The sequence below is a fragment of the Myotis myotis genome, unplaced genomic scaffold (assembly GCF_014108235.1).
Source record: "Myotis myotis isolate mMyoMyo1 unplaced genomic scaffold, mMyoMyo1.p scaffold_m19_p_2, whole genome shotgun sequence".
Lineage (NCBI taxonomy): Eukaryota > Metazoa > Chordata > Mammalia > Chiroptera > Vespertilionidae > Myotis > Myotis myotis.
Genome location: NW_023416324.1, coordinates 168133349 through 168205437, shown reverse-complemented (window position 1 = coordinate 168205437; position 72089 = coordinate 168133349). Strand labels below are relative to the sequence as shown.

The 72089-nt window shown below is 37.9% G+C and overlaps 1 protein-coding gene across 1 annotated transcript; it reads left to right on the top strand.

The window, feature by feature from the left end:
- The first annotated feature begins 21183 nt into the window (after window positions 1-21183).
- Window positions 21184-70795, top strand: OSTN (osteocrin). The gene is made up of 5 exons (XM_036347136.1): window positions 21184-21242; window positions 35866-35964; window positions 36882-37096; window positions 64955-65051; window positions 69493-70795. Exons 2-4 carry the CDS (start codon window positions 35866-35868, stop codon window positions 65037-65039), a joined length of 399 nt encoding a protein of 132 aa, XP_036203029.1. The 5' UTR covers window positions 21184-21242; the 3' UTR covers window positions 65040-65051; window positions 69493-70795.
- The last annotated feature ends 1294 nt before the right edge of the window (window positions 70796-72089 follow it).

Below are 72089 nucleotides of genomic sequence, written 5' to 3'. Positions count from 1 at the left end.
TATACTCCACAAACTAGGAATGCATTAAATTTTGTGAATACTAGCCATTGTGATATACTTTTAAGGTAAAGTCTTAATATCTCTATGTTGAATAAGAAGACAATAAAGTTTAGACAGAGAAACTGGACTTACCCATGGGTACATGGAAAGGGCAGAGTTCATAATCAAAGTCTGATTCCATAGCTAAGGCTCTGCCTAACAAATCCCTCAGATTAAAATACCTTTTTAGAGTAACTTGGTATTCCATTCAACTCTATACATTTTTTCTATAACACTATGGCTTTAAAACAAGAATAATATCATACCACAAAAGAAGTAAAAGAGTAATATTTATTTATTTAGAATTAGTGTTAAATTAGTCTTTTGGATACTAATATGTTTTTAAAGCATAATAGAAAATAGGATATAGCAATCAGGGTCCGATCAAGATATATGTATAAAACTTCATCAGTCATTTGAGCAGGTAAAAAATGAATATGAAGAATTTTTAATATTAGAAGGTAGTTAATTACTATAAGAAATAGAAGAGAACTTCTGAGATCCAGGAGTGACAGGTACCAAAATAGAAGCTACTACATCCAGCCTGAAAGAGAGCACACAATGAAGGAACTAAGAATTAGGAGAAAGGCCTTGCTCCCAAGACTGAAATTTAACCCTCGTTGGAATGAGCTTGGCAACCACAGAAACACATAAGCCTGGGCATGGCCAACGAACTTGACAGAGTTCAGCCTGCAGCTGGTCTGTCGAAGAGGCCTGACATTGCAAAGGTTTTGAGGAGGCCAGACGTGGCCTATTTAACACTGAGCTACTTGAAAGTGCTTTATTCTCTGGAGTTATAGTCCAAGGCTATAACTGAAGTTACATCCTTTGCTGAATAAAATAGAGTAGGGCCTGTTGGGACTCACTAGGAAAGAGTTTTCCTGCTCCCATCACCTTGTAGTTTCACTCCTGTGCCCTTTATTGATGACAGCTTACATTCTACCAGCTGGCAAGATCCACAAGATTTGGCCCCAGTATCATAGAGAAGGGTGGATGTGGAGCTGGGGAACAGGAAGATGGCAACTGACACTCACGTGGAAGAACAAGTTTGCAGAGCATACATCTCATATGGCTCTTTTAAAAATGGACTCAAGTCATAAGATTAGATTAAAGTGAGGGCATTTTTCTGGCAAAGGGCTAAATTTTTGAGGTACCACGTAGCTGCTTCTTACTAATCTAAGTGGATACTACTGTAGTGTTTAGAAAATATAGAAGAGTGAGTTGGAATCATGTTAGTTATAATTAATTTTTCTCTAGAGAAAAATCAAACCTAAAAGGAGAAATAAAAAATGGGGTTTAGGTGTTAAAATAACAATACCAAATAGTGACCTCTGTTCTCCTTTTACTCAGTGTTGTAAGTACCTCTAGATCCCTTCAAACCCTATCGACCTAGATCTTTGTGTTCCCAAAAGATATTATACATTTGTTCACAAATAATTCATCTCAGTCATCATGTGCTGTCTGCCATTTTTCTTCTCCACCACTCTAGATAAATGGGAAGAAGATAGCTGCTGAGAACGCTAAAATCATCACAAGCCACAGAGGCATTACCAAAGCAGCCAGCATGTCGAGTGCCAAGGCCAAAATTGCCTGTGCAGGAGATGACATGATGTCTACGCTGTTGCCAACACATGCCAAAGCATGACATATCGCCCTACGTTTATTCTGGCCCGTTTGCTGGAGAGTGTTACCCACTAGGACTCCTATGTTCACCACCACCATGACTTACACAGATGCTGTACACCATGTATATCTTTAACAGAAAGTCAGAGACTCGGATCTTTCTTTTTTCTTTCCCCCTCTGATTAGGACTCAAGAGCATGGCCACAAGAGAAGGGATGGAGAAAAAAAAACTCTCTTCCAATGAGATATAAACTGATTTTTAATACATCTCAACCTGCTCTGCTATTCAGAGTTCTTTCCTATGAAATTGGTTTCTTATGCAAAGAAATCCCAGATGAGTCCCTACTGTTAAACCAAATATAACTAAACCCACTAGTGACCATTTCTGGTGAAATCTGCGAGTCCTTAATACATAAAAATGATGTTTGTTTTTCCCCCCCAAAATTGAGATTTAACACTGCATTGTGTGAATTCTTCTAGTAGCCTTGTAAAAAGCCATCTTTCTTATGTATCTCACTCTCCATCTAGTTGATGAATTTTTCAAGAGCAGAACTTTGGTTTTGATTTTTCTACTCATTTCCTAAGCCCATAGTGCCTAGCATTTGTTTGTTGTTCAAGTTTGCAGGAATTAACAAGTCAAAAGAGCAACATGAAAATCCAATGTTCATCCATATTATTAAAAGTTAATTATTTTGTCTTGGTTTACAGTAAATAATCAAGATCAGTTTAAAAAATCTTCACCGCTTTTCATGTCTAATACTAAATAGTTCAGAAAATATTTCCTTAGATAATTATATTTGCAAGTTTTTTTCCACTTTTACACTAAGATTTGACAGTTGATGGGACAAGGAGTGCCAGTAATAGCAGTTGCTAACGGTAACATATCTTGAAGACAAACAGGAAGGGAGATCCTGGGGAGTAGCATGGAGAAAACTGTAGAGTTATAGGGAGTATATCAAAGTAAAAATAGAATAATTTAGAAATCACCATCTTTCTTTGAATGGATATCCTGGCAGTCAAAGTCCCCAAACAGAAGCTATTTGATCCAGACTTCCTTTGAAACCACGTCTATTTCATGGAAACTAATTTTTAAAATGCTCAGTGGTTTAGGAACATGAAGAGTCAGTTTACAAATCATCATCCATTTCATGAAAAGAAAAAAAAAAAGGAATCGTGAAGAACCCAGATTTTAAAACCATATAACGGAGCTAAACATTAAGTCATGTGACAAATTAGAGGGACACCAGAGTAATTTCAACACAGTCAAATCATCAGCCTTCAGTTCTCATGGTGATTATGCTCTCAGCTTACATGCATCTCTGCATTACTGTGGTGTCTTAATAACATCTGTTAAAAATACTGACATGTTGGCAATGTGAGGAGAGGACATCCTTCAGTGTACCTACGCCAATAAGCAAATGTCTGGTCTCGTTACTGAGGTTTTGAGTCTTTCTGACTACATATAGCTCATACTTCTCTAATCTCCTTACTTCAGAATGGAGTGCGTTTAATAGCTCAATGAAAATAAGCAAGTTGTGATTATCAACTAGTTCATGTAATGTACAGGTCTAAGATAAAATGCTCTAATAATAGGCATGAGGTGAGTTAAGTCAGAACTTGGTAGGAAAGCTATGTTAAATTTATCTTACACATAAGGCAGTCATCTTGTTATTTATTAATTTTTAAAAATTTTCCATTTCCAGGATTAAGATGTTATGTTCCCAACGATTGTATATTTTGGTGCAAATATAATACTTCCAGACCATGCACTTCAATCTATAAAGGCTTTTGCACATCGTGTTTCCTCATCACTTAGTACTTTTGCACACTTTTCAAGTCTTAACTCAGTTGTCTCCTACGTTATGAAACCTTCCCGTGCTCCCCAAGGCAGAGGCAGTGAGGCAACTTGCTTCCTGCTCCCACTGAACTTACTGTGGCCATTGCACTTGTTAGAATAACATGCATTTTTCTCTCCCTTTTCCCAGAATGAGTTTCTCAATCACAGAAACAGCATGTCTTGCCCCTGTATGCCTTTATTGTTCAGCCTAGTTCTGAACAATTATTTTTTCATAATTGAGAAAATTACTAATTTAAATAAGCCAATTGGCCTCTGGATATTATATTCTAAAATACTTCACCCCAGTACCATACATATATGCATTTTATTATGCTTCAGACACAGAAATATTTACCACATTAAACCTTTTACATTTTTTATTATAACGGCTTTTTCAAAGCGTTGTATCAGTGTGTATGGCCCATCTTTTGGTTGAGACAGGAGATATTCATGGACATACAACAGAGTAGAACTGTTCTCTTTTGTATTTAAAAGGACTCCTGAGAACTGCCTTGTCTGCCAGAACTTTACCATCAAAAGGTCTTCAGAAACATCACAAACCAGTCCTATTTTAACTTTCAAATACTTCTGAGAAAGATCAATCATTAATTAATTATCTGTACTTTTCAATATGCAAATTATCTGAGTCTGGGAGAAGAATTTGCCCAATGTGCAACAGAATCTCTGAAATGTATTGGGTGTGTGGTTTGGAGCCAGGCACATAACTTCACTTTGTCTTACATCCTCAACCTAAAAATTATGATAATGATTGCAACTACCTCAAAACATGGCTATCTATTTTATAAAATTCAATTGAATGTTGTAAACACATGATGATAGTATTGAATACATAGTAAACATTTTCATTTGCTTTACATACACTATTAAACGTAATAATCCATACAGCATTACAGAATAAGTATTGATATCCACCTTCTACAGAAAATTTGCCTCCAGATATGTTTGGGTGTGTGAGTGTGTGTGTGTGGGCGGGGAGTGTTAAGGAGAATATATCTAGTATAGTAATCTGGTCAGAGTTCATTGTATAATAAGTGAACAGCTAGAATAGGGGGTAAGATAATTCAGTTAATATGGATATTTTACCAAGTGTAATAATAAAGTTGAAACAATAAACCAGCAATCAGCTTTCAAGAGCTGATATTTTTAAGAAAATAATTTTTAAAATCTAATAATATTTTAGCAGATAACCAAGAAGAGCTCATGAGATGAAATCTCAGAAGAGGCTATGTGATCTTGGCAAAGTTAAAACGGATTGTCAGCTTAATTAAGGGAGAAATTACCATTCCCTAACAAAGTCAGGTATAAAGATAGACTGTGGTGATGGAAACAAAAGTGGTTAGATGCTGCTGTTATTGTGAAGGATATTATAATTTAATGGAAGAATCAGAGATGTACTAGAAGTTTTAATTTAATAGTGACAAAAAATAAAATGCTTATGTTATGAAATTCTGGATGAAGAAAGAACAAATCTAAGTGGAAAGGAAATGACTTACAGAAGAAATAATATTTATGTGGAGTTTGGGAATAGACTATATAAATAAATTCTGGGTAATAGTAGATTATTGGTGAATAAGGGATGTTAAAATAATGTTATCACTTACTATTTAGAAATATCACCTTGAGGATCTATTCTATTTGGAAAATATTGAGATACTAGTTAATGTGTATAAAAAAGACATGTCCCTAAACTAGATTCTAAATTCTAGGCAAACTTAAGTTATTGTTATCATGTGATCAAAATACATTAATGATCAGAATTTAAATAATAAGATAAAATAATGTTTCATAATTTATCTAAAAAGTATATCCCCAAATAGCAGTGAAATCGGTAAAGATAAAAATTTAGCTAAAGTTTTGAATTTGTTTCTGAAATGCAACCAAGCTTGGAAGGGAAAACAACCATACCTAGTTTCTCCCTCAATAGGATCTATGCATTAGGAAATAAGAATTGTGTCTTTGTGTATAAATTAATAATATAATTACATTCCATTTTTCTAATTGCTAAATTCATAATTTTATTTTAATATTTACTGAATAAATTAAGTTTCTGACACAAAATCTGTGGATACTTCTCTTTCCAACCACCTCCCTCTACTTTCTTCACATATCTCACTCCATCTTGGTAAAGAGGAATAATAATTTTTGTGCACTTGCTGATGGAGTACTATCAGTGACAAGCAATTCTGGTTAGTACATGTTCTATAGGACTGAAATAGAGCTCAGAAGTGAGGACCTTTCATGTTGATAGCAGATGCCAGAAACCACGCACCAAAGATTAAAATTCAATGGCAATTAAAAAGTCAAATAGACAAACCAAATAGTGAGGTGACCAACTAGTGATTTGAGAAACCAGAAAACTAAGGATAGAAAGTTGGGGAATGGACAAAAGGAAAGTGATCTGGGAATGTTCCCGAAATGGAGTAGGAATGACCCCAGTAGCCAACCCCAAGCCAGGTAAGAGTTTTGTGAGTCAGGAGTATCTGGAGTCTGAGAAAAGCAGAAAGAGTACTCATCCCTTTATACCAGCAACTATGAACAGTGTATGCCAGAAAACAAGCCACCTTTTTATTTCCGTTTCCATGTGTTAGCTAAGTCCACCTGGTCCATCTACTGGGTTCCCAAAAGTAAATCTCTTCTCAAAGGAGATACAAATTTGGAGAATCTAAGTTTTCTTTGTGACCCAATAAAGGTGTGTTGATACAGAAGAGAAAACAAGGCTTTTGAGAAAGTAAAAGCTAATTTTTAAGATGTACTAAATCAGATAGGGTGATAATAAAAATTGTGGCTTTTCATCTTAAAACTCACATTTAGTGCTCTTAAATTTAACCATAAATTTCAATATTTACCATTGTGAGTGATTTTTACTTCATTTTGTTTTTTTATGTCAATAATGCAATTGATTTTTCTTATAATACTTTAAACTATTTTTGTTGTTATTTTGTGATAGACTTTAAGCGTGAGTAAAAAATAAGAACAGGATGAATAGTGTTCCAGTGCTGCTCAGACTGGACTGGGTGAATTTTTTTAGTGTATTTTTATTGATTTCAGAGTGGAAAGGAAAGGGAGAGAGAGATAGAAACATCAATGATGAGAGATAATAATTGATAGACTGCCTCTTCCTACATGTTCACTTCTGGGGATAGAGCCTGCAACCTGGGCATGTGCCCTGTCCAGGAACAGAAGAACCATGGCTTCCTGGTTCATAGGTCAATGCTCAACCACTGAGCTATGCCCACAGTTGTACCAGGTAAATTGGAAAGTGTTGTGGGAGAGATTGGGAAGGGGATGGCTCTTCTTACACACCCACATACTTTCATTTGTCAATTCTGCACAAAGTTAAACTCTAACTTTATATTCAACTTCATATTACCATGTCCACATTTATAATTAGATCTAAAACTAATATATACATGTTAATGAGAGTTATATAGTTTTGTGACACTTTAGCAGGCAGTGAATTCTAGAAATCTGGCAGACAAATGAGTGGGAGTTTATTTTTGGTAATGAGCAAGATGAGTACAAACTCTGAAACAAAGGTACAATGAGAGGAGAAAGAAACGTATTTTTTTTTATATTCTGGGAAATAATTGGGGAACAAGGCTAAGCATGTATGATTTCTACTCAAGGAAGTAGGTCATGGTGATAATTGTAGGTAAGATCATTTTAAGATTGTACTTTGATTTATACTTCTTTTTACATTTGTGAAAGCTAAAAGAGGATGCGAATCTTAGATGTGTAAAAATTTGTTACTTTTGTTCATTTATGATTTTCATAGTGTGGATCTTAATGGCTTCTTCTAGTCTTGGCCTTTGTATGGTAAGATTATTCAAAACACATTTGTGCACAGACTTAGTGTTAGAGTGAGATCTGTCAGCAACCCTTCGGGCACCCTGACAAATAAAATACTACAACAGAAGGTAAATCTCTCAAATCATGTTTAAAATATGTGTCCATAAAACTTTGTTTTTTATGCCATTTGTATAGCACTTATCACATTGAATTGTCATTGTATTTCAAATTAACCTACTCCTCAGTAAGATCTTAAGTTACTTGAGGACACTGGCAGCTATCCCTTACAAATTCATTATCCTCTACCTTAACTTTCTCAGGACCAGGTATAAAAAAATCCAGGGAAAGGAAACACACCATAGTGCAGTGGATGTAGCACATTCTCAAATAAGCAGTTACACAAATTAGAAAGTTAAAGACACTTAAAAACTGGAAATGACCTTAGGGATCTTTGAGTAAGCTCTTTATTTCAGTCATGAGGAACAGGAAGCCTAGAAAACATAAGACTTGTTCAGGATAAGCACAGATCAGGGGACATCCAGTCTCTTTTCTGGGTCCCAAGTACTCTAGTCCATGGAAGATCAAATGATACCTGGGAGTCATTGTTCTGATGAATATCTTACTTTTAATCTGTAAAGGGAAAAACTGTGTACTGTGTCTAGATTAAATCATGGCTGGAAGCCAAAAGTCCAGTTTTGTAGAAGGCTATGGGATAGGAGGTTCTTCATAAAGGCAAATTTATATCTATTCACTTCAACTATCTATTCACCCATCATGTACAAAGTCATAAAAACATTAAAAATGCTAGTGTGTGTTGTGGTGCTCATGTGTATGTGTTGGGGTGCTCATGTGAGAGACAAGAGAGAAGGTGTGAGAGAGTGAGAGTGAGAGAGAGAAAAAAATTTGAATAATATCCCCAAAGAAACTACATTAATTATGTAAAAATAAATTAATAAAACATTTAGACATAAATATTGACTTTAAAAAATAAAAAAGGAAAACATTATCTTTACTAATTCTGTTATTATTTTTAGTAATCCATGTCATAGTTGATTGCACCAGTTTTACTTTAGGTAAAGCTTCATTTCACTAGAACCCTAAAGTATTTAATAATCTTGTTAGCGCCATTCCTACTTTCTTGAGGGGTTCTAGTTTACTTACCTTAGTTACAATGGCATATTTACTTGTTTTTATTTATTTTGTTAAGTCTGGAGATTCTTCCCAGTGTAAATCCATAGAGATGAATTTAAAGGATACATAATTCATAGACACTACTCCTCCATGATGGAAATTGGTGGTCTATATGGATGCACACCAGCAATGTCAGGGATACCCAGCGTCGTCAGGGTGACTTCTCAGTGTCACTGGTGTAGAACAGTGGAAAATGATGGTAAGGAAGGTTTTTTAAAAAACGATTTTGGGAAGAAATTCATGCACAAAAACCCCAGCTCGCATTTTTACCTGCATGACTTTGAGCATATTCCAAGCCTAGTTTCCCCATGATTTAATTTTGGATAAGATCTACCTTGTAAGATGTTTCTAGGATTAGATAGAGAATTGATAAAAGCTTGTATCTAGACAGTGTGGTTCAATTGGTTGGAACATTGTCCAGTACACCAATAGGCTTCAGGTTCAATCACTGGTCAAGGCTGTATCAAAGGCAACCAATTAATGTTTCTCTTTCACATCAATGTTTCTCTCTCTCTCTCTCTCTCTCTCTCTCTCTCTCTCTCTCTCTCTCTCCCTCCCTCCCTCCCTCCCTCCCTCCCTCCCTCCAAAATAAATTAAAACTTATTCTCAGATAAGATTTTAAAAACACACATGAACTTTAAATTCAGAAAAAAAATTGATGAATCTTGGATTTGCCACTCACTGGTTTACTGATTTTAGCTAAGTTTGAATTCTTCTGTAAAATGAGGATAGTAATTATCATTTCTCCTTCACTGTTTTGAAGTGAGGGTTTAATAATAATGCTTTCTTACTGTAAATTCTCAATTAATTCTATTGATTATTATGATTGTAAGGAAACATATCTATCTCATAGAAGATAATTAATACATAATATCCCTATTATCCAGTATCTACCCCTATAATGTCCTATAACTTTAAGTTAAAACAAATAGTTCTTGACTCAACATGAGATAAAAATATACTTAATATGATAATTGGTGGAAAACTTCCCAGGATATCAGTGATCCACTAAGGAAAAAAAAGTTATAAAAATGATGCAAATAGGAACAGAAAAACATAAAGTAAAAGAGGGATAAATTTTTCACAGCATAATGCTGAGACCATCATGGAGATATTAGCATTTTAATTTTTCCTTCCTTATTAAGGATATAGGCTCCCAGAAAGCAGGGCTACAACTTTTACAGACCCAGCAAAATTTATTCTAGATCAAGTGGGACAGATAATATAATTGTTTAAACACCAGTTTTTTCTTCTGTATAATGATATTATTAATAGTTGCTCTATTTTTATGAATACTGTTTTATCAAGAGAACAGTTACTATAGCAGTACTATAAATTATAAGAGATTTTTAAGTGCTATATGTTGATAGATTATTATTGTTATACTAGAGGCCCAGTGCACAAAAATTTGTGCACTCAGGGGTCCCTCAGCCCGGCCTGTGCCCTCTCGGGGGACCCCTTGGGGGATGACTCCCCTGGGGGATTGGGCCTAGGCTGGCAGTCAGACATCCCTCTGGAAACCCTGAGGAGATGTCCACTTGCCAGTGGGGAGCAGGGCTAAGGTGCAGTCGAACATCCTTAGCGCTGCTGAGGAGGAAGGAGAGGCTCCCACCACCATCGCTGTACTGGCAGCCATCAGCCTGGCTTGTGACTGAGCAGAGCTCCCCCTGTGGGAGTGCACTGACCACCAGGGGGAAGCTCCTGCATTGAGCATCTGCCCCCTGGTGGTCAGTGTGTGTTATAGTGACCAGTCATTCCCAGTCCTTCTGCTGTTAGGGTCAATTTGCATATTACCCTTTTATTATATAGGATAGAGGCCTGGTGCATGGGTGGGGGCTGGCTGGTTTTCCCTGAAGGATGTCCCAGATCAGGGTGGGGGTTCCCACTGGGGTGCCTGGCCAGTCTGGGTGAGGGACTGATGGCTATTTGCAGCCTGGCCACGACCCCCAGCCACCCAAGCTCCTAGTGGAGGTTGGCTGGAAGCAGGTATCTGGGATTAATTTATCTTCTATAATTGAAACTTTGTTGCCTTGAGCAAAGGCCTCAGCCGGCCAGGGAGGTGGGAAGCTTGGCTTCTTTCATCACCGCGGCAACCAAGCCATGGCTTGCTCCAGCTCCGTGGCTGCTGGCCGCCTTCTTGGTTGGGTTATTTTGCATATAGTCGCTCTGATTGGCTGGTGGGTGTGGCTTGGAGCATAGCAGAGGTGCGTTCAATTTGCATGTTTCTCTTTTATTAGGTTAGATTAGTACCTCATTGTAGGCAAGTAATATTTTCCTGGAGGGTGTTTGTGTGTGTGCACCTGTGTGTTTGTGTGTTTGTGTGTGTGCACCTGTGTGTGTGTGTGTGTGTGTAGAGAGAGAGAGTGAGAGAGAATTGAGGATATATATGTATGGCAGTTGGTCTCCTAGTGTGGCTTTTGGTTTCTCCAGAATTTCCATGTTCTCAAACTGATAAAGTCAATGATTTAAACTGTTAAAATTTAGCAGATAGAATCTTGTATTTAATGTAACTAGTAGATGATCTTAATGGGGGAAGGGTATTAAAAGTGGTGGTATCAAATGGGAAAGGCATTCTAATTCTATCAGGGTTAGCAAATGGTGTGGCTGTGCAAACATGCTTTGAAATAAGGCCATCAAGACTAATTGAGGCTCTAGCTCTATAAAATAAAAATGAAAGCTACTGTGCTTTGCTTCAACGGTGATCTGTAAACCTCCAGTCTGCTCTAAAGCCCCTCTTCCCCAGCAACTACATAGGCTCATTGTACCCAAAACATTGAATACATCAAAATTCAATGCAAAGCCAGAGCAACATGAGGAGTTCTATAGACTTCAGAGGTAGAAATCAGTTTTCTAACATGGGAGATCAGGGTGAAATGCAAATGTAGCCTTCTGGAATTCACTTCAGTATAAATACAAGGGAAAACATGAGAAGGTTTATGGATGCAGTTCTCACACCTCTAAGTTCCATTATTAAAGGAATAATTTATACAGATGAAAAATGCAATGGAAAGGTAGAATTTAGCTGAGAGACATACTTTACATCTTATTTCTACAATATAAGTGCTTTCAAATCAGTTTCCACATCTACAAAATAGGAATTATAATAAAAACAATATTTTCAGAAAACATAAATGGAAAGGGATTATTGAAATATTTTTTTAAAAAATATATATTTTATTGATTTTTTACAGAGAGGAAGGGAGAGAGATAGAGAGTTAGAAACATCGATCAGCTGCCTCCTGAACATCTTCCACTGGGGAAGTGCCCGCAACCCAGGTACATGTCCTTGACCGGAATCGAACCCGGGACCCTTCAGTCCACAAGCCGACGCTCTATCCACTGAGCCAAACCGGTTTTGGCAATTGAAATATTTTTAAAATATAAAACAAGCCTAAAAATATAAGGAGATTTGTGTTTCCACCTAGCATATAAGTTACCAGACAATGCCACTTTCACAAGGCATGCAAAACCATAAATTTTTTAAGCCTATTGGGGAGTTGAGGTCAGTAGACAATCAGAGATAGTAATTTCCAAATGTTTACAGCTTATCTTAGGGGAGGGAGGGCATACAAATGGTTTCACCGTTGGTAGAACATTTAAGGAAGAGGAGGCCACCATACAAGTAATTAAGAAAAAAAAAAAACTTAAAATTTTAGCAAATTTCTAAAGTAAATGTATAGGTTGCATGGGAGGTTAGAATTCCTGGAAGCCCCAGGCATAAGTGAAATCCACATTCATTAACTAGGCCTATAATATGCTAAAAATAAAAATAATTAAAAAAACCACACATGATATCAGTGACTGGATTCAGAATAGAAACAATAAATGATTTAAAGCTAACTTAGAAACTATTCTAAATGAAAAACAGAGAGAATAAAGAATATGACGAAAATCAGAACTCCCACAAGGTGGGGGATAATATCCAATGAGCTAACATACATGTAATTGAGGTAACAGAAAGAAAAAAAGGAAAGAGAGTGCGACAAAATTTTAAAAGATAATGTCCAATCCCCCCCCCTAAAATTAATGAAATAAAACAACCAAGAATCTCAGAAGAAATATTTTTAAAAAAACTACAACTAAGCCCATCATAGAAAATCAGTTGTAGCTGACTTCCTACAGACACTATGCAATTCAAAAGAAAATAATAGAACACTAACTTTTAAAACTGAAAAAAGAAAAGCTGTTATCTCAGAATTCTATCATGAGCAAAATCATTAAAAAATAAAGGTGAATTGAACACTGTTTAGATCAGTGATGGCGAACCTGTGACACGCGAACTCATTTTTTTTTTGGTTGATTTTTCTTTGTTAAATGGCATTTAAATATATAAAATAAATATCAAAAATATAAGTCTTTGTTTTACTATGGTTGCAAATATCAAAAAATTTCTATATGTGACATGGCACCAGAGTTAAGTTAGGGTTTTTCAAAATGTTGACATGCCGAGCTCAAAAGGTTCGCCATCACTGGTTTAGATAAAACATTGAAAAGAAGTTAAAGGAAGTTTTTATGCAAAAGGAAAATAGTACTACACGGAAAAGTATATCTAAGCATACACACACACAAAGAACATGATCAGTGATGATAAGTGTAACTATAAATTTAAAAAATGATATTAAAAATAACTGCAAATCAAAACTAGAAAAAAAGTATGGGGTTTATAACAGGTAAAATTTAAATACCTGACAATAATAATCTAAATATAAATAATGATTGTGGTAAAATAAAAATAAATTGTTGAGACATTGTTACATTATATGTGAAGTGGGAAAATATGATTTAAAGGAATATTAGCAATATAACAATGCATATTGTAAACCTGTAGCAAGATCTTAAAAATAAATAATAATTCAAAGGCAGAATGAGAGGAAATAGAACAGAGAACACATGGAACAAAAAGAAACTTTTTAAGATGGTAGTTTTAAATATATCAATAATTGCATGAAATGCAAATGGTCAAAATACACCAATTTAAATTTAAGGTTAGCAGATTGGGGGGAAGAAGCAAGCACCAATATTATGCTCTCTATAGGAACCCATCCTATATAATAATTCTATATAATAAAAGGCTAATATGCAAATTGACTGAATGGCAGAACAACCAGTCGCTATGATACACACTGACCACCAGGGGGCAGATGCTCAATGCAGGAACTGCCTTCTGGTGGTAGTGCGCTCCCTCAGGGGGAGCACCACTCAGCCAGAAGCCAGGCTCAAGGCTGGCCAGCGCATTGGCAGTGGCTGAATCCTATCCTGCCTCCGTGGCAGTGCTAAGGACCCCTTGGGGGATGTCTGCCTCCTGGCTTAGGCCTGCTCCCCATGGGCTTAAGCCAGCAGGTGGATATCCCCTGAGGGGTTCTGGACTGCGAGAGGGCGCAGGCTGGGCTGAGGGACCCCCCCCCACACACTGTACAAATGTCATGCACCAGGCCTCTAGTTTTAAATATAATGGCATATATTAATTATAACTAAAACAATGTGGGGGGAAAATATACCATGCCAATAACAATAATCAAAAGAAAGCTATCATAAACATGTTAATATCAGAAAAGGTAAACTTTAAAACAAGGAATTGTATTAGGGATAAAAGATAAATTGCATAATGATGAAGGGCTATAGAAGAGCTTAAATATTAATAAAGCAAATGCTAATAGAATTAAAAGCATAAATAAAGTAATTAACAATTGTTCTTAAAGACATTTGTAGTTAAACCTCAGTAATTTGGAGAACAAGTAGACAAAAACCATTAAAATATAGATTTGAGCATTATCAGCCAATTTAACTTTATTAAGATGCACAGAACACTCCATTTAATAAAAATAGAATGCACATTATTTTTAAAGTCCAAATGAACAAAGTAGGAAACTATATTGTTGATTATTAAATAAATCTTGACAGATTTAACATAACTGAAAAAATACAAAGTATGTTTCCTAACTATGAAGCAATTAAATTATAAATCAATAACAGCAAAATACATAGAAAATTACCCAAAATTTGAAATTTAAATTATATTTCCAAATAATCTTTAGTCAGGAGTTAAATTATAAAATATTCCAAAGTATATAAAACATAAAAACAGAGCATATCAAAATGCATAAGATATAGCTAGAGCAGTGCTTAGAGGAAAATATATAGTACTAAATGCCTATATTAGAAGAAAATAAATATCTATAATAAGCTAAATATCTATGTTAAAATAACATTAAAAAAGGTTAGCAAATTAATTCCAAATCAGAAAAAAAATAAGGAAACAATAGAAAGAAGAAATCAGTAAAATAAAATGATGAAAATAGTAGAGAAAAATCAATGAAACAAAGTACTAATTATTTGAATAGATAATTAAAATTGATAAAATCCTAGAATGACTGTTCAAAGAAAAAAGTTTAAAGTATACCAAAATTGGTAATGAAATAGGGACTGTTACTACAGATCATACAAATATTAAAAGGAAAAGAGAGTAGTATAACTTTAATTCAATAGTTTAATAAAATGGATCTATTATTTGAAAGATGCAAGCTATGAGAATTCACTTGAAAAAAATAGCTAAAATGATTAACCTTATATCTATAAAAGAATTTGAAGTTTTAGTTAAAAACCTTCCCATGAAGGCAATTAATGGCATAAGTATCTTTATTAGTAAATTATACCAACTATTCCGAGAAAATAATACAAATTCCACAAAAATTCTTTGAAAAAAATAGATAGGATGTTTGTGCTCCACCAAATTATTGTTGAAATCCCACATCCCAATGTGATAGTGCTAGGAGGTGGGGGTCTTGAGAGTTGATTAGGTCACAAAGGTGGAGCTCTCATGACTTGGATTCCTGCCCTTATGCAATAGGCCCCAAAGAGCTCTCTCACTTTTCCTGTCCTCTGTGGACACAATGAGAAAACCACCATCTCTGGACCAGCAAGTTGACCCCATCAGTCACCATATCTGCAGGCACCTTGATCTTGGACTGCCCAGACTCCAGAATATGAGAACTACTATGTACTATGTTTGTTGTTTAAGCCACTTAGTCTGTGGTATTTTTGTTATAGCAGCCTAAAGGGACTAAGACAAGGGTCTAATTCTTCCCCATCATTATATGAGACCAGCGTAACTCTGATACCAAAATATGAAAAATATATTTTAAACGAAGAAAAAGACCTATATTCCACTTAAATAAAGATCCTTAAAAGTATTAGTTCTTCATAAAAATATAGGAAAGGAAATATATTATAATCAAGTGGTTTTTATCTTAGAAAGGAAGATTATACTTTACCATGTCAATAGACTGAAAATAAAATCATCTCACTAAATGCAGAAAAAATATTTTTTTAATTTACAAATTTAATGTTTATTTATGATTTTTTAAAAGCTTTGAAAAAACTAACAAGAGGGAATTTCCTCTACCTGATAAAAGACATCTATAAAAATCTACATTGTTGGGCCAGTGTTTCTTAGTGGTTGAGCATCAACCCATGAACCAGAAGATCACGGGTTCGATTCCCAGGCAGGAGCCATGCAGTAGGCAGCCAATTGATGTTACTCTCTCATTAATGTTTCTATCTTTCTGTCCCTCTCTTATACTCTCTCTCTAAAATCAATAAAAACATATTAAAAAATACAAAACAAAAACTACGTTACTGTATTTAATGGTGATAAAATGAATGCCTTCCCACACCAAGATCAAGAACAAGTCAAGGATATTCACTTTCCACTTGTATTCAGTATTGTACTGGAAAACCTGTTGATGGAACTAGGCAATTACAAACAAATAAGAGCTATACAAATTGAAACAAAATACACAAAACAGTTTTTATTCCAAATAAGAGGATTTTATATATGTAAAAAATACTGTGTAATCTACAAAAAACTGAGTAGAACTAATGAATGAGTTTACCAAGATGACAGAATACAAGATCAATATACAATGATAAATTTATTTTTACCAACTCAGAATGTTTGTTTAGAAATTTAAATTTTAAAACAACCATCTGTAACAGTATAAAAATAATTAAGGATAAATTTAACAAAATATGTGCAAGATTTGTATGCTTTTGAAAATAAAAATATTGTTACTAGAAATCAAAGAACTAAATAAAAGAAATAAATATTTTATGTTCTCAGATAAGAACATTTATTACTGTCAAGATGTCAATGTTATGTAACTTGGTCAACAGAAATTTCAATAAAATCTCAGCAAGCTGTTTTGTATACAGTGATAAGATGATCCTAAAATGTATGTGGAAATGTAAAGTACCTAAAATAGCCCAAAGAATTTTGAAAAACTTCTAGAAATAAAACATAGGGGAACATTTTGCAAACTTTGTGAGGGAATTATTTTTTGACTTTTTACTTATGACACAAAAAGCATGATCCATTTTTTGTTAAATGGCTAATTGTACTTCACCAAAATAAAAAATGCTTATTCGGTAAAACAAACTATTATGAGAATGAAAAAACACCACAGAGTGGGAAAAAATTGTAAAACACAAGTCACAAAAATCTTCTATCTAGAATACGTAAAGAACTCTCAGAACTGAATATTAGCAAAAGATTTGAACAAACACTTCACCAAAAGATATAGGAAAGGGGAAATAAGTACACAAATAGTTTCTCAACATCATTAATCATTAAGAAAATATAAATTAAAGCACAGTGAAATACCGGTATACATTTATTAGTATGGCTAAATTTTTGAAAATGACAGTGTCAAATGCTAGCAAGGATGTTGAACTCCCACACATTTCAGGTAGGAATGCAAAATGGGAGAGCGATTTTAGAAATCAGTTTTTTCTATTTCCTATCTAATCTAATAATGGGTAATATGCAAATTAACCATCACTCTGCCACAAAAATGGCAGCACCCATAGTGTCACGAGCCACGGCTGCGGAGCGAGGGTGTCTGGGCAGGCAGCACGCCCCCAGCCCAGTGGACATGATGCAGGGGGTGCTCTGCACGTGAGCTGCAGAGGAAACACCTTTTCTGACTGCTCATTGGCCCCTGTATGCCACCACTCACAGTGTTCTTGGTAACTTGAGTAGTAAGAATCCAAGAAGGTGATCTAGGGTTTTTCCACCACACTCCTGGAGGAAAAAACTAAGGTCCGCTGCTGGATGGGCTAAGAAATGTCATATCCTGCTCTAGCCGGTTTGGCTTAGTGGGTAGAGCCTGGGCCTGCCGACCACAGGGTCTGGGTTTGATTCTGATCAAGGGCATGTACCTAGGTTGCAGGCTCCTCCCTGGCTGGGGCCCAGGTCAGGGCTCATGCAGGAGGCAACCAATCAAAGTGTCCCTCTCAGATTGATGTTTCTCTCTGTCTTTCCCTCTCTCTTCCAAGCTCTCTAAAAATCAATGGAAACATATTCTCAGGTGAGGATAAAGAAAAAAGAAAGAAAGAAATGTCATATCCTATTAAAGACACATCTTGAAAATGCCTAAAGAAAGTTGTCATTTTTTCGTGGTGAAGGGACTGGACTCCGTGTTGAAGATACCTTGGTGGCTGCTGCAGCCGGCAGTAGCAGCAGCAGCAGGGTGATGGAGCTGGCACCTTCCCCCGATCAGCCCGGTCACCTCCCTCAGAGGGAGGCCAGACTGCGGCTTAGGCTCGTTCCCCATGGAGAGCGTCAGGACATCCCCTGAGGGCTCCCAGTATGTGAGAAGGGGCAGGCTGGGTTGAGGGACCCCTCACCCAGTGCACAAATTTTGTGTACCAGGCCTATAGTTAAGTCAATATAAGCTTACCACATGATCAAGGGATCCCAAATCTATGTATTTTCCCCAGATGGAATGAAAACATATATCCACCCAAAGACCTCTACATTAATGCTCATGGGAGCTTTAATCATAATGACCAAAAAACTGGAAAAAAAAAGTGTTCACCAACTGGTGAATGAGTAAGCAAGTTGTTGTGCATCCATCCAATAGAACACTCTCATTAAAAAGAAACAAGGTGTTAATATATTTAGCCACATGCATTGAACTCAGATACATTATTCTAAGTAAAAGAATCCAGATACTAAAGACTGCATACCATATAATTTCCTACAGCCTTCTAGAAAGGGCAAAATTATAGGGACAGAAATCAGATCAGTGGTTACCAGGATGTGGGGGTAGGGTAGGGGTTTGATTGTAAAGGGGCATGAGGAAAATTTGGGTGGAGAGGGTTATTATAGACATGTTCCATATCTTGATTGTAGAGGAGGCTACATACTTTCTACATTTGTCAAAACTTATCAAACTATACACCTTACGAGGGTGAATTTTGTAAACATAAATTACATTGCAACAAACCCGACTTGAAAAAAATGGTAGGAAGTATGAGAGAATAATTCAGGTAATGGCACTTGCAGTCATGTTGGTCTTAGCACAGTTTTGAGGTTAAATAATGTCCTGAGTCTTTTATCTCCCCCTCTCAATCCCTTTGTCAGTTGGGTTTTACCAAAGGTAATTCCACGGGAGATTGTATCCAGGAAGCAAAGTGAAATCTCGGTTGTTTACTTCAAATTTTTCTTCCCTTATACACTGCTCTTGATGTAAGGTCAGGCTTCTGCCAGCCAACTTTCTCTATACAGACTTCTCTGTCTCTGGGTCCCTGTAATCACCTTTAACCCTTTCTGGTTCCCCTACATGCTGTCCACATTAAATTTTCCCCGAATTACTGAATTTAAATGCACCATTTTTTTTTCCTATCAGAATCCTCACTGATAGAAAGAGCAACAACTCCTGGTCCTATCGTTTTTAAGCTGTGAGCACTTAGGCTAGTCATTTCACATATTTGAGCTTTTATTTTCTCATCTGTTGCATATGAATAATGATACCTTCTGGGCAAGGCTGTTATGGGAATGAAGCAATGCTATACTAACGGAAAAACTTTTCATTAATATTGTTTCCCTTTCTTATTTCAGTCTCTACCATTCATCACTGTTGTTTCTCTTTCTATTTTTTCACATGGTTCCATTTCTACCCTCCTTTTTAAGATAACATAAATTTTCTATTATGTACAAATGCATAAGTAATTTACATAGGGGTGTATAATATGCAGAACCCTGTATCAATGGCTTAAATGTACCATGGTTTTGTTCCTGGAATAAACTGTTGCTATTTCTGCTGCTGCAGAACAGTTAAGTCAAACTTTTGAATTAGGTCAACAAAATCCACAAATAGGGTGGAATCTTTGGACTGTCTAAGCAGGGACAGATCTGGAATAAATCAGCCACAGATATCACTTGTCAGCATGCTGAGGGAGGCGTTTCAAATAAGGGTGGAAGGTACGTCAAGAATATTGGCTTCTGGTAGCATTATGATGCATCCGTTAAATCTGTATTGAGAGTTTTCCATCATGTGGATTCAAGCTAACATAATCATTTTATGGCAGCAATGTCTAAACAAGAGTCCACAATTAGGCTGTATTTTTATCTTGACTTGTGAACTATCACTGCCAACTACTCAGATTTCAAGCTTGTTGAGACATATGTTATCCCTGGAAACCCTTCATAAAAATGAAGCATTTTACTGTTCCACCAATTCAAGTGTGCTCCGGTCAGTTCCCCATTGAGATCCAAATTAACCATGTAATTGTTCCTATACTGGTGAGTAGAATTTTAAATGGCTTTTTAAGCAAAACCAAAAAGAACAAATTTATTTTTATTTGTGCAAAAACATAAAATGGTTTGAATTCTCTCTTCTAGCTTTTTAAATAGTGAGACAGAACGAACTTGTGGGAAAAGACTGGGTACGAAATTAAGATCTGTATTTGAAATCTGGCTCTGCTACTACTTCTAGCTGTGTGATCTCATAAAGTCACTCAGTTTATCGAGCCTCAGTTTCTTTATCCATCAAATGGGGACCTGCTGGTGAGACAAATGAGCTAATAATGATCTAACACATTAGCATACTACCTTTAGGACTTAATAACACTGTTTTGCAATTTGTCTATGTGAAGTTGCATATGGAGATAGTAGGAAACGGGAATGGAGAAAAGTTTCAGACAGAGGCAGGGGAATGTTTTGGTTAACAGGAAATTAAAATACTAGACAACAAGAGCAAGCTAAGAATGATCACAACGTCTGCATTTATAGCCCACATGTTGCAGTTCAGTATTTTTAGGTTTGTTAGTGACAGCTTCCCAGTATAGCAATGTTAATTATGAAGTAGCTGTCAGTTCCACTGACAGCGCTGTTCACCTGACGGAGCTGAAACTGCTCACCATTTCCATACATGATCCTTTAATTAAAGGGTCCAAAACATACAACAATAAATCAGTTTTGGTTTCTGATTATACTCTCCCAAAATCTTAGTTTGAAATACCCTAGTGATTTTTTTAAAAAACAAATCTTAGTACAATGAATTTCCAATATATGGTTTGTAATTATCTGAGCTGGACAAAAACTTCAGGAAGATGTGATGGCTGTAAGGCTGAATGCACAATATTAAATGTATACTTAAATTTTCCAAAGCCCCAACTCCCATTTTTTACTAAAATGCCATGATCAAAGCAATAGGCATAATAAATACGAAGAGAAAGAATAGGAGGAGGAAACAGAGAGAGAGGTTGAAACGAGGCTTGGGGAAATGTTCAGTGGAAAATCTGTAGAAATGATGTAAGAGAAAGCAAAGGCAGGGATTGGAGTAAGGGGTGTATAACTGAGACTATAAAAACTCAGAGAGAAAACTCACCATCAGGGCTGAGTTTGGGAGAAACTGCACAGACAGGACTCTAAAGTTAGAATCTCCTGACTTTTCACAAGGTAAGTTAGACATAAAAGCTGATAAAATGTTAAGGTTTTTCTCCTTTTAGCTATTTTAAAATTTTACATCCTTTTAAATGTTTTGGTTATATTTTGATTTTGTTAAAATTAGAAATGTTTTTGGGGGGTAATATTTTCATCTCTAAAATGAGTAAAAAATCTAAGATAATTTTGTAATGCAAACTTCAGGTGGAGTTAATTGTTTGCTCAGACATTTCACATTTATTACATGATTTTTTTGGCGTTTATATTCTATTTCAAGACAAAGAGAAAGGGAACTCAAAATGTTGTTTCTATATGTATGTTAATAGCATTAGTTTGCTTCCATAAAATATGTCCAGTGTTAGGAAATATCTTAATGTATAAGAGAGAACTGTTTATAAAAATAGGTAGAGAGGAAGATTTTTCTCTTATCTTTATTTCTATCAAAATTGGAGTCAAAGAAACATCTCTAAATTAAATTCTACATTCTTTAAACCTAAATTACCCTATGTTTTTCTTCTTATGAAACACAAATACGCAAGTATGGTATTAATAACAGTTTAGAGTAGACAGATCATGTTTATTCTTCAGTATTTGCTGAAGTGCTTTGGCTATTAAATGATTGAATTGAAAGTTAATCTGAAACATGTAGTTGAGTTCTATTTAAGAACAAATTTAAAATTTTGTTTCAGGTTTTGTTCTGTGGAAACATTGTACATTCTATAAATGCAGTTTAGCAATGCAAACTACTGTTCCTTCAAATTACATTAATAGATTGTGTACATTTAGAAATGTGATTATTTGTTTCTGAGTTATTTTTCTAGAAATTAAATATGATTTATGATTATTTTAATGCCCCTATAAGCTGTGGATTTGATAGGATTATATTTAATTTCCTCTACAAAAACATCAGGCATTTTTTGTGTCTCCTCTTTACTTTGGCACTTAACCCTTCAGCAATCATAGAACTTGTGTTAAATAGAGATTCCAGTAGTTATGAATTCAAGTCTCCTCTTTGTAAGTTAATTGTAACATGGTTTCATTCAGTAAATTATTTAAGGTATTTAAGCTTCACATTTGCATTCTCTTCCTCATTTCTCAGGGTTTTGAACTGATTCTTCTGTAACAAATCATAGAAAGAAGAGAAGTACATATGTTTAGTAGAGTTTGTTTGGGGCATCAGGGGCCATACTTTCAATTTCTTGTTCAAATTCTTTCCATGATCTTAACATTTGTATAATAAAATTAGATTAATTGAGCTTGTCTTAAAGGAATAGAACTCAAAGTAAGCAATCCCAAAATATTACCCCAGCACTGTCACAATGCAGTTTTGCAAATTCAGACAAGCCTTAAGCATAGAGTGGGGCTCAATAATGTTCTGGGAAGCCCCCATATCAGCATTTTTTCCTACAATATAGAATGAGCAGCCAGTATGGCAGGATCTTGGGGTTAAGCTTTAGACATCATCTAATTTAACCTCCTTGTCAATAGTTCATCTTCTTTGATCCCTACCGACCAGACAACTATTGTTTAGATTCAATGGTGCTATGGGAGGAGCACAAGCTTTGCTTAGGAAACCATACTTCTAATCTCAGTTCTGACTTCACCAGCTTTCACCCAACCTCCTAGGGGTCCCTTTTCCATCAGTAAAAGTTCTCTCCTAGCCCTAGACATACCTCTCCCCAGGCCAGCTCCCAGGTGCTTGAAGATCTCTCAGAATAAAGGCATTTTATTTTTTGGCTGAGCCCTTATTTCCTTCCTCCAAATATTTCCCAGGGTACCTCTCTGCAGCAGCGGTTAGCATCACCTGCCAGTAATTGCCAGTTTCTTGGTTGACTTGAACTGGCTGTTGCCCAGCTTTACACTTTCTCCCTAAGGATGTCCCATCAGCTCCGCCCTCAGCAACAAGCACCTGCTCTCTCCTCTTCTTCACCCATTTTATATATCCCCTTTATATCCTCTCCCTTGGGCAAGTTCATTGTCTTTGAACCTCACTCTTTTTATCTATTGAGGGTTTAAACTTGGCAATTTCTAATGAGTACCCCCGTCCTTTCTAAAATTCTGTATTTCTAGGACACGTAAGTCTCTGAACATTTGAAAAAACACACTTTTAAAATATCATCCAGCCCACCACCGGCACCCTGGCTGCTGACCCACGAGTCATAGCTGTGGCTTCCCGTGGACCTCTCCCGGGGCTTCTTGGGGCCCCATGTTGGTGGTCGCATTTCCCTGCAAGCTCTGACCTTCCATCCATGCCAGGTCTCTAAGAAGGTTGGAAAGTGATGTGCTCTCTTCCTTGACTTCCTTCACAGCCCATCCCTTCCTAGCTGTTCCTTTTCTTTGTAAAGTGTAGTTTCTGTAGCAAGGTCCCTATTTCCCATAAGACTCATGGTGGCTCTGCTTTCCTGACACAATCCTGACTATGCTATACTCTCAGGATTACAGAAACTATGTAAAAACCATGATTTTTCACACAACATAACGAGTGACTTTTAAAAAGTGAGATCAATAAAAACATATTGTGCATTATAGAATAAAAATAAATTTCATATAAAATTATATTAAAATTCAACTAAATATTCGCTTTTGTTTGTTAGAGCTTAAAGCATAATATGTTTTGGGTGTAACTGAGATTTCTTCCCTTTGTTTCCTTCCCATTATGATATTATCTATAGTTGTATGATAATATTTTAATAGAACAATTATGGCTGCAGTTAATGACAATGTGTAATATACTGCAATGTGAAATAGAGCAATTGCCACTTGTCTCTTTAGTGAAATTTCCTTCCCCTACTCAATATTATTTTATATAAAAAAATCTAATTTTTTTTTACTTTACTATAATTCTAGATTCCAAAGACTCTTTGTTCCTTAAAATGAACATGGAAAACAAAGGTTTTCTTTTTTCATAAAAATATGTATTTTTTGAAAAGTTGTTATATTCAAAGGCAATATCAGGATGGCAGCTATTATTTACTGAAAAACTACTTTGTGCCCATCACTTTGCCTATATTACTTATAATCCTTACAATAAACCTACAAAGTAAGTCTTTGCCCCATTTTCTCAATAAAGATATTAAACCAGAGGAGCTAAGTAACCCAGTCAGGAATCAGACCCAGGTCTCTGTACCTTAAGGACCACCCAATGTCTTTCTACCTATTCACTGTATTGTACTGGAAAGTATCCATATATTAACTGAAGTTAGGAAGCTAGAGTTTAAAAAGAACAAAAAAAAAAAAAAAAAACAAGTTCTGTCAGTTCATTTATTAAAACAATATAATTAGAATATTTTCCATACAGATCCAACATGATGGTTATGAGGACAAATGGAGATAGATGAGTACTTGCAAATGCTTTTGGTTTTAAGTTACATACAAAAATTGTGCTTGAAGGAAATGGAACATTCCAGGAAGATTGTGCTGTTAGAGGAGGGAATCCCTGGCAGGGCAATGATAGGGGCTTCTATCCCCACCAGGCTGTGAGCAACAGGGAGAGTGTCTTACTCACTTTTATGCCCCTGGTATCTGATATAGTGTGTACCTAATAAGTGCATCCTGTTATTATTATAAAATGTATATTTTGTCCCTTCATTTACATTTTAAAGAGTTTTTCATTGATTATATTGGTTAGTTTAGTGTAATTAAAATATGTATTAATATTTAATTAAATATTATATATAAGTACAATGTGGGCAGAAGGGTGAAGGAGGTGATGACATTCCACATCATCCTGAGGCTTATTATGCCTTATTCAACTGCATTCATCCACTTATCCCTTTGAAAGCCTTTTCCTACCACATAAAAATTGCCTGCATATCAAATGGCCAAGCAGAATGTCATGTGCAGCTCTTCCAGCTTTTTCTGCCCATAGTTTTAAAGATTCATGTTTTTTTTCTCCTTTATTTAACATTAGAATTAAACAATAAATGCCCTTACCAGGGTTGTATACAATCACACAAATTCTTTTCTATTTGTAGGTGACAGTAATAATTCATGGATCTCAACATAAATTGATGTTTGATAAGGAGAAATCATAAACTGTACTGGGATAATTATTGGGGAATATTGATGCAAGTCCCTTTCATTAGAATGAGAATCTGCCAGGTGAAACATTAATTGACATACTGGGATTTTGGCATGAATTTTCTAACATATTGCTATAGGAATAAAACTTGGGCAAATCTTCTCCAAGCTTTAGTTTCCATATCAATAAAACAGAAATGTTAATATCTGCCCTGCATTCCTGTTTACCACCATATAAGGCTGCTCTATGTATTTATTCAAAATAAGGTTGACTCTATACCAGGCATGCTGTTGGGTGCTAAGACACACTGGTGAATATGACATCATTCTTACCCTGAAAGAGTTGACATTGACAACTAAACACTTTGCTAAACATGCATACCTGGGCTTTTGAATAATGAGATCTTCCTTTAAAGTGTCATTGTAGGTTTCTGTCTTCTTAAATTTTTGCAACTAGTAGTATTATTGAAAATTCCAAATGGGGGGAAAAAAACTCAAAATTTTACAATTTTGGAAGGCAATAGTGTCTGTAAAAGAATGAAAATGGTACCAAAGAGAATAAAATCAGTTAACACATGTATCATAATAAATTATCATGTTCCTGATTTGTATCATTCAGGGAAAGTCATTTTAAAGCACAGGTGTCTTCCACATTAGGAACACCTCCTCCACAGACGTTCTACTCTATAAGCAATTTGTTTTGGAGATGGAAAAATGCTTTATACTCCGGTGTTTGAAAACGCAAATTGTTGTTCTGGCTCTTCTCCTAAATGACTTTGTGGCTTTGGAAAATTTCCACTGGCAATTGAAGACCAATGAGAAATGGAAAAGGACTCATTCCTGACATTTTAATTAAAACATAAAAACGGGAAATGTTAAATTTGTCAATGTCAATCTGCGCCTTCCTTTCAGGATCATCTCATCACATAAAGCAAGATGACCATCACACAATGTACAGAAAATAACAAATTTCACAAAGAGACTTTTATTTATTTATTTTTAAAAATATATTTATTTATTGATTTCAGAGAGGAAGGGAGGAGAGAGAGATAGAAATATCAATGATGAGAGAGAATCATTGATTGGCTGCCTCCTGCACACCCCCTACTGGGGATCGTGCCTGCAACCAAGGCATGTGCCCTTGACCAGAATCTAACCTGGGACCCTTCAGTCTACAGGCTGACACTCTGTCCACTGAGCAAAGCCAGCTAGGGCAAGAGAATCCTATCTAATAAAAGAGAAACATGGTAATTAGCATACGACCGCTACCCTTCCCATTGGCTAATCAGGACGATATGCAAATTAACTGCCAGCCAAGATGGCAGCCAGCAGCCAGGCAGCTGGAAGCGAACATGAGGCTTGCTTGCTTCAGTGACTGAGGACTCCAACGTTTCCCGCCTGCCTTGCCTGACTCTGAGCTTGCAGTTTGAAACATTGTAACAAATATAGAAGCTAAACAAAACCCCAGAAACCAGCTTTCAGCAAGCCGGGATCTCAGAACTAGAGTTGATACAGAGTTTCGATTATAGAACGCAAACAAACCAGATACCTGCTTTCAGCAGCGGAGGCCTAAGAGCTGGAGCCAGAGCTAAACCTGGCCCAGAATAAAAAAAAATAAAAAAAAGAGCGGTTGGGAGCTTCAGTCAGCCTGAAAACAGCCCTCAGCCCCTCACCCAGACTGGCCAGGCACCCAAGTGGGGACCCCCACCTTGAAGGGTGTGTGACCAGCTGCAAACAGCCATCATCCCCTCACCCAGGCTGGCCAGGCACCCCAGTGGGGACCCCCACCCTGATCCAGGACACCCTTTAGGGCAAACCATCCAGCCCCCACCCATGCACCAGGCTTCTGTCCTATATAGTAAAAGGGTAATATGCCTCCCAGCACCAGGATCAGCGGAGCCGCGATGCCTCCCAGCACCAGGATCAGCGTGACAGGGGGCAGCACCCAAACCCCCTGATCGCCCTGCGGCTCTGTGTGTGAAAGGGGGCGGAGCCACAACCTCCCTATCCGCCCTGCTCTGTTCGTGACAGGGGAAGGCGCCCCAACCCCCTGATCAGCCCTGCTCTGTGCCTGATAGGGGGAGCTCCCCAAACCCCTGATCAGTCCTGCTCTGTGTGACAGGATGCGGCGCCCCAACCTCCCCCCCTCGGGCCCTGCTCTGTGTGTGATGGGGTAGAGCCATAACCTCCCCATCGGCCCTGCCCTGAGTGTGACAGTTGCGGTGCCCCAACCCCCTGATTGACCCTGCTCTGTGCGTGACAGGGGGCAGCGCACCAAACCCCGGATTGGCCCTGCTCTGTGTGTGACAGGGGGGAGCTCCCCAACCCCCTGATTGACCCTGCTCTGTGTATGACAGTGTGCATGACAGGGGGGAGCTCCCCAACCCCCTGATTGACCCTGCTCTGTGCATGACAGGGTATGGAACCCCAACGCCCCTGATGGGCCCTGCTCTGTGCATGACAGGGGGCAGCGCCCCAACCCCCTGATCGGCCCTGCTCTGTGCGTGACAGGAGGTGGCACCGCAACCTCCCCATCAACCCTGCCTTGAGTGTGACAGGGGGCAGTGCCCCAACCCCCCAATCGGCCCTACCCTGAGCATGACTGAGAGTGGCATCGCAATCTCCCAATCCGCTCTGCTCTGTGCATGACAGGTGACGGCGCCCCAACTCCCCAATCGGCCCTGCTCTGAGCCCGACCAGGGGCTGCACCTAGGGATTGGGCCTGCCCTCTGCCACCCGGGAGCAGGCCTAAGCCAGCAGGTCATTATCTCCTGAGGGGTCCCAGACTGCGATAGGGCACAGGCCGGGCTGGGGGAATCCCCTTCCCCCTGAGTGCACAAATTTTTGTGCACCGAGCCTCTAGTTTTAAATAAAGGGCTAAGCCCATGAGTATTTCTCAGATGTATTTTTGTGAGGCTGATATAGGTGATGTATATGGTCCTGGCAGAGGCTACAAGTTGTAACTCAATTGCTCTTGGATGAAATCCTCAGTGATTTTAAACTTCTTATTTGAGTTTATAAGGATCTAAAACTCATCCCCCACTTCTACCAGTAAAGTTCTAAGTGCCACAGCCACACTCAGTTCCCTTGTTGGTGGAGCCAATTTCACTAAAGCTGTGGAATAGCAGCGCCAATAAAGAAGAGCCCGCAAAATCCTCGCCTCTGCTTTCCAGCGAGTGTCTCAAGCACCTGGTTGCTCCACTCATCAAAGGAAACTAGAAACAACTCTCTTTCACACCCTGTTTAAACATCATTCATTGCAATACCAAGACTGTCTGGATAGTGTCAAGTTGTAATGCATCCTCTTGGTTGTTTAACATACGTTTTGCAGATTGTCTCAATAAAGGGCCCCCAATTCCCTCGATGGTTGTTGAGAATACACTTTATGTTCCCTGGAAGGAATTGGCTTCAAAGACCTGCCTTCAGCTCAGTAATAATGACTTTTACACCATGTCATTAATCTTTCCACATTACCTTAAAGTTTACAGAATGTTTTCATGCACAATTTAGAGTTCCCACTGAAAAGTTTTTACCTGTGATAAAATACGAAGAAAAATGATGAAGTGTTTTAATACAGATGGCGTATATCTTTATATATTTTAGTAAATGCATTAAATATAAATTAAATATTTGTATTGCTCTTATTTGGAAAACCTAAGGCAAAACCATAATAATTTATGCTATTTGTAAATTAATTATATAATTTTAAATGAACTATAATTAATTTAAATTTGGGCGATTCATAAAGTGAGTTTTATTAGACAATTTTGACAGTTTATGCACTTTGTTCAAGGTTACCAGGCCAATAAATAACACAGCAGGGACACATTCATATCCTTCAGCACAATTCTGAGTTTTTTCTTAACCATCACAGAGGTAATTTTCTTATATTGAATACCTACTCATTGACTGACTTTCATTTGTAAGCACTTATTAGTGCATCTAAAAAAGGATTTTTGAGTGACATTGTGTAAAACATGAGTGTATATGTAATATTGTTGGTGATTTTAGATAGCTGAAAATTCCTTTTATTAAAAATTCCTATTTTGTATCAACTAATTTGTATGTCCATTAATACTATTATTTGTGATTATTGTGAAAAATTTTAAATGATCATTTTACCTTCATAGATTATTAACTCTAAATGCAGTAGAATAAGAATTCAATAAAAATCTTTAAAATTTTTAATATCAATTATGTGATTTTAAAATTTTATCTGATAATACATTAAATGTTATACTATCTTTTCTTTCTCTGAGGAATATGACAGCACATTATGAAGTCTGGCACCTCAGCTCTAACAAATTTTGTTTTGAAAGTGTGGGGGAATTGAGCAAAATGACTTAAGCATAATGACAAAAAATGTAAAAAAACAAATAAACATTTGAAAATAAGTAGATATATCCTATTTCATTCATTCTGATGTATGTTTAACATTTCTGAAATTAGGATGCCTTATACTTGATAGCATGTCATAATTTAATTGGTAGCATTTCTTCTTTCTTAAAATACATTTATAAAATGGGATCGCTTAGCATAAATTATATCTTACAATGAATGATTTGGAGGTCCTCTTGTCGGGTAAAATATTCAAGAGGAACATATTTATGTCAAGACCTAGATGCAATATTATACACAGACACGGCTGACTTGAGGGACAATACAAAGGTTTTTCTAGCTAAATATTCACCTATTCTTATCATTACCTACAGTGTCTGCACTTAGAACAGAAAGGAGCCAGATTTACCCACAGACTCTAAAAAAAGCTAGAAGCAACTTTATAGGTCAGTTATTTTACTCAGCCTACAGAAGAAATTTAAACTTAAAATCATACAGTGATGTAGCCCCCAAGCCAAGGCAATACCTGAGTCTCAGACATCTTAAGTCAGGTCTCTTTCTATGACCACAAGCCATACAGACTTTGTGTTAAGCATAGTCCCTTTTGAGCCCTCTTTTAAAATAAAAAATTAGACTCTGTTTCCTACTATTCCTAATGCTTTTCTCTATATCAAAAAGGCCTGGGTGACTATAACTTATGGGACAGGGTAAAGGTTGTACTGAAGAGCATACTATTTTACAGATTTACTTAGGGTCCAAGCTGATTTGCCCCTTATAAAGAAGAACATTTTTTAAAAATGTTTTTATTGATTTCAGAGAGGAAGTGAGAGGGGAAGAAAGATAGAAACATCAATGATGAGAATCATCATTGGGCTGCCTCCTGCATGCTCCCTACTGAAGTAATTTCCTTACATTGAATACCTTGTCATTGACTGAAAGCCTTCATTTTTGAAGTACTTAAAAGGGGGATTCAGCCCAAAATTGGGACATGTGACCTGACCCGGAATCAAACCAGTGACCTCTTGGTGTATGGGTCAATGCTCAACCACTTAGCCACCGCTGGGCAAGACCACCATCATTTTCATAGTAAGAAGATTGTGGGCAGTGTTGTGGACAGGCATAGATTGTCATTGCCTAGTGTCTGAACTTGGGACCATTTATAGCATGTCCTATTATATCTCACTTATGCCTATGCTCTGTCAAAGTGGGAAGAGAAGATAAAAAGTAATTTAAATTACCTTTAAGTCCTTTACCATTAAGCCCTTTATTTTTTATTTTTGTTGAAAATAGGGGTGAATAGAGTATATTTTGAATATTTCCAATAAAATAATTCTAGAAGTTATCAAGATTCACTCCAAAACTTAGTCTTCTTATGAGTGTGTGGGTTAAATCTGCTATCTATAAGTCAGATACTATTGAATTTCCTTAATCAACTGAGTAATATGTTTTTTTCAACACTAGCCTTCAAAGGTAGATAGTTTAAAAGGTTTTAGTTAAGCCCTGGCCAGTGTGGCTCAGTTGGTTGAAGTGTCATCCCGTACACTGAAAGTTCTCTGGTTTGATTCCCAGTCAGGGCACATACCCAGGTTGAGGGAATAGGAGGCAGCTTACTGATGTTTCACTCTGACATCGATGTTTCTCTCGCTCTCTCTTCCTCTCTCTATAAAATCAATAAAAAGCGTGTCCTCATGTGAAGCTTAAAAAAAGTTTTTAGTTAAAAAGTTCATTAGATCAGATCTGGCTAATATGCTTCTCTTTTTCATCTTAATTCTCTCTTACTCTAACACCTCCCTTCATCCCAGTTCTTTTGTTTTTAGATCAGTGATTCTCAATCTTTTCTTTTGCTACTGCAACTCACTGAACAGACTTTTTTACAGTAACAATGACTCACTGCAGAATTGATTCTCAATAATAAAAAAATCTTTCTTGCCCTAACCTTTTTGGCTCAGCGGATAGAGCGTCGGCCTGCGGACTGAAGGTTCCCAGGTTCGATTCCGGTCAAGGGCATGTACCTTGGTTGCGGGCACATCCCCAGTAGGGGGCATGCAAGAGGCAGCTGATGGATGTTTCTCTCTCATTGATGTTTCTAACTCTCTATCCCTCTCCCCTCCTCTCTGTAAAAAAATCAATAAAATATATTTAAAAAAATCTTTCTTCATTTTAACAGAATTCTAATGTAATGCTGTTTTAAATACAATGAAATCAATTCCTTTACTACTAAAATTCCAAAGACTTTATATGTCCATGCGCTATCAATGTTCTAAAGCAATATTCAGTATATGCTGTTTCCCAAACTTAAATGATCAAATTTCACACCTCACCCCCTTGTTCCCTCCAGTACCACTCCAGGCACACATTAGATGAGCCCTTCAGGATATAATAAGTTCTTAAATGTGCAGAGTCTTTGACGCAAAGGTTAAGGTGTTACACAGTAAAGATGTTTGTTTATTCAGCAGTATTATCTAAAAAGTGAAAATGCATGCACATTAGAGACCAATTAGCTAAAAATTAATGAAGTACACTGCAGGAAGCCGCCCATTGTCTTCACTAGCAGAGAAGTGCAAACAAGGATCCCAGAATGCTGGTGAACCTTGAACCCATGGCAAGGGCCAGAGTTATGCACGGATTGTCTAGCCCTGACAATGGGGGCTCAAGCTATTTCCTGATCAAATACAGAGTAAATCCTTCTAATATTTACTGACCTTTAAGATAGTCTGTCTGCTACCACAATTACCTGCCTAAGGGCTTTATGTGTATCCAAAGTTGAATAAAAGGTTGGCGAGGCCTGGGAACCAGTGGAAGTCCTTCCCCTTGAGTTGGGCTTGCCCACCTGGCCCCCCAATATTTCCAAATTATCTCTTGTCTTGTCTCTTTCATTTGCTAGCAGCCCCTCCTCCAGATCCTGAACCCTGAACCATGCAGGACAGGGGGGAACATACACATTACACACTATATCTTAAGGCAGATCTCATGCCCACTGTCTCTTGAAGCTCCTCATACCCAAAGAAATATTCAAATATTACTCAAAAATTATTGGTGTACTGAAAAAATCGCAAACACTTCCACTTCGCTGTAGTCACACAATGAACATCCTATGAGTGTTTTTTTCTGTGATCTGGGGTATACATGGGCAGAGCAGATTTTTAAATCATGGGCTATATTTATCCACTATCAACAAAATAGGGAAATGGAGCTGAACCTAGTCCTTTCCTTCCCTCCCTATAATTTCCTCTGTTTCTAATTCTGTAGCAATCAAGTTTCAACTAGTTAATCAAATGTCTTTTGTGTGGCAGGTGCCAGGGTGTTTGTTTTCATTAGTGTACCAAATGCCATATTTAGGAACTTGGCCTTTCGGTTGACTGGCTACAAGCATGGCTTTAAACCATTAAATGTGTTTATTTAAACTGCGCATGTATTTTTACATCTCCCTATCCAAATAATCAGGATGTGGTTATCTGTAAGATGATACATTAGGACTTTTTTCCTATATACACCCAAGCACAAAAATATATGCCTCAGACATCATCATCAATATGGTAAACACCAGTCATCCTGTGCCATTTATAAGATCGCAGAGATGGAGAAACCAGGTTAGGAAAATGTGCATAAAAATAGTTAAAGGAAATCCACATGGAAAGGCTTATAAAATTGGGCAATTTTATACTTTGTAACCTGTTTTTAACATGATAAAAAATGAGGAAAGGAAAACATCACAATTGTGGTTTATCTTTGATTGAATGAGAGAACTATTTTAAACAGAGAGGGAGATGCCAGAAATATGAACTAATTTTTAAAATAGTTATGTTTTTAATATATCTTTTTATTCAGGAAAATCAAAGAGATAACAAAATCAGAAGGAAAAAAATATGATTCAGTGCTTGGTTTTTTTGAAGGCATAGATAATGCAGTTTTTGGATGGTATTTTTACCAGATTGTTGCATTCTTTCTTGTTATTTTTCTACTGTCTTAATATAGGGGCATAATCATGATTTATTCTTTTTATACTTACCATAAAACTCAGTTCAAATATCAACTTTTTAGGAAGAGAACACAGTATTTACTGTGCGTTCCCAGAAAGGGTAGAATACAGAGAAGCAGTTATGACTAACAGTGTATGACAAGATTCCAAAATAGATCAATTGGAGATATAATGAAGAACTAGTTTAGACTGCATTACATGAAAATTAAGATTATCTTTGACAAATAAATGTTAAGGACAATGCTAAAGTATTTTACCTTCATTTTCAGTCTGTATATACATATGCATGGTTAATACAGATGCTACTCTGTCTATATAAAACACTTATTTGCCTATTTTCTCCAACATAGCATTTATTACTAAAATCTACTGAGGTTTCATAGTAACAATATTTTAAGGAAGTGTCATAAAGAAAATCTTGGGTCATACCAAAAAGAATATAGTTGCTAAAGACATATTTAAATATATAATAGCTCATATATGTTCTTTCACTTATAAACTATAAATACTATATGAAATAAAAAGGTTATACATGAATGAATCCAACTCTCTCAAAGCTCTTATGAAGTGAGAACTACTCCTGACTTCACAAGTATGGAAAATAAAGCGCAAGTAGGTTAAATGGTACACACTCAAGGTCATACTAACACTGAAGCAAAAATGAGACACAAATCGTTATGCAGATCCATCCTAGAACACCTTTCATTTTTCTCCACATGATTTTTTAAAGGAAATAGGAGTTTACTGAGACTTCTCATTCATAAAGGTGGACTGGGAGACTTCACAGTGCCATACTAGGTGGCGAAGGCAAGCCTATTCTGTTGTAACTCGCAGCCCGTGATCTTCCCTCCCCCATTACCAGTGGCCAAACTGGCAGTCAGCCAATCTGATATAGACCATAGGTATGCTTTAATTGGATGTTATAATGGTTTTTAATGTAAAAAAGTCATAAATGTATAAATGACACATCTTTGGGCTTACCATACAGACACACATATGTATGCTAAGTTCCTTATGTTTCCTCCATAATCTTTGCTCCTCACTCCCATGGCAATCATAGTCATGAATCAAATTCCGTTGGTTTACACTTTAATTATATGTATAGATTTCTAAATATGTGGAATTACTTTGTGTACTTCCAGTTTAGTAAATGGTAGTATGCTATATATAATGTTCTATAAAATCTAATTTTCCCCAAAACTATATTTTTGAAATCCATGAAATATTTAGGTCATTTAACAGCAGATACATATATGTTTAAGTCATTTGCTTTAAGTCCATGTTAGGAATATACCTCAGTTGATGAATCCATTTCCTCTTCAGTAGGTTAGTTGGTTTGATTCTAATTTTTTAAAATATGTTTTTATGATTTTTAGAGAGAGAGGGAAGGAGAGGAAGAGAAAGACAGAAACATCTATGAGAGAGAAACATCATCATTGGCTGCCTCCTGTACGCTCCCTACTGGGGATCAAGCCCACAACCTGGGCATGTGCCCTGACCAGGAATAGAATCTGACCTCCTGGTTCATAGGTCAACACTCAATCACTAAGCTACATAGGCCAGGCTAGTTTGATTCTAATTTATTACTATTCTAAACAATGAGGCTATGAACTTGCAGATATATGTCTCTGTATAAACTTGGGCTCATTGTTACTTAATTTTGTGTCTAGTTGTAGAATTTTATTAGTCAGAGTTATTTAAATTTTCCAAGAACTGATTTTTATATGCTTTGAAAATATATATCACTTTTAATTTGTTTTTATTTTGTTTATTGTATCTTATCATACAGAATTTTTCAATTTTGATATAAATTTTGCTAAAGAAACCCATACATATATCTCAAGGGCCTAAAGATATTTTCCTATTGGATCTGTGGTATCTACGACATTTTTAATTTAAATGATTTTACACAAAGCATATCCTCTTTGGTTCACACAAACCTTACCAGATCATTCTCTCATACTGGACCAATTTTACACATTTCCCCTTAGGTACATGAGGCTGTAATCCCAGGATTAGACAGTCAAGAATAAAATTATACAGTAGATTTCTCAGACTGGTGTTACTTTGAATTAAAGTAATATTATAGCTGTACAACTCTAATCTTCATTTCCATGGAGATGAAGCCATGATAGAATTCATTCTGGGAGATTGACAGCTTCTATTAACTGTTATTTAAGTTTTACAAAGTAGAAGTTGAATAACTTAGTTTATCACCTGAATATAATATGCTTTATAGTTTTGTCTCCTGTCTTTATATGCCAAACTAGTAAGGTTAACCCTGATATATGTGACCCTTAGATGCTGGACTGGAGGTCGGCAAGTGCACATTTTATCCTGGCTGTGACATTGATGCTGTGGAGCTCCGGAAAGGTGCTGTCAGTGGATGCAGCAACTGAGGTAATGGGAACTAGCTTAAGGGACCAAATATATTTTCTATGAATATAAGCCATTTCTATTAATGTCATACTTTTATGACTTGGATGAACTACAAAAGGGCACTATATGCAACAGATGAATAAACAAACAGGAAAATTTATATGGGGCAACAAAGTCATTGGGAAAGCTTGGAATCGTAAACATTCATTAATAGTATTTGTTAATAAATCACATGGATGGAAGTGTAAGTCCCTGAGGGCAGAGACTACTTGATTTTGTTCATTTTTGTATCCCTTAGGTCTAATGCAGTATATAGTGAATGCTTAGGGCTTGAATCAATAAGAAGTGACTGAGTGATGAAAAAAAACAGCATGAAGTTTAGTGTTTTCTGAATTAATTCCATAAAAATTTATTAGTACTAACTATGAGAAAAATTTATTGAGTACTAACTATGAGCAAAATACTGGGGTAGGCATTGAATAGAGCCAATAAAAGACCAATTAGACATAGTCGTTGCTCTCAAATTACTCACAATCTAATATGTATTACAAATATGTTGTAATAAATCCAATACAAAGGAAAATGTAATGACTGTAAGAATCAAAGTATAGCTAAAATGCTATGGGAATGATAATAAAGGTAACAGTTGTTACAGGGAAAGAATCCAAAAGAATGATCCGTTAATATACTAAATTTGAGAGGTGGGCATGGAGCTTTGTTTAGGGGTGTGTGTGTGTGTGTGTGTGTGTGTTGTTTTTCTTTAATTTCTGTCGGGTATACCTCACCTCTATATGGTTTTATCCTCAAAAGTCTCTCTGGATCATAACTCCATGAGAAATCAAGTTTCATGACAGGCATGTCAGACAAATATAGCAAAAGTCAAATGCATATGATTACACATGTTTGAGGTGAATAGAATCAACTTTCTTGCCTGATAGGCTTTTGATGTTGGAATCAGAGATGTGCAGTCACCACCCACAGCCAGGGAAGAAAAATCAGCAGCTGATCTGGCAGATAAACTCATGCTTCTTGATGAACTTGTGTCTCTGGAGAATGATGTGATTGAAACAAAGAAGAAAAGGAGCTTCTCTGGTTTTGGGTCTCCGCTGGACAGACTCTCAGCTGGCTCTGTGGATCACAAAGGCAAACAGAGGTAAGTAAGTGAACACTTGCACCTACTAAATATTTTGAAAGTCAGTACATAAATATTATGTGTAAACTAGAGGCCTGGTGCACAAAAATTTGTGCACTCGGGGTAGGGGTGCCTCAGCCTGGCCTGTGCCCTCTCACAGTCTGGGACCCCTCAGGGGATGACCACCTGCTGGCTTAGGCCTGCTCCCCAGGGGATTGGGCCTAAGTGGCAATCAGACATCCCTCTGGCAGCCCAGAAGCCCCCGGGGGATGTCCACTTGCCAGCGGGGAGCAGACCTAAGCTACAGTCAGACATCCTTAGCGCTGCTGAGGAGGCAGGAGAGGCGCCCACCACCACCGCTGTACTGGCAGCCATCAGCCTGGCTTGTGGCTGAGCAGAGCTCCCCCATGTGGGAGCACACTGACCACCAGGGGGCAGCTCCTGCATTGAGCATCTGCCCCCTGGTGATCAGTGTGTGTCATAGTGACCAGTCATTCCCAGTCTTTCTGCTGTTAGGATCAGTTTGCATATTAGCCTTTTACTATATAGGATAGAGACCTGATGCACGGGTGGGGGCCGGCTGGTTTTCCCAGAAGGGTGTCCTGGATCAGGGTGGGGGTCCCCACTGGGGTGCCTGGCCAGCCTGGAAGAGGGGCTGAGGGCCGTTTTCAGCCTGGCCTGCAACTGAAGCTCCCAGCCTCTCCTTTTTTTCTTTTTTTTTTATTCTGAGATTTATTTACCTTCTATAATTGAAACTCTGTTGCCTTCACTGGCGCTCCCAGCTCTGAGGCCGCAGCTGGCTGAAAGCAGGTATCTGGGGTTTGTTTAGCTTCTGTAATTGGAACTTTGTTGTTTTTGGAGCTGTTGCTTTTGAAGCTCAGAGCCGGGCCACGGAGCAAACCTCCTGCTTGCTTCAGCTGCGTGGCTGACAGCCGCCATCTTTGTTGCCAGTTAATTTGCATATCTCCCTGATTAGCCAATGGGAAGCATAGTGGAGTTACGGTTAATTACCCTTTTTGTCTCTTATTAAATAGGATATTTATATATGGATTTATAATAGCATACATTCATATATACAAAACTAGAAGCCTGGTGCATGAAAATTCCCTCAGCCGGGCCTGCCCCCTCTCACAGTCTGGGAGCCCTCAGGGGTGGCAGGTGACCCGACAATCAGGGGAAGGTGATGCCCCCATCACACCTCTGCTGCTTCCACTGCCAGCAGCGCAAACCTCGGCCGGCCTGGTTACCTGAGCCTCGGGTGGCCCTGGTGGCTGGGCAGCCACCATCTGAGGTTTATTTGTGCCTTGGGCCAGCCCTGGTCGGCTGGGGGGCTGAGGGAACTGGGAGACTCCAGAAGCAGGCACCCCAGTAGGGCTGAGGGACTGGGTGCTGCCATCTTGTGGCTGTGAGTACCGCCATCTTTGAGGTTGTGGCAGTCAATTAGCATATTTCCTCCTTATTGGCTGTGGGAGCTGCCATCTTTGCGACAGTGTGACGGTCAATTAACATATTTACTCTTTATTAGATAGGATATGTATTGCATAAAGATAATAGTTATATATATACACACATATATACACACATATATATACATATACATATACATATACATATACATATACATATACATATATATATATATATATATATATATATATATATATATATATATATATGTATATAAAATATATTGGTGGCCCGGTGCATGGATTCATGCACCAGTGGGGTCCCTAAGCATAGCCTGCGGGGATCAGGCCAAAACCGGCAGTCCAATACCACCAGCCACTCTTACCTGCCATTTCTGCTTATCCCAGCTCTGCTGCGTCTGCCACCGCCGCTGCTCAGTAGGCTAGCTGCCGCTCTGCTGTGCTCTCCAGGCTGCGGCAGCCAGCCTGAGCCCTGTGTGTGGCACCTGTCAGTCAGCTGAGTGGTGCTCTCACCTTGCAAGTGCACTGACCACCAAGGGGGCAGCTCCTGCATTGACCGTCTGCCCTTTGGTAGTCAGTGCTCATCACAGCTACCAGCCAGTTGACTGGTCATTTGGTCATTCAGTTGTCCAGTCGCTTAGGCTTTTATATATATAGATAATTTACATTGAGGTTTCAGCATAATAATTTATTTAAGAAGTGTCATATACAGAGACTATATTAGAGATATATTCTATCTACTTAACATAGCTCAGCATGGAAGATATTAATGAAAATTGGCAAGGATTTAATATCCATTTGAACAAATCTTGACATATAAAGGCTAAAAATAAACTATTATAAAAATTAGGGAATATTTTTTCTCACGAAGATGTCATGTGGAAGCTACTAGATGAGTTTCTTCAGGCAACCAAAATGACTGGAGAAATGTTATTATAATAATTGATGCAAGCATAACTTTAGAACTAAAATGAAATGATGGTTGTAAGAAAAAGAGTGTCATGTGTTATGTGCAATTTGACAACATAGATAGAACAAAGTATCTTCAGGGACAATAGTGAGAGCATATAACATTTAAAATTAGTTTGGGATTGCTTCATGGCTATTAACAGAAATAAAGTTATTACAACAAATATTTGCTTAGGGACATGGAGAAGAAGCAAAAAAAAAAAGATTAGCCACTAAATTTAATGGATCTTTTACCAAAGAATAAAAGACAAAAATTGAAAAAAGAGGCAACTAAGGTTTTTATATAAATATATTACTATAAAAATAACCATAAGAATAAAAATTAAAACTCCCCTATAGGAATGAGAGCACAATAAAATAGAACACAGTGCAAAACTTTATATAAAATATACACATATATAAATGTTAGTTTTCAAATATAAGTCCAAAATTATTGATCATATCAATAAATGTAAATGGATGTAGCATACTGTTAAAATACAGGTATTTTCAAATTGGCTGACAAAGGAAAATTTAACACTTTTTTGTGTATAAGAGACAACTAAAAATAAAGAGATTTAGAATGGTTGACAATAAAAGAATGGAAAAATTACACAAAAAAAGAAAAAGTGTGTAAAATATATTTCAAAGAGAATGCTAGGAAATAGAAAGAAACATATTAATAATAGGTTTCTTTGGTTCATTTTTAAAATTCAAGACAGATTACCTATTGAAAATTTATAGAAGAGATACAGAGGATAATTCATAAAACAGAGCTTATAAATCTATCTGGAACTCTGAAATTCAATAACAGAAAATATATTTTTTTTCTTAAGGGCATATGGAATATTCACATAATATATCACATCTGATGTGATAAACACCCTGAAGAAATTCTAAATAGCAGATGTATCACAAAGGCACTCACTAACTGAAATGCAATGAAAGTTGAACTTAATAATAAAACCAGAAAACAAGACGGCACTTTTACCTAGAATGACATTTAAACCATGTCATTAAATAAGCCATTGGGTCAAATAGGAATACAAAATAATTTACATATATTATTGAAATTAGTAATAATGATAGAGTAATATTATGGGCAGATAAAACAAATACCAGATTAAAATCACCAGTATAGTAATAAAAATAAAGTTAACACTACACAGCAAAAATCTAGAAAGAACAGCAAAGTAAGCCAGGAAAAGCAGGTTAAAAAAAGAAAAGAAAAAGCAGTAGATAGGAATGAACAATGATAAAAGCTGAAATCATTTAGTTTATAAAGCAAATTGCAGAATATAATAAAGCTATTTTTCTTAAAGTAACAAAAGGACAAACAACTACCTAACCTAATTAAGAAAACTTAGAATGTAAATTCACAAAATTAGAAATGACAAGTCAAAAATAACCATAATAAACCACCAAAACATTCTTTAAAAAAAGAATAGAAAACTACTTGCTCAACTGAAGACCTAGAAAATAATGGATAAATTCACAGGAGAATTTTACTAAATCTTAAACTCTCAGATAATCTCAATATTATTATAAATTTTAGACCATGATAAAAAGTAAACTTTCCAAGTTTATTTTTTGAAAGAAATATATTGACCTCTTTACATTTTTAAAAGGAAACTTTAGACATATATTAATATCAATGCACAAAATCATAAATAAAATGTTAACAAACAGAATACCACAACAATTTAAAGATATAATATGTCTTAACCAGTGGGTTTTCTTCCAGGAAAGTTGTGTAATTTCATATTAGGAATTCCTTTCATGTAATCCATCATATTAATAGAGCAACGGGGGGGGGGGGGGGGGGAGAAAAACATGTGATTATATCCATAGAGTCAGAAAAAGTTTTTGATGGAGTCTAACATTTATTCATTATTTTTTTAAAGTGAACAAAATAAGGAATGATAGATACTTTCTTGACATGATGTGTTGTGTGTATGTGTGTGTGTGTGTGTGTATGTGTGTGTGAGTGTGTGCCTGAGCTCAAAAGTTAGCATTTTACTCAATGGTGAAATATACTGGAAGCTTTACTAAATAAGGAGCAGAAAGAAATGCCCATTTCATACACTGTAATTTAGAAATGCATTTAGACAACAACAAAAAACACATAATTATAAAAGTAAGAATTGCCGAAACCGGTTTGGCTCAGTGGATAGAGCGTCGACCTGCGGACTGAAAGGTCCCAGGTTCGATTCCGGTCAAGGGCATGTACCTTGGTTGCGGGCATATCCCCAGTAGGAGGTGTGCAGGAGGCAGCTGATCGATGTTTCTCTCTCATTGATGTTTCTGACTCTCTATCTCTCTCCCTTCCTCTCTGTAAAAAATCAATAAAATATATTTTTTTAAAAAAAAAAAGTAAGAATTAAAACTATTTACAAATAAAAAGTTGAAAAACCAAGATAATCAATGGACACTATAAGGACAAACTCTTTGGATATAGATACAAAGAAGTGCATCTACATATATAAAAGTCTAAGCGACCTTTACGACTGAACGACCAGAACCACCAGAACGACTGGTTGGCCAATCGCTATGATGTGCACTAATCACCAGGGGCAGACACTCAATGCAGGAGCTGCCCCCTGGTGGTCATTGTGCTCCCACAGCCAACCTCCTGTGGCCCCTCCCACTGGCCAGCCAGCCCCCATTGGCCCCTTGTGCTAAACCATTTGTAGAGACCTGCTTCTGGGTCGGAGTTTTGTATGTAGCAGATCAGCTCCCTCCCTGCAATCTATTGAAAGTCAGCCCTCTACACAAGGGTTTGTCTTGCTCCCATCCTCTCCCTACCATGGGGGCCACCTGCCTGCCATGGTGGTGGTGTGGTGGCAAGGGAAGGAGGAGGGGGGGGAGGCAGGGAACTGCGCAGTGGTGGGGCGCACACCAGCCTGGTGACTGTCGCTTCCTCTCCTGGGCTGGGATGGGGAATCAGGGTTGGGTGGAAGTGGACGTGGACCCTTCCGCAGGGAGGCCGAGGGCCAACTCCTCCTTGGGGCTGGCAGACAACTTCCTGCCGCCCCTTCCCCCTGCCCTCTCATGCACGAATTCGTGCACTGGGCCTCTAGCAAACATATAAAGCTAATAGCCCTTCTATATACAAAAAGAAATCAGCCTTGCCTGTGTGGTTCAGTGGTTGAGCATAGACCCATGGACCAAGAGGTCAAGGTTTGATTCCTGGCCAGGATACATACCTGAGTTGTGTGCTCTGTCCCCAGTAGGGGGTGTGCAGGAAGCAGCTGACCCATGATTCTCATCATTGATGTTTCTATCTCTCCCTCTCTTTCTCTCTCTGAAATCAATAAAAATATTTCTTAAAAGAAATCAGATAGAAGATAGAATACCTCATCTACAATAGCATAAAGATAGGAAAATACCTACATACAAATAATAACAAAGAATGTCCAAAGAACATATAAAAAACTATAAAAAATGATTCTGTAATTCAAAAAATAGACTTGAACAAATGGAAACACATCTTTGTTCAGACTCAACAGCAGAAAGACATCAGCTCTTCCTAAGTTAAATTACAAACAATATGATTCCAATAAATATACCCTCATTTAAGAAGTTATCATAAAAAATCATGTGAAAGAATTGAAAAACTGCATACTCAGGAAAACCCTAGCAAAGAAGAAGAAAGAAGAGTCCTACCAAATATTTTAAAGTAATTTATTTTCTTTACAATAGCATAATACCAGCTCATGGATAAACCAAAACAAAACAGAAGAGAAATTCAATCAATAAACCCAATTATATATCTAACTATAAGATATTTAAAAAGAAGCATATCATATTAGTGAGTAAAAGGATATGTTTTGAATAAGCGATTTGGAGATATAAAAAAAGGATAAAAACGATCAAGTCTCAAAATGGATCAGAAACCCAAGTGAAAGAAGAAAAAAATGATGAACTTTAATAGGTACTATAAGAAAACATTGGTGAAGTTCTGTATAGAGAGGGGATAGGTAAAGTCTTCCAAATTTTGATGCAAACTTCAGAATAATTAAGGGAAAAATAAATTTAACTGCATATCTTAAGATGTTTCCATGGCAAATGATGTCATAAAGGAATATTTAAAAAAAATAAATAAGTTGAGCCCTAACTGGTTTGGCTCAGTGGATAGAGCATCAGCCTGAAGACTGAAGGGTTCCAGGTTCGATTCCAGTCAAGGGTATGTACCTTGGTTGCAGACACATCCCCAGTAGAGGGTGTGCAAGAGGCAGCTGATCGATATTTCTCTCTCATGGATGTTTCTAACTCTCTATCCCTCTCCCTTCCTCTCTGTAAAAAAATCAATAAAATATGTTAAAAAAAAAGAATAAATCAGGAAAATATTTGCAACTCATATAAAAAAGAGTGTTAATATCTTGAATATACAAAGAACTTTTTAAAATAGAGGAGAAAAAGAACAAAGCTATTAAAAATGAAGTAAAAAATAGTTCATGGAAAAAATACAAATAACTCAGTCATATGAAAAGATGCCAACCATTCTCATAATGAGAAAAAATATATTAAAATTTACTGATATACTGATTTTTATGTGTTAAAATGGCAAAACTCCATAAAAAAAATAGCGAAGCTGTGAAGAAAAGTCACCCCCATCTGTTGCTGATTAGAATGCAAAATGGAGCCAACATGGAGGGGAATATGGCAATATCCAGCAATATTCCATATATACTTATCTTTTAGCTCAGCATTCCTGCTTCTAAAAATCTCACCATCAAAAATATGTGTGAAAGAGTGTACATAAGGCAATTCATTTTGGAACTATTTGTAACTACAAAATACATACGTAAAAAGGAGATTAGTTTAATAAACTATGGCATACAATGGACTATTACTATCAGCTATTAAAAATAAAGACTATCTCTATAAACTACAATAAAGTGAGACTCATGAGATTAATAACAGCAAAATGTATGAATGTCAGTTTGGTACATCACTATTTAAAAATGGCAATACAAGTATAAAAATACTTAGATTAGAAAAATAAAAGGATAAATATAAAATATTTTAAATGGTTCTCTACAATGATAGATAGAAAAAGAGTAAAGGGATCAAAAGTTAAAGTTAAACTTATTTGAATGTATCTTGTATTGTCTTTGGAACCATTTAAATATTTTACCTATGATATAACAATAAATATTAACATTTTATACCTAAGTATTTAAAAGTAAGTGAATCACACTGTTTTCCACAGAGGCTTCTGTGGAAAATAGTATGGAGTTTCCTCAAAAAATTAAAAATGGAACTTCCATTTGACCCAGTGACCCCACTTCTAGGAATATATACTAAGAAATCAGAAACACTAATTAGAAATGATATATCCACCCATATGTTCATAGCAGCAAAATTTACAATAGCTAAGATTTGTAAACAGCCTAAGTGTCCATCAGCAGATGAGTGGATTAAACAAACAGTGGTACATCTATACTATGCTGCTGTAAAAAAAGAAAGAACTCTTACCATTTGCACCAGCATGGATAGACTTGGAGAGCATTATGCTAAGTGAAATAAGCCAGTCGGAGAAAGATAAATATCACATGATCTCACTCATTTGTGAATTATAATGAACAATATAAACTGATAAACAAAAATAGATCCAGAGACAAAGAAGCATCAAACAGATTGTCAAATCTTAAAGGGGAGGCAGGGGAGAGTGGGTAGGTAGAAAGAGATCAACCAATGAACTTGTATGCATATATGCATAACCCATGGACACAGACAATAGGGTGGGGAAGGCCTGGGGTGGGGTGCAGGAGTGGGCTGGGAAAGGTCAATGGGGGAAAAGGGAACATATGTAATACTTTTATTTATTTTTATTTTTTAATTTATTTTTATTGATTTCAAAGAGGAAGGAAGGAGCAGAGAGAGATAGAAACATCCATGATGAGAGAGAATCATGGATTGGCTGCCTCCTGCAAGTCCCCCACTGGTGATGAGCCCACAACCCGGGCATATGCCCATGACCAGAATCAAACCTAGGACCTTTCAGTTCACAGGCTGACGCTCTATCCACTGAGCCAAATTGGCTAGGGCCATATGTAATACTTTTAACAATAAATATTTTTTTTAAAATAAAATAATTGAAACAAAATATCTTAGATATATTTTCCAGTTAACATTACTTCACAATGAAGATTTATTGCAAGTGGTGAAATAAAATAATTTCACTGTATATCCCTAGTGAAATATATGAGAGAAAAAAAGGACTGGAAGAAACAAACCTTAAAATTATTTTTGAGAAATTATATTGCTAGTGGTACTATGGGTCTTGCTATTCTGATTCTTGATTATGTTTTATAATCAAGAATCAAATAAGCAAATAAGTACCTATTTGATATTCTAATTTTGTCATTCCTGGTACTAATGAAAACTAGGATTTATAACATGGAATAAAAATAAGATAAAGTTGTAAATTGGACATCCTCCTATCTAATAATAGACAAACATGGTAATTGACAGTACCTTCGCTACGCTTCCCATTGGCTAATCAGAGTGATATGCAAATTAACTGCCAAAAAAGGTGGCGGTTAATTTAGATACGTAGGTGCAATTCTGGGAGGCGAAAGGGGAAGAACGGAAGAGGTCGCCTGCTGCTGACGGTGATCGGAAACCCAGGTGGCAGGCAAGAGCAGGGAGGCAGAGCAAAGGCGGCCCTCGAGACCGCCTTTGCCCTGCCCGCCAGCCTGTGATCAGAGAACTGGGGCCGCCTTTGCCCGCCCCCAGGCCAGTGATCAGAGAAGCTGGTTGGGGCAGGGAAGAGGCGGCCACCAGCAGCCGCCTCTTCCCTGCCCCGCCTCAGCCGTTGTTCGGAGAAGTACCAGTATTTTTTTTTTTTCAAAGTACCTGTATATTTAATAATTTCTTGACATGGTAAAAGAATTTTACATTATGATCCAAGGGTGGTGGGGTGAGGAGAAGGAGCAGCAGAACAATCCAAGAAACAAAAAGGGAAACAGAAATGCATGGTGGAAGGGATTTGAAGGGTGGGTAGGGGCATTGTGCAACTAAAATGCAATTGGTTTGTTACTGAGCACTATTCATGGGAAGACAGCATCCTGACTCCTTCTCTATACAGCATATTGGGAGTAAAAATGATGCATGCAGCTGGAAATATGATTAGGGGTTGGAAGACAGATAGGGAAAGAAGAAATCAGAAATAGACACTGAGAGAGTCACTGGCTGGCTGGCTGCAAATACTGACTCTCCAGTAATGATAGAATAAAAAAATGGGGGATATCTCTGGAAGATTCAAGAGATAGGGGGCAACTCTTCTATGGTTTTGACTTGCCCAGCAGATTTCCACATACACATGTGTACATGCCTATGTTTGCAAGCACACACATATACACATAACTGACTGCCCTCCCTGGAAGCACAGAAGAAGAAGAAGCCACCAGAAGAAGAAGCTGCCCACCTTTGGTCCAGGCGCCAGCGCCTGCAGCTGGCTGCAGCCCAGGAGATGGACAAGCCACCCGCCTGAGGTCCCAGGCTGCAGCCACCTGGAGAAGCTGCCAGCCCTGTGGTCCAGGGCGCCAGCGCCTGTGGCCAGGGAAATAGGTTCCCTCTTCTCCTACTGCAGTCATTACTTCAATATTCCCCTTCTGAATTTCTGTCCTGTGCTGCAACACAACTCCACTTTACATCGGAAGGATACAGAACAGAGAGAACAGTGTTAAAAGCTTACATTTTTAAGCCGGTAAGGTTGGTACTTAAACATATCAATGGAAAACTAGAGTCCTTAAGGTAACAAAGGCTACAAAGGACAGGGACAGCGCATGACTTATTATATCCAGCAATCCATATGGGGACTGAAAACTTTGCAATGATGACAATTAGTGAAGATATGAATTAACTAAAATAGTTGACAGGGACAATTCTTCCATATTTGAAAATATCTACATCAAATCTGTTTAAATAGATTTTCATCTGCATAATATAACACATTCTGACAAGACCACCACCACCACCAGTGTGGTCAGTGTTGTGCCGATAAATGTTTAATAACAGAGGGACACCCCCCCCCCCATGAGTGCACAAATTTTTGTGCACCGGGCTACTAGTGTTAAAATAAAAACTCTTGGTACTTAAATGTCCCATTTTCTAAATTGTCCATAAAACATTCATATTAGTATAAACTCATGTTTCTGAATTTCTATCACCATGAGCTCATAATTTTTAGTCTGTATATATTGAAAGTTCTGCTAAACAAGCACCAATTCAGGGGTAATGAACAAACTTAGTGTCCAGATTGGCATCCCTCAATATCATCTCTCACTTACTCCTCCAAGAAATATTTGGGACAGAAAATGTACAAATTGAGCTTGAATATATTATCATACCTGAGCTTGCTATAATTAAGGATGGATCAAAGGGATTTAAAAACCAATTACAAGAGGTCCCCACTGGCTAAATTTAAAAAATCTGAGCAGCAATAAACACATTAACAACAATTATAAAATCTGTTTAAATCTCTGAATTTTAAATATTTTTATATGTTTTATTTATTTTACTGAGAGAAGAAGAGAGAGGAAGAGGGAGATAGAAACATCTATGAGAGAGATGTTTGGCTGCCTCCTGCATGATCCCTACTGGGGATCGAGCCTGCAACCTGAGCATGTGCCCTGCCAGGAATCAGGAGAAACAGGTACCTTTTGGTTCATGGGTTCACACTCTACAACTAAGCTACACTGGCCGAGCTTGGATTTAATTACCATAAACATTTCACAACTGTTATTACTTTAATTCTCCCATCAATATTTTTAGATCAGCAAAACAGGTAATGTCATTGTGTCAGTCAGGGTTCCTGCAGGAAACAGGCAGTGTGTTTGAAATAGAGACATTTGAGAAGGGTTTATTCACAGCAAGACTATTTGCCAAAAAAATAAATAAATAAATAACAATTAAAAAAAATGGGCAAATCATAATGAATGGCACTTGTCTGAATTGTCAGATGCTGTGAGCAGAGTGGTGACCTTCAGTCAGAGGGAAGTAATCTTGCAAAGAAGGAACCAGATGAAATTGATTTTGACCTTACTTCCTCTCTCCTTTTAGTCTTTCCTGCCAAGGCCATCATTTGCCTGCCCCAAACCAAGTCAGAAAGCACAGGATCTTTTCTGTGACCCAGAGAGGTTAGCTTCCCAGACAAAATAGGGTGAGAAAAGCTGAGAGTGGCTCTGAAGAGCTGATAGAAGATACCCAGCACAAATATACACATTCTATAGATTCAGGTCAATAAACACTTTGATCCATTGCATTGTTATTATAACCACCAAATTGAGAAAGAGGACTCCATAAGACATAATCAGAAAATAATTTTATCCCCCAACCACAAGAATTCACACTTTTCAGTAGAAGTTCTTGTTTTCTATTTCTCGAATCCAAACAAAGGCAAGTACTATATAGCTCTACTGGTCACACTGAAATAATAAATAACCCTTTGGTCGCTTTTATTAAAAAATCAATCATATTTAAGTAATTAAAATATTCTTATGGCTTAGCTCAAACCACAAATATGAAAGTTTCTCCTTTTCAAGCTAGAGAGTTGCAGTGGGAAGAGGTTGCAGTCAGTTTATCCTCATCTCTTCCTCTAGCACAGTGACCTAGCTACTTCTCTCTCCAATGTTGGGGATTGGCAGCGGAGAGGTAAAGAAAAGTGTTAGTTAACTGACACTACCATGACCTGGCTTTAGTGCCCTCTGGGTTCATTAAATGCTCAATGTTGACTCCTTATCAAGGGGTGTTTTTGTCGGGTCATTGCATAACTTTATTAGAAACATTGATATAAATGAAATAACACTTGCCTTCAGCCATGCTTCTCTTTCAGCAGGTCAGTTTTGCTTCTCACCCTACATCTAATGCCTTCATTTGTCACCACCACCAGCATCCTGCTGAGGTTGCTTCACATAACCCCTGGCAGAAAGCCCTTTGGGCAAGGTTCATTTTATAATTAACCTAAACCAACTCTACCCACATGCATCTGCTCTACAGAAAAACCACACCCTTGACTCTGGTCACAGTGAAGATGTTTTTTATGTAACCATCTCCTCACTCTGGAAGATAGCCAATTCTCACAGCTTCTTGCCTTTTCCATTTCATAGACTGTGTTCTATCAGGTCTACATTGCTTCAACAGGTATATGTCAAGCTCTCTGAATGGTTTCTTTGAAACCATTCCTCTCTATGAAAGAGGAGGGAAAATGCTCCTGTTCTCCAATAACCTGGTCCAGAGAAATTTTCCTTCTTTACCTATTCAACATCGTTCCTTCTATTGGATTAAAGTTGGAAAAACCAGTTTGTAGCAATCTCCTGTTCAAATACTGCTTAAGTCTAGAACTTTACTTTGGAATGCAAGAGGCAATGGCAATACCATTCTTTTTATTTATTTATTTTTTTCTCCTCAGCTTTTTTGGGTTACAGCCAAAACTGAGATACCAAAACTGAGGTAGAAAGAATCTGACATTCACATTCTGGTACAGTTTTTACTTAATTCATACAGTACCCTAAGATCTTATCTCATTTTATTGGCGTATTTTCAGGGAGATAATATTATTTCCCTTCCTAGAATATCAGGCTGCTTAACTCTTAAGTCCAATGACTTACACTTAAATAAGCTGCTCTGAAAAAGAAAGTAAAGTTTTATGTGACGAAGACCCTTGTCCAAATCCAGGAACAGTGAGGTTCATTGCAATGTATGTATTGAATAAAAAGTTTTGCGAAAATATATGGGTTTCAATTCTAAGCCAGACATGAAGTTCAGACTGAAGTTGAGAATAGCAGTTCTAGCTTCACTTTGTCAATTATGATTGCCTTTCTTGATGACAGCCCCAAAGATTAAAGTTAAAAGTCCTAACATATCATTTTTCTTTCTGATTCATTGTAAAGCAATGCTGCAGGCCAAGGCTAGCAAAGGTATCTCATGATATTTGCTATTTCTTTCCAAGTCTTATTTGATAATCCCTGAAGAGATTAGTTCAAAATTGGCCCCATTTCAGAGTGATGAACACTGCAAAAGAATTCAGAGTGTGGTGCCCTATTTCCATGCTTCCTTCCTCCTAGCTGAAAAGCCTGGCAGTACCACAGGAAACTCGCTTGGGGAAAATGAGTTTAGGCCATTTTTTTCACAATAGCAGCTCTTGCTTGCCTCTCTGCATCTCAGTGCAACATCAGAATGAGAAAGTCCCATTTTCTTTTCTCCCTACCCTGACTCATATATAAAGGTTTAAAACTTTCCCCAAAAAAGACAATCATTGTTTCCATATATGGACTCTTGAAATGTGCATTACCCACTTTCTCCCTCAAAAAAAAAAATTTTAAAAAAATCCAGGAGGCATTTTTGTGTAAATCCATTTGCTAGATAGAAGTTTCATTAGGCCCTCAAAGAGGTATATGAGATAAGCAAATGGAGATTTCCTCTCCCCTCTTCTATAGCCCTACAGCAGTTTTCAAATTAACCATGCCTGTGTTATTTTACACTGAACCATTTAAATGTCATTATTTGATTCCAGTGCTGTAATTATGTCATTATTTGATCCAGTATTTCTGAATGCCTGTTCATATGGCCCACTCCTTGGAGTAATACTTTAGAAGCTGATGTCATATCTAATCAGCACCATCACCATACACTTAAGAGAATTTTTTTTAAGATTGAATTACCACTCTTGAGAGAATTCCCAAAGTCATAAGTCAACTTTCTCCTTATGAAGTAGCACCATCTTTCATCATTCTAAATGTATCCCACTTATTAAATCTTATCTTTCCCAGCCTCATATTTTCCATGTAGAGGAACTTCAGGTAGTGAAAGACTAAAGTTCCTCTTATTCGTACCTTCCCAAAGGAGAATTACTTATTTTTATGATAAGTCAGTGTAGGAGGAGGAGTTGAGCATGTCTAGCTCATCCCCTTTCTTCCTATTTTTATTGGATAACTATGAATACTTGTGTAAATCTGTCTAATCCAGGGAAGAAATGTAAGGCAGTCCTTGTAAATACAGATTAAAGCCATATTCTACATTCAGCTTGATCAAAAAGACATTCTGATTTCTATGCATTGATTATTCATATCTTATTTCTCTGTTGTTTCTCAATGTGGACTTGGGGTCAAAAGACAATATATATTGGCCCCTAAAAATAAAATATCATCACTCAGATGTAATGTGGTCCCTCCTTATTCCAGCATTCTGGAATTAGAATTTAAACATGACCCTGTTGACTTTGTCATTCTTTCCACGGCCTTGCTGAGTCCTTATTTTTAGTCCGTCCTCATCCATCAGTCCTTCCAAGCTCATATATTCTGTCTTCCTATAGTCATTTTTTTTATTTTATTAATTTTTATTGACTTCAGAGAGGAAGAGAGAGGGAGAGAGCTATAGAAACATCAACGATGAGAGAGGATCACCAATTGGCTACCTCCTGCATGCCCTCTTCTGAGGATAGAGCCAGAAACCTGGACATGTGCCCTTGACTGGAATCAAACCAGGGACTCTTCAGTCCACAAGCTGACGCTCTATCCACAGAGCCAAACTGGCTAGGGCCTATAGTCATTTCTTAATTCCATCATTTAATTTTAAATTATGATCATCAAGATCGCAGGATTCAGGGGTCACCATTTGTTTTATTGTTTCCACATGTGCTGTAAGATTTTCCTGGAACCCCCAAAATGAGTGCAATCTCTTCTGTGGAATCCCAGAGCATTTCAAATCTCACTGTATTCAATATCTATTGCTATGCAAACAAGTTTCCCAGAACTTACCAGGGTAAGACAATGATAAACATTTATGTCCTCACACAGTTTGTGTGCATGAGGAATCTATAAAAAAATCTTGCTGGGTGCTTCTCACTCAGGGTCTCCCCCAAGGTTGCAGTGAAAAAGTTAGCCAAGGCTGCAGTCATCTGCAGGCTGTGCCTGGGCTCAGGACAGCCATTTGAAAAATGGCTCACTTGCAAGGCTGACAGCAGGATGTCTCAGTTCCTCACTAGCTGCTGGCAGGAGGCCTTAGTTCACAGCCACATAAACCTCTCTGTAGGACTGTGAAAGTGTTTTTAGGAAATGGCAGCTGATTTCCCCTAGAGTGAGTGATCCCACAAAGCAAGGTAGAAGCTGCAGTCTTTTTTATTGCTTAGGCTGGGAAGTCACACATCATCATTTCCACAATTTACTGTTGGTTACAGAGATCAGCCCTGGTTAATGTGAAAGGAGACTGTATTATGGTAGAATTCGTGGAGCTTGACCACTATATTCATCTAAGCTTTATAGAGTAATAATTTAATTTCACATTTTACTAATATAAATCACTAAACTATTTAAAAGAACATCTTTCATTATTATTACCATATCTCCCCCCCCTTTTGCATATTACTCAGTGTTGGTGAAGCTGCATGCCTTTCTTAAAAGGAACTAAGCATTTTATTGCCCCTTTAAGATGCAGCAACAGAACAGACTACATATTTTTAGGGAATACTCTCCACACCCTAATTTCTACCTTTCTTTCTTGGAACTCAAAAGCAAGATCAATAAAAGTTGTGATGTTTCCAGTAATAGGGGGGTAAAGTATTTAAGTTCAAATGAAACACCTATTAAAATTAATAAAGTGCCTAACCACAAATAAACCTTAACATATTTAAAGGCTTGGCTATCATATAGCACATGTTCTCAGACTATGTACTTAAATAATTAAAAGGATAATCAAAAAAAGAAGGTACAATCTCAACTAATTTTTTGAGGATAACATTATCTGGACAATAATTCAGTAATGTATCAAGAAGAGGATACACCATTATCATGTTGGGTTTATCACAAAAATATAGTGTAAGAGTGACTTGCTTCAGAAAGTAAATTAAGAGAGGTAACAAATTAAAGAAATAGAAGCATATCATGAATAAATGCAAGAAAAACATTCAGTAAGATTAAACATCTACTAATGATCGAAATCACCAGTAAACTAATAATAGAAGGGAACTCTTTTTAACCTAGTAAGGGACCCTTATTTAAAAAACTTAAAATATATTATTAAATGATAACACAACAAATCTAAAAAATATGGAAGGTCTTTATGGAGAAAATTATAAAAATGAATAAGAAGGCAAAAGGTAACCTAAGTAAATGATCTTGGATAGTGAAGTTTAATATCATAAAAGTTCCAGTTCTCTCCAAATTGACTTATACCTTAGATTCAATACAATTGCAGGTAAAACTACAAAAAGGATTTCCCATAAAATTTGACAAATTAAACCTAAACTTTATAAATAATTAGGTATAAATAAGGGAAAAAAAAGAACTTGATCCCTATTTTATCCTATTAATAAAAATAATTTCAAAAGTGTTAATAAGGTAAATGTGAAAGGCAAATCTAAAAAAGATTTTAGAATAACATAGGAGAACATTTTCACAACATTGAAGTAGAGATAATAAACAAAATGTGAAAATATTGATAGAGTTGGGAGGCTTGGGGAGAAAAGTGAAGGGATTAAACAAATAAGCAAAAAGAATCTCATAGACACAAGAGTATGGTGATTACCAGAAGGAAAGGGTGATGGTGGGAGGTAGGAGAGGGTATGGGGGGGATATATGAGTGATAGAATGAGACTTGACTTGGGGTGGTAAACACATAATACAATATCTAGATGATGTATTACAGAATTGTACACCTGAAACATATAATTTTATTAATAAACTAGAGGCCTGGTACACGAAATTCATGCACGGAGGGGGCGGGGAATCCCCTCAGCCCGGCCTGCACCCTCTCCAACCCGGGACCCCTCAGGGGATGTCTGACTGCCAGTTTAGAGTCTAAACCGGCAGTCAGACATACCACTTGGAATCCAGGACTGCTGACTCTTAACTGCTCACCTGCCTGATAACCCCTAACCACTCTGCCTTTCTGCCTGATCACCCCTAACTGCTCCCCTGCCAGCCTGATCACCCCTAACTGCCCTCTCCTGCCAACCGGGTAACCACTAACTGCCCTCTCCTGCTGGCCTGGTCACCCCTAACTGCCTCTACCTCAGCCCCATCACCATGGCTTTGTCCGGAAGGACATCCAGATGGATGTCCAGAAGATGCCTGGTTTAATTAGCATATTACCCTTTTATTAGAATAGATGTCACTCCAATAAATTCAATAAAATTTTTAAAAATATAAATTAAGCCGAAACCAGTTTGGCTCAGTGGATAGAGCGTCGGCCTGCGGACTGAAAGGTCCCAGGTTTGATTCCGGTCAAGGGCATGTACCTGGGTTGCGGGCACATCCCCCGTGGGGGATGTGCAGGAGGTGGCTGGTCGATGTTTCTCACTCATCGATGTTTCTGACTCTCTATCTCTCTCCCTTCCTCTCTGTAAAAAATCAATAAAATATATTTTAAAAAATACATAAATAAAAAAATATAAATTAAAATAACAACATTAAAAAGTTTCATAAAAGATACAATTAAGACTAACCACAAATGGGAAAGGATATTTGCACAGTATATGAAACTCTCCTACAAATCAATATTTAAAAGAAAAACAAACCAATAGAGAAACAGGCATTAGACAAACAGGCACTTCCAAAAGAAGAAATTCAAGTGGGCAATACCCAAATAAAGAGATGAGCAACTTCATTAGTATTCAGGGAAGGCAAACTAAAACCACAAGGAGGTACAATTATGACAGCATGAAGTTGACAAAATTAAAAGAATTAGCATAAATTTGAAATAATAGGAATGTTCATGCACTACTCTTGGATATGTAAATTGGCACAACTTTGGAAAAAAAGTTCTGGCACTATATAATAAAATTACATATAGACATAGCTAGCAATTCTACTAAAAATTATACTATAAAGAAATCATGCCGAAACCAGTTTGGCTCAGTGGATAGAGCGTCGGCCTGCGGACTGAAAGGTCCTGGGTTCGATTCCGGTCAAGGGCATGTACCTGGGTTGTGGGCACTTCCCCAGTGGGGGATGTGCAGGAGGCAGCTGATCGATGTTTCTCTCTCATCGATGTTTCTAACTCTCTATCCTCTCTCTTCCTCTCTGTAAAAAATCAATAAAATATATTAAAAAAAAAATCGTTAAGTGCACTACAGGTTTGTGTAGCAACATTTTCAGGTGAACAGTACATAACAATAAAAACAAAAAAATACCTCAAAATTTTATCCACTGTAGAATGTATAAATAAGCTGTTATATATTCATACAATAAAATATTATACAATTAAAATAAAGCAACAGCAGTTATGCATGTTGACATAGCAAATCTCAAAACCTAATTATTCATTGAAAAAGTAAAGAAGACTTCTAAATACATGCCTTTTATTTTTTTAATATATTTTTATTGACTTCAGAGGGGAAGGGAGAGGGATAAGAGGGAGAGAGTGATAGAAACATCAATGGTGAGAGAAAATCATTGAGCAGCTGCCTCCTGCATACACCTTACAGGGGATCCCCTGGCATGTGCCAGGACTGGGATGAACCATGACATTCTGGTCAATGCTTAACCACTGAGCAATGCTGGCAGGACTAAATACATAACTTTTAAATACAATTCTAGAATCATATCAACTAGAGAGTTTTAAAGAATATGCATGGATTATAAGGAAAATCAAGGGAATTATTAGACCAAACTTCAGTCTACAGATTCCCTCTGGTTCTGAGCCATAAGAGGAAGGGAGCATTGGAGACTTCTAAGGTACTGGTTGCATTCTGCTCCTTAATTTGGTACTATCAATAGAGATGTTCATTTTATTTTTCTTTAAACTGAATAATTTATAAATTTATAAACTCTTTTGTATGTGTGAAGTGATTCTCAATAAAAGGTTTAAGTACAAATTTTCTAACTTGCTTTAGGATGTAAAACATTTTCAGAAATTGAATTAAAAAAATATAAATGTTAAGAAAATCCTATTAGGAATAGAAAGTCTATATTTTAGTGTGAAGTTTAAAGTTATATTTAAAATAAAGAGTCCAATTCTTTCTATATTAGTTTGATAGATATTATTTATCCTTAAACTACTTTCAGAATAGTTTAGAATGGAAAAGGTGGATTGGGTTAAATGGATATCTAATTTAATAAAAGACAAACATGGTAATTAACCGTACCTCCGACATGCTTCCCATTGGCTAATCAGGACGATATGCAAATTAACTGCCAACCAAGATAGCAGCCGGCAGCCAGGCAGCTGAAGTGAACAGGAGGCTTGCTTGCTCCAGTGATGGAGGAAGCCGAGGTTCCCCACCTGCCGCAGCCCAGCTCTGAGCTGCACTCTAAGAAACAATGTTGCAATAATAGAAGCTAAACAAACCTCAGATACCTGCTTTCATCCAGTGAGGCCTCAGAGCTGGAGCTACAACAGTGTTTCCATTAAAGAAACCATACAAACCCCAGATACCTGCATTCAGCAGCTGAGGCCTCAAGATGGAGCCAGCCTCAGAGCTGGAGCCAGCTCTCAGCTCAACTGACAGCCATAGAAGGTAAATAAATCCAAGAAAAGAAAAGAAAAAGAAAAGAAGGAGAGGTTGGGAGCTTCAGTCGCCCGCCAGCCTGAAAACGGCCCTCAGCCCCTCACCCAGACTGGCCAGGCACCCAAGTGGGGACCCCCACCCTGAAGGGGGTGTGACCAGCTGCAAACAGCCATCAGCCCCTCATCCATGCTGGCCAGGCACCCAGGCGGGACCCCCACCCTGATCCGGGACACCCTTCAGGGCAAACCAGCCGGCCCCCACCCGTGCACCAGGCCTCTGTCCTATATAGTAAAAGAGTAACATGAAAACTGACCCTAACAGCAGAAAGACTGAGAATGACTGGTCACTATGACACACACTGACCACCAGGGGGAAGACACTCAATGCAGGAGCTGCCTCCTGGTGGTCAGAGTGCTCTCACATGGGGAGCTCTGCTCAGCCACAAACCAGGTTGACGGCTGCCAGTACAGGGGTGGTGGTGGGAGCCTCTCCTGCCTCCTCAGCAGCGCTAAGGATGTCTGACTGCAGCTTAGGTCTGCTCCCTGCTGGCAAGTGGACATCCCACTAGGGCTTCCGGGCTGCCAGAGAGATGTCTTATTGCAATCTTAGGCCCAATCCCCCGGGGAGCTGGCCTAAGCCAGCAAGTGGGCATCCCCTGAGGGGTCACAGACTGCAAGAGGGCACAGGCTGGGCTGAGGGACCCCCCCCCCCCGGGAGTACACAAATTTTTGTACCCCGGGCCTCTAATATATATATATATATATATATATATATATATATATATATATATATGTAATCTAATAATAGAGAAACATGGTAATTAACCATAACTTCACTACCCTTCCCATTGGCTAATCAGCGAGATATGCAAATTAACCTCAGGCAAGATGGCGGCCGGCAGCCAGGCAACTGAAGCGAACATGAGGCTTGCTTGATCCACTGATGGAGGAAGCCAAGGTTCCCCACATGCTGCAGCAAAGCTCTGAGCTCCGGATGCAACAATGTTGCAATTATAGAACCTAAACAAACCCCAGATACCTGCTTTCAGCCAACACGGCCTCAGAGCTTAGAGCTGCTAGTGATGGTAACAGAGTTTCAATTATAGAATCTAAACAAACCCAGATACCTGCTTTCAGCCGGCAACGGCCTCAGAGCTGGAGACGGCTCTCAGCTCCAGTGACAGCTATAGAAGGTAAATAAATCCCAGAATAAAAAATAAATAAAAAAAGAGAGGCTGGGAGCTTCAGTCGCCCACCAGCCTGAAAACAGACATCAGCCCCTCACCCAGACTGGCCAGGCACCCCAGTGGGGACCCCCGCCCTGAAGGGGGTGTGACCAGCTGCACACAGCCATCATCCCCTCATCCAGGCTTGCCAGGCACCCAAACGGGACCCCCACCCTGATCCGGGACACCCTTCAGGGCAAACCATCCAGCCCCCACCCATGCACCAGGCCTCTATCCTATATAGTAAAGGGTAATATGCAAACTGACCCTAACAGCAGAAGGACTGGGAATGACTGATCACTATGACACACACTGACCACCAGGGGGCAGACGCTCAATGCAGGAGCTGCCCTCCGGTGGTCTGGGCACTCTCACATGGGAGGAGCTCTGCTCAGCCACAAACCAGGTTGACGGCTGCCAGTACAGGGGTGGTGGTGGGAGCCTCTCCTGCCTCCTCAGCAGAGCTAAGGATGTCCGACTGCAGATTAGGCCTGCTCCCCGCTGGCAAGTGGACATCCCCTGAGGACTGCTGGGCTGCCAGAGGGATGTCTGATTGCCATCTTAGGCCCAATCCCCCAGAGAGCAGGCCTAAGCCAGCAGGTGGTCTTCCCCTGAGGGATCCCATACTGTGAGAGGACACAGTCCGGGCTGAGGGACCCCTCCTCCCTCCCGAGTGCACAAATTTTTGTGCACCGGGCCTCTAGTACAAAAATTTGTGCATTCTGGGGTGAGGGGAGGGTCCCTCAGCCTGGCCTGTGCCCTCTCGCAGTCTGGGACCCCTCGGGAGATAACGACCTGCTGGCTTAGGCCTGCTCCCGGGTGGCAGAGGGAAGGCCCAATCCCTAGGTGCAGTCCCTGGTTGGGCTCAGAGCAGGGCTGATTGGGGGGTTGGGGCACCGCCCTCTGTCACGCAGAGAGCAGGGCCCATCAGGGGGGTTGGGGCTCCATACCCTGTCACGCACAGAGCAGGGTCAATAAGAGGGTTGGGGAGCTCCCCCCGTCACTCACAGAATAGGGCCAACAGGGGAGTTGGGGCACCGTCCCCTGTCACACACAGAGCAGGGCGGATCAGAGGGTTGGGGCACTGCCCTCTATCACCCACAGAGCAGGGCCGATCAGGGGTTGGGCCCCACCACTGTCACACTCAGGGCAGGGCCAATGGGGAGGTTATGGCTCTACCCCATCACACACAGAGCAGGGCCCATGGGCGAGGGGGGGTTGGGTCGCCGCCCTCTATCACCTACAGAGCAGGGCCAATCAGGGGGTTGGGGCGCTGCCACTCTCACACTCAGGGCAGGGTCGATCAGGGTGTTGGGGCGCCGCACGCTATCACACACAGAGCCTCAGCGCGATCAGGGGTTGGGGAGCTCCCCCCTATCAGGCACAAAGCAGGGCTGATCAGGGGGTTGGGGCGCCTTCCCCTGTCACAAACAGAGCAGGGCGGATAGGGAGGTTGTGGCCCCGCCCCCTGTCACACTCAGAGCCGCAGGGCGATCAGGGGGTTTCGGCGCTGCCCCCTGTCATGCTGATCCCACTGCCAGGAGGCCTCACGGCTCCGCTGATCCTGGTGCTGAGGGCTGCTTTCAGGCTGGCAGGTGACTGAAGCTCCCAACCGCTCCTTTTTTTCTTTTATTCTGGGACAGCTTTAGTTCTGACTCCAGCTTCGAAGCCTCCGCTGCTGAAAGCAGGTATCTGGTTTATTTAGGTTCTATAATCGAAACTCTGTATCAATTCCAGCTCTGAGATCCCGGCTCACTGAAAACAGGTTTCTGGGGTTTTGTTTAGCTTCTATATTTGTAACTATGTTTCAAACTGCTATCTCAGAGGCCGGCAAGGCAGGCGGGGAATGTTGGTTTCCTCCATCACTGAAGCAAGCAAGCCTCATGTTAGTTTCAAGCTGCCTGGCTGCCGGCCGCCATCTTGGCTGGCAATTAATTTGCATATCTCCCTGATTAGCCAATGGGAAGGGTTGCGGACGTATGCTAATTACCATGTTTCTCTTTTATTAGATAGGATATAGATATATATATATACCATGTCATACTATTATTTTGTCACAAGAGGGACTACAAAGTCAGAAAGTACAGTTTTCTCATTTGGTCTTAAGAATATTTCTCCTTCTTAACGTTTATGTTCTACACACTGTATGTTCTTATCAGTGTATACTGACAAGAGTGTAGTACTGCTACATATTACAGAGTGTAGTATTGCTATATATGCTATATATATTTCATATCAGCAAAAATTTTAAGATAAAATACCAGTTTACCATTTCAATTCTGAATGGATAGGAGACTGTAGATAAATTATTTAACTTACTGAACTATAATCATTTTATTTTTTGTGTATCTGCTTTATGGCAATAATTGCTTTCATTTTTTTATTAGTGCTAAATACTTTAAATACTGAATGGATTTTTCATATCTGTTTTATTTATCTTTCTTATTTGACTTTAAGATACCTATAGGCATTTTCAACCAATCCAAATTTGATAAAATGAATCAAAGTAATTATAGATCTATTGATAAAACAAAAGCATTCATGACCTGGGTCTCTGTGCACTTGACCAGTGGTTTTCAAACTCTGCCCTCGGCATCATTCAGTGTGCCTGGAAGTTTTTTCAGGGGCCACATATTTGGGGAAGGTGGGTACTACTTCACTGAGATAATTCTTCAATTTACTTTTTAGTTATTACTGTTTTTTATAAAGCTTTTATTCATAGAAATAGTAAGCTACCAATAGTTCACAAACCACTAGACTAGATTGATAGGAAAGAATAGTAAAATCAGTTCAAATATTTTCAGATGTGTTACTTCTTTAGCTTCTCTCAAGTAAAATGTGAGCTCTCATAACTACTATATGTCTTCTTCACCACAGTATCTGCAATGCAGAGGACAAATTACATGTGGTTATGCATAAAACAATTAAAATAACAAACAAGCATGCTAAATAAATAAACAGCTCCAGAAGACAGGTAGAACAAGTATTATCTAAATTTAACAAAAAGGAAAGTGTAGCTCAGGATGATAAAAAACTTACAAACACTTACTCTGTCAGTAAGTAGAAGAGTCGGATAGAATCCAAATCTACCATCTCCTGGCTCCTAATACTTTTTGGATCAAATCTTGGAAAAGAAGGAAAGGGAAGAACGAAACAAATACAGAAGGAAGGGAAAAGAGTTTAATTTGCTTTCCACCATACCACAATTACCTCTCATTTACTTGAGCAGAAAAAGATCAACTGTAGTAAAGAAAGAAAAATGCTATTTTCATATATTATACCTTCATGTTTGAAAAAAACCAACAACAACACACTGGTAGTACGGATGAATACATGTTATGTTTGAATTTACAATGGTGTATGAGACCATGATATTTCTCTTAAAGTAAAAAGATTGTTTTTCAGGGCACCACTCATGTTACAGGAGCCTTGGGAGGTCAGCACACATGTGAAGCACTACCCGTTTTTCCAGGTGTCATTGCCTTCCACTCTTGCCCATCCTTTAACCATCTGGAAGGGGCTGGTTTCCCACTTCCTCTTTCTGCTTGTCTGGGACTTCCCCTGAGCACTCTCTTTCAGCCTGAGGTGGCTTCCATCTTACCCTCTCCTGGAGTTATAAGGTGGTAGTCAGTGCAGAAATTTAAGGGTTAAAAGAATCAAATCATGCCGTAACCGGTTTGGCTCAGTGGATAGAGCGTCGGCCTGCGGACTGAAGGGTCCCAGGTTCGATTCCGGTCAAGGGCATGTACCTTGGTTGCAGGCACATCCCCAGTAGGAGGTGTGCAGGAGGCAGCTGATCGATGTTTCTCTCTCATCGATGTTTCTAACTCTCTATCTCTCTCCCTTCCTCTCTGTAAAAAATCAATAAAAATATATTTAAAAAAAAAAAAGAATCAAATCACATCAGTTTATTTTTATTTATTTTATTTTTTTACATATTAACCACATTGCACTTAGCCATCAACCCTAAATCATACAGACATATGTATTCATTTTTTATTGCTATGGCAATAAATTACCACAAAACTCTGGATTTAAAACAGCAGAAATTTATTATCTCACAATTGTGTAGGTCAGAAGTCCAGTGTATCCTCACCAGTCACTGTATATGATTCGAGAAAACTTTTTTTCAGTGTTCTTTTCAATTAGGTGCAGCCACATGATTAATTGCCTGCAAATGGGTGGCCCCTAAAATTCCTCCTGCCTGCAGCTCGGTGCTCTTCCTTTTGCCTGTTCTGCCAGCAGGGTACAGAAGTCCAGAGGTCCTGTGCTCTTCTTGGAGGCTCAGGGGTGTTTAATTCCCTGCTCACTCAGTCATTGGCAGAATTCAAGTTCTTTTGGTTATAGGACTAAAGTCCCTGTTTTCTTTTAAGAACTTTTAGAGGCCATAGTAATCCTTGATTCCTGATTCTTTCCTCCTTCCAGGGCAGCAATGGTGAATTAAGTCCTCAGATTGCACTCTCTGACCCACCCAGCTTCAGTCATTTTCCACCTCTAAGGACTCCTGTGACTAGATTGAGCCCACCTAGATCATCCAGGATAATCTTTTTATCTCAAGATCGCTATTAATTCTATCTGCAATTTCCCTTTAGCTATGTAAAGAGATATTTAAAGATTCTGTGGATTACAACTTGGACATCCCTTGAGGAAGGGCATTATTTTGACTACCACAGGAGAAGTAAATGAGTAAGAGTCTGTAAATTTACTTATGTGGATAAAAATAATAAAAAATTCAGGGTGTAAACATACGTTTACAGTTGTTTGTATGGAAAATAATACAATCTGTATATATAAAAGGCTAAGTGACGGACCAGCTGGCCTGTACATATGACGCGCACTGGCAATCTATCTATACTAAAAAATGGTAATATGCAAATTGGGTGGGATGCCCTCACACAATGACCGAACAGCAGGCTGTGTGGGGCAACCAGGCCGGCAGGGGGGCAGAGAGGGGCAACCAGGCCAGCAGGGGAGAAAGTTGGGGGCAACCAGGACTGCAAGGGGGAAAGTTGGTGGCTACCAGGCCAGTGGCGGGAGGGCCAGTTAAGGGCAACCGGGCTGGTGGGGAGGGCAGTTGGGGGCGACCAGGCCAGCACGGGGCACAGTTATGGGTGACCAGGCCAGAAAGGGGGGCTGTGAGGGGTGACCAGCCTGGCGGGGGGTTAGTTAGGGATGATTAGGCCAGCAGGCAGAGGGTGGTTAGGGGTGATCAGGCCGGCAGGGGCAGGAGGGGCAGTTAGAGGTGACCAGGCCACCAGGGAGGGCAGTTACGGGCAATGAGGCTGGCAGGCAGGTGAGCAATTAGGAGCCAATGGTCCTGGATTGTGAGAGAGATGTCGACTGCTGGTTTAGGCCCGATCTCCAGACAGTCGGACATCCTCCGAGGGGTCCTAGATTGGAGAGGGTGCAGGCTGGGCTGAGGGGACCACCCCCATGCATGAATTTCGTGCACCAGGCCTCTAGTCCTATATAATAAAAGCCTAGGTGGCGTTGTGTGACATCGTCACAAGATGGCTGGCAGGGGAGGGCAGTTGGGGGCAACCAGTCCTGCAAGGGATGGCAGTTGGGGGGGCGGGGGACTAGGCCTGTAAGGAAGGGCAGTTGGGGGAAACCAGGCCAGCAGAGGAGGGCAGTTGGGGGTGACCAGGCTGGCAGGGGAGGGTAGTTGGGGGCCATCAGACCAGCAGGGGAGGGTAGTTGGGGGCGATCAGGCCAGCAGGGGAGCAGTTAGGTGTCAATCAGGCCAGCAGGGTAGCAGTTAGGGGGCGATCAGGATGTCAGGCAGAAGCAGTTAGGGGCAATCAGGCAGGCAGGCAGGCGAGTGGTTAGGAGTCAGCAGTCTTGGATTATGAGAGGGATGTCCGACTGCCAGTTTAGGCCCAATTCCTGTGGGATTCAGACCTAAACTGGCAGTCGGACATCCCCCAAGGGTTTCCAGATTGGAGAGGGTGCAGGCCAGGCTGAGGGACACCCCCCTCCCATGCACGAATTTCGTGCACCAAGCCTCTAGTAAAAATAAATAATAATACAAGAATAAACTCTGTTTCAAGTCATTATTTATAATTACATCAGAAGACCTAAAGCACACTGATATGCACAGCTTCTTGTAACTCTTGACCATTAATTTTATGCTAAATTACAGATCATTTTTTCCATTAAATTAACAAGTTGAAAAATACATAGTTGATTTAATGTCAAGAAATCCAGAAGTGCAATAAACAGGCACCACTTAAGAGGGTATGTCTTTTGGAACTCTGAAGAATGGAGGCAGAGGTACGTATAGGTTAAGGATAAGCACTATTCTCCACCCTCCACACACACCCCTCCCACCCCAGATTTATCATCCACTGATCAAACTAGTCTCTAAAAGACCATCATGTAAGTTCTTACTTACAATGTTATCTGCATTAACTAGCAAAACTAAAGGCCAACCTAAAAAGGAAGATGCATGTGAATCAGCTGAAAAGGCTGAATTAAGTAAATAATGATAATAATAATAATAATAATAAATGAATGAATAACAAACAAATTGGTTTGCTGATAAGACCTAGTTTTTCATCTGGGCTGTTTGATTTTGGGTAACTTACTTAATTTCTCTAAGCCTCAGTTTCTTCAGATGTAAAAAGGAGGTAATAACACCTACTTCCACAGATGTCGAAAGGATAAGAGATTGCGTCTGGCACAGAATGGGTGCTGATGACTGATAACTATCAGTTATTTCAACTCTCAAAGAAAGCCCCAGGATCTGCAGGAAATAAAAGAACAAAAGTAACAATTGACAACTTGGACTTTAGCTTAAAAATGTTCTCCTTGTTTTGTTTCAGGAAAGTAGTAGATCACCCAAAAAGGCGATTCGGTATCCCCATGGATCGGATTGGTGGAAATCGGCTTTCAAATTCCAGAGGCTAATTGATTCCAATTGTGAGTACAATTTAAATATGTAACAGTACATGCAAACTTATGATTTATATTTCACAACAGGCTAATTGATCCATCTAGTTTATAATTCCCTCTTTTGATTTCCTAGTTTGTAAATTCATTTTCAAACATTTCCCTACTTAATTAGTATATTGATGCTAAATAATTTAAGTGACATTAAAGAATCCAAAGAATATCCTACTTCACCCTAAAAATGATTTAGGTATTATCACAGACTCCTATATACTTATTGAATATTAATATATAAGCAAAGGTTAAAATTCTAATTAGAATAATAAATTACCTTCAAAAATAGAGTAGACATAATAGGTAGCAATCCCTCTATTATGAAAAAAACACTTTCCAGTAACATACACCATTTTATTGCAAATAACAATACCAGAATTATGATCACATGAAACATAGGAGAGAGAATGGTATAGCAGAAAGAGTATTAGCCATGGAATCAGAACATGTAATCCAAATTCTGCTTCTATTACTCATTATCTTGTTTCCATCAAGATAATTTATTTCTCTACTAGAGGCCTGGTGCATGAAAATCATGCACAGATAGGGTCCTTAGGCTTGGCTGGAGATCAGGGCCAATCAGGGCATTCCGGCCACCGGCCGGGACCTTCCTTCATTCCGTGCCACCCCCTGGTGGTCAGCGCATGTCATAGTGAGCAATCAGTCTTCCGGTCGAACTCCTGTGGGGACAATTTGCATATTAGGTTTTTATATAGATAGATAGCTTATATATTTAGATAATAACACAGTGGTATTGTGAAGATTAAATTAGATGCTAGAAGATATTGGACCAATAATACATGTACGAGGTAATACCTTTCAATACAGTTCTGAACATTTACTCTGTGCCAAGCCCTGTACTTAGTATAAAATATGCATTGATTCATTTAATCATCCTGCTCCATAAAGTAGATACTATTACTACCTCCACTATCTTGAGAAGTAGGACAGTAAAAGGGGTAAAAGTGCCAGCTGGGGAAGTCAGGTTTTGTGGGTCAAATCCTAGGTCACCTAAATCCCAGTTCATCAGTTACCTGTGAGACCTTGTTTAAATTCTGAATTCCTCCTCCAAAAAATGAGAATTGTAATAATTTCTACTACATTGCATTGTCCTGAAGAGTAAATGGATTTATATACATGAACCATTTAGAGTAGTTCCTGGCACATATTAAGTACTCAATAATCATTAGTTATTATTATTATAATACACATAAGTGGAAAGACAAATAGCTTGTAAGTGATGCAAGTAGAATTCAAATCCAGAAAACTTAAATCCTGAGATTTCTCTTAAACAATTTATTTAATCATACATAGTATATGTTTTAAACACTAAATGTTAATATAAAATCTCATCTATGTATTTTCTCCCATTAGAGCTTAGAGAGGGTACATCTCCAATCCCAAACAGATAAGACAACCTAGAACTGCTCTGACAACTTAAGACACAGAAGAGAAAACAACTTTTTGCTTTTCTCAAGATAATCCTCAGATTTATGACGTGGAGGCCCAAGAAGCAGCACATCAGTGCTGACCCTGTCCTAATTTAAATCCTGCAGTTTTTTTTCCTCTTCATCAAATGCTCTAAACCACAATCAGTCAGTATTTTACCTCAACTTTCTTATCTTCAGAATGACTTAATTAAAATATTTTTTTCCTCTGTAGGGTTATTGATCAATGAAATTATAAGGTTACTGTGTGTTTTTATAAATACAGGATGACTTACTGAATGCTGCCAAGAACACTGCTTTTGGAAAGCACCATCATTACATATCACATTGAACTTTGTATCTAGCAATATACCAAGTATGGTCACTCTTCAGGATTGTTGAAAATCACCACGTTACATTTGAGTAGGAGCTAATTGCTATTAAAAATCAAGTAACTCCTTGAAATCAGTCACAATCCTCCAGTTCTTTGATGTATTGAGAATGATATTACACTGTGATTAAAATAATTAAGTTTGATTGGTTTAGATATATATCAGGGGTGGGCAAACTTTTTGACTTGAGGGCCACAATGGGTTCTTAAACTGGACCAGAGGGCCGGAACAAAAGCATGGATGGAGTGTTTGTGTGAACTAATATAAATTCAAAGTAAACATCATTACATAAAAGGGTACGGTCTTCTTTTTTTTTTAGTTTTATTCATTTCAAACGGGCCGGATCCAGCCTGCGGGCCATAGTTTGCCCACGGCTGGTATATACTCTGTTACCTTAGCCAACCTTGATTATCATCCATTTTAGTATTTCTCAATTCAACCAAAACAGGTTATGATAAGAAAAAAAATATAAGACTCTCATTTTTAATATAAATTTTCATATGACGTTTTAGACCATACGAACTCCAAATAGCTACTAAACTATGAAAATGGACTTGAATTAATATGATGTTTACAGAATCACTGTGGGATAAACTTCAAATTAGTATATTACCTCCTTCACTTAACAGACTTTGTTGAATGTTATGACAACCACAGTCTTTATTATTAAAGTCTTGAGATAGTAATATCATAAAAAATTAAGTTTAGGAAAGAATTGAACATCATACATACTTCCTTTCCCTTTTATCAACCATGTGGGTTCACCTGTTCAACCATTATATTTCTACTAGAGCCCTGGTGCACCAATTCGTGCACAGATGGGGTCCCTCGGCCTGGCCAGCCACAGGAGGGACCACAGGAGGTTGGCTGGCTAGGGGGAGGGACTGAGGGAAGTTGGCTGTCTGTGGGAGGTTGGCTGTGGGAGTTCGCTGACCACCAGGGGGCAGCTCCTGCAGAGCATCTGCCCCTGGTGGTCAGTGCATGTGATAGCTACCAGCTGGTTGTCCGATCAGCCAGTTCACTGGTTGCAATGGTCGCTTAGGCTTTTATATATATAGATTCTTTATTTCCTACCACTATCACCAACATTTCTCAGATATTTTTTGACTTCCTCATGTGAAGTTTCATGTTTTATAGAGCATGAAAATGAAAGACATAAAATATATATTTCTAATTTTCAAAATTATTTTTTGGTACATTATTTTCTTTTGTCACAGTGTTCTTTTGGATTATATAGAAAATGCAATGCATGTATCTTTTAATAGATAACTTGAGTCATTATAATAATATGTAGTGACTTAGTCATGAATTTAAGTCAATAGAGATTCAAGAACATAGTCTTGTTTAATTATTTATTTATTTATTTATTTATTTTGTAACAAATAAGAACACAGAGACTATGAGAGGAAATTTTGATTTGCCCCAAATTTTACAGGCCCTCAAATAGAGCAAGATCCAGAACCAGGTCACTGGTCTTCTAGGCCAATATTCTCTTTATGATCTATATGGTCTTGTGGATGCTAAATTATCATTGCTATGCTAACATCACTGATTATACAATTCTAAAACAAACACAGTATCTCAGACTTTGTAAAAATCTTGGCTTCACTTTTGTGGGAGAAGATGTATACCCTTTTAGAGCAGGTTCATTTACGGGTTTTTACTTCTGCCTTTCACTATAAGTCTTCACACTAAAAGTGAAACTAGTGCTAATCATGAAAGTTTTTCTTGGTTTAAGGTCAACTCTAGAAACATCTCATGTGTTATCTAGTTTTCAGGAAAAAATGCCTAATCTCTTCCGTGATGTGTGTTTAGAAAAAAAATAACCTAATATTTACTCAATATTCTTCTCAAAACATTAATCTATTGGCCCAAAGGTTTGAAATTTTAATTGATCCAAGCTCCAAGCAGCTCAAATTCAGAGAAGTATTTTGTTTAGGTTTCATAAATTCTGTAGATGCAAGTAGCAAGTTCTAACTCTCTGCCATGGAAATCAGGACTCCTACTTGATGAAATCTGGTAGAAATATGACCATTAGTTGTGCTCCCCTGGGCCATCACATGCTTTAAGACTTGAAATAATGTGAGGCAAATGTTGCTGTATTATATTGGAAATTTTCATTTTAGAACAAAATTAACATGTTAACATATCAACTAACAGAAATATCATGTTTAAATGCCATTATATAGTTGGTTCTTTAAATAGAGCAAAATGTACAACAAATATCAATGTGTTATCATAACAATAAACAGAAGGTAGTAGTCAAATTTTTCTTATCTTTCTTTTGTTTATCACAGCAATATCCTTTGAAACAAGATTGAAATCTCAAAAGAAATAGATTATAGCAGGTACCCAAACAAAGGAAGTATGGCTTGAGCACAAGTACCTCATTTATACATTAAAAATGCTCTTTGTAATGCATTTAATCAGAAATTACCATTTTTCATGTTTTTGCAATGAAGATATACCACATAAGTAAAAGCCATAATGAAACACCAAGTAATTAGAGTTTTGGCTCTTCTCAACTGCAGTTGGTGGATTTCCCCTTATCTTCAGAGTTCTCCTTAGCTTTAACCATTTCAACTTTCATTTTTGCAGATGTGACTTCCTTGGGTGAAATGTCACAGAAACACGGAAGATGCTTCAGATGTTCTTCACACTCCTTAATGATTAAACTTTGAAGGAACTGACCTTCTGCAAATTCTTTCCAAAGCTTGAACTTAGGTCCATCACCTCCCAGTGTTGTTACAGCCTTAAGTAAATTATGCAGATCATTTCAAAGCATGGATATTTTTTAATTTACATTTTAGTTGTTCAGGAATAGTTACATGACCCCAAACTTTATTTTTCTAAGAAATAGTCAAACAACATGACGTAGTGAAATGCTTTCTATATGCATTTACCTTTTACATTTATGCAGTTGAAGAATAACTGAAGACTAATTTGTTTTTGTAAAATTTAGGCGCAATCTGTCAGTATTGGGGAACAAAAAAAAGACAATGCTGTGCATTTTCTCTTTAATGCTTTTCCTTTTTCTTATCCTTTGTCTATGAACTTCTTGGGTAATAATTATGAAATTAGCCTTCTCATATTCTATTCAAATTTCAGTTATTTTCAATCAAATAATACTCAGCCCTAGTTCTAGAAATAAGCAAAAGAAATTCTCTGAGCAAAGAAAAAAATAGCAATAATTAAGCCCATAAATTTTAGTCTCCCAGAGAACGGAGAAAATACCCACAGGTCAGAGCATATTGACTTGTAGTTAGGAAGTGAAGGATACGACTCATCTGTCAAGCTTAGATATCCTGTGTCCCCTAATAACTTTCCTTTTCTCTCAATTACAACTGATAATTAAGAGCAGCAGTGGCTGATTACGAGAACTACTCACAGAAGTAACAAATGAAAGTGGGGGAAGTCAAAGAATATCAAGCAGTAGACCATCAGGATAGTCTGTGGCCGGTTTAAATACACATAATTTTAGCACAGTAAATTTTAACATTAGTACAATAATCCATCTTTTTGATATTACTGACTCACCTAAGAAACGGTTTAATCTGTTTCATATACTGTGTTTAATAAGGCATTAAAGAGTATAAGTATTGGAAAGTGATTTCTTTAAAATGATCCAAATTATTTTTAATTGACCTATCAAAGCATAAAGTTTGATAGTCTGGAAAGTTTGATTCTCAGCAATAACTGTGATGTTACTGTAATTTAAGGTTTGTGCATTGGCTATGCTTTCAAAACACAAATATAACTTATTTGTGGTCCAGAGATTTAGCATATTAGGAGAAGTTTATAAATTCTCTGAAAACACTTCCTTAAACCCCGGTAATCAGTGCCAAACAGACCTGATTTAAAAAAAAAAAAAAAATGGCCAGAAAAACAAAGTTTTACTTTAGCATAAAATGAAGAATGCTATGAAAAGGTATATTTATATTGAAAGAATAAGAGAGAAATGGGTAGTTGTTAATTCTTTAACTAAAAAGGAATAAATGTACAATCTGAAGACTAAAATAAGCTCAGAGAAACATACAAATGAACATATGTATTTAGAATACGTAATGGTTTTGTATATAACTTCTTAGAGTTAGAGAAAATTTTCCAACTGCTAAAAGTCAAATTTAAAGTTTAAGAAAAACAGTGAATGAATTATTATTTTAATTGTGATAGAGAGGCTGTAGCAAAGAAAGATGCATTTTGAGAAAGCTCACCAATTCTGTTTTTCATAAAATTGCATGAGAGAGTTAGCAGTGCTACACGGGCAGATATTCTGCAGGAATCGCTATTTGAAAGATTATTTAAGAAGAAGTTATAATTTCTCTTGCCCACTTTTCCCTAACCTTCTGATGAATTGTAAAATGTTCCCTGTTCTTTGGAAGCGTTTTCTTTCCTTTTTATTTTCCCATTTGCGTATTTGTGAGCTTGTAATCCACCTGGGTGCTACTGCTTCATGCTTTGACAAAAGGTATTCAAACCTAATTTAACCTAAATATTTTTTCATGATGAAGATTTAGGTTGAATTAAATCCATTGATTTTCTATCTTTTTCATTTTTTAAATTCAAAATTATGCTTATGGCATCCAATTTAACTAAAGTAAGAGGTCGCAATATATTGATTTATACTCTATTCTAATATGTAATGCACTTGTCTCATAATATAATATATGCACAAGACTCCCATGAAGCAAAAAATGTTTTCTCCACTTGCAACTATATTATTTCATATTATAGTTTTTACCACTACTTTATACAGAGCAGAAAATAAATCAGCAGCATACTAGTTTAAAATAGGACATTCTTTTAACATAGCATAAAATTAAGACAAAATTTCTGTTAGGCATATGACGAGTCATCTCATTTATTTGTCCAATGTATTGTATATTACTAAATCCAGTTATATTTCACAGAAAAGTCACTAGAAAAGACTTTTCATTTAGTTTCAAAAAATACATTACCTTTTTTTCTCTTTGTTCCTGTGTGAAGCTTCATAAAGCAAATTGTGAATATAGATTTCTGAGTTCTCGCATCAATTGCATGATGAATTTTTTAATGACAGGATATTGATTCCTGGCTACTTTTGCTGACACTATAAAAAGTTTAGCAAATTCAACCTTTAATCTCCAGATAGCTTTAGGGAATTAAATGTCTTAAAACCAATTACTAAATGATAACCTAATGGAATCTTATAAACG

Bases quoted from the DNA above. Each gene is read 5' to 3' on its own strand.
- OSTN (XM_036347136.1), top strand. From the start codon at position 35,866: ATGCTGGACTGGAGGTCGGCAAGTGCACATTTTATCCTGGCTGTGACA. The intron at 35,965-36,881 runs GTAATGGGAACT...CTTGCCTGATAG, and splicing joins CAGTGGATGCAGCAACTGAG to GCTTTTGATGTTGGAATCAG. The intron at 37,097-64,954 runs GTAAGTAAGTGA...GTTTTGTTTCAG, and splicing joins GATCACAAAGGCAAACAGAG to GAAAGTAGTAGATCACCCAA.